The sequence below is a fragment of the Cibotium barometz genome, chromosome 26 (assembly GCF_041138505.1).
Source record: "Cibotium barometz isolate CiBa-2024 chromosome 26, ASM4113850v1, whole genome shotgun sequence".
NCBI classification, from domain to species: domain Eukaryota; kingdom Viridiplantae; phylum Streptophyta; class Polypodiopsida; order Cyatheales; family Cibotiaceae; genus Cibotium; species Cibotium barometz.
The window spans coordinates 37456060-37528148 of NC_141071.1; the positions used below are offsets into that span (position 1 = coordinate 37456060).

At 43.0% G+C, this 72089-nt stretch overlaps 1 protein-coding gene across 2 annotated transcripts; it reads right to left on the minus strand.

Moving 5' to 3' along the window:
- Positions 1–10308: 10308 nt before the first annotated feature.
- On the minus strand, positions 10309–52078 carry LOC147623932 (serine/threonine-protein kinase CTR1-like). 2 transcript variants are annotated; one of them, XM_086820575.1, is made up of 16 exons: positions 51855–52078; positions 50730–51729; positions 50063–50364; positions 49796–49940; positions 34653–34756; positions 34350–34582; positions 33705–34220; positions 33565–33605; positions 32857–32925; positions 26749–26849; positions 26554–26638; positions 26361–26459; positions 26166–26234; positions 25888–26019; positions 10906–11000; positions 10309–10814 (listed from the first exon to the last, which is right to left on the minus strand). In XM_086820575.1, exons 2-16 carry the CDS (start codon positions 51579–51581, stop codon positions 10715–10717), a joined length of 2943 nt encoding a protein of 980 aa, XP_086676701.1. In that variant the 5' UTR covers positions 51582–51729; positions 51855–52078; the 3' UTR covers positions 10309–10714. The 2 variants fall into 2 exon arrangements, with proteins under 2 accessions (XP_086676701.1, XP_086676702.1); XM_086820576.1 differs by having other exon boundaries at positions 50730–51788; positions 51855–51981.
- Positions 52079–72089: the final 20011 nt, after the last annotated feature.

Here is a 72089-nt window from a genome sequence, read left to right on the forward strand (position 1 = left end):
CGAGCCCACGTCATCTTTAGACCTAGAGAGGAAGTAGGGTAGAGTGAAAGCCAACAAACCTAGAGAGGAAGTAGGGCAATGTGAAAGCCAATAGGAACCACTAGTCTGGAGAGCCGTGCATGTCTCGGCGGGTGTGGCTGATTCGTATAGGGCTCAAAGAACTGTACAAAACCTAAGGCCAGGTCCATCATCTCAAGGACCAAAAATATTATACCAAAGAGAAAGATTCTACCCAAACCCTTCACATTTAGCCCAATTCGCCTATATATCAACAGTACCCACCACAGTGAGTTTACCCTAGGTACCACATGGGACCACAAGTGGCACATGCTAATAACCACCTATCAGACAAGGGCCTCCAATGGTATATTATTCTCCTAGCCCCTCTCCTCAACCAACCTTTCCTCAACCTACACCTGCTCCAGCCATGGCAGGGCTGACACTAGAAATGTTAATATTAGCCATGGAAATAGGGAGTGGGTGGTTGTGGGCATCATGCCCCCACCACCAGTACAACCGACACCTGCACCAAGATTAGAGCAAAACAAACTTGGTAACATCTTGAAGCTTATTAAGTTTGATGGGACTGGAGATCTCATCCCACATTTGGAGATGTTTAATCAAATTTGCGAGGCCTTTGGCCATGTAGAAGATCAGGTTAAGGTGAGTGCCTTCGGCCTCACCCTTGATAGTAAAGCAGGCCAATGGTTTAGGTCCTTGAAATTTGAGGACAAGGCCACCTTTGAAGCCTTGAAAAAGAAGCCTTCAAGTTAAGATATTCTGGCTAAGGTACCAGATGGCACCCAGTGGGGGGGAGAGCAGCTGCAAAACGTCAGATAGAGGGAAGGAGAAACCATGAGAGACTACATCAATAGAGTTAGATATCTCCACTCACGCTGCAATGCTAGAGAGACAAGTTCTTGACGAAAGATTAATAGGGAGATTTCTAGAGGGTCTTGATGACATGCCCTTACACAACTCATTATATTACTTAGGCCATACCTCCTTTGAGTAATGCTGCAAGTGCTATAGATTTTGAGGACAATTTCAAGGGAACATGTTCCCGATAACTTCATGAGGGCACATCAAAATCTTCTTTTAAGACCACCAGCACAAAATCTAAGGGAAAATGCAAAGAGTCCATGTCTGGACAGCAAGTCGAGCAGTTGTTGTTAATGCAGCAAATTACCCAAAAATGGAGAACCGGCCAAGGCTGGGATCGGCGGGTCAACCAATCCCATCTCTATCCAAAGAGGGAGCTTGTATGGTGCCCGGTTTATCAAGCTAACCATACCAGCACCATGGAGTGTCCACATCTAAGAACCGGTTAGAAATAGTGCCCCAACCATTTCTTTTGTTCCCTAAGGTTATTTCCACCTTTTTATCAAGCTTTTACTTTCACTTTACCCTAGCACTTCTCCTTAATTTAGGGGAATCGTATCCACCTCCTTTTAGGCTCTCAGTCAGCTCCACCTCTCCACCATTATAGTTCATCTATTCTCCACCGTTTTGCCTTCAATTAAGGCCACAATTGTGGGCTTGCCATTGTACCTAAAGCCAATAAATAGGCTCAATGTCTAATGGAAAGTGTGCATCATCTTGTTCTCTTTAACCTTTTGCCTGCTGTACACACACGCATGTATCTCTCTCTCTCTCTCTCTCTCTCTCTCACCCTCACCATGGCTTGCATATACGAGCCTCCATAGCTTTCTTTCCTCTTGCAAGCCAACCAAAGGTGGGGTTTCCCACAACCCTGTCCTAACCTCTACTGCACATAGAGCATAAAATGGGGAAATTATGAAGTTACAAAATGCTATCATCAGAGAGCTGATCTAGCTCGTGCTCTACCTCAAGCCTTGCCAGTCAATCCAAGACAACCACTGGCTTTGCTAGCACTAACGCTCCATAACACACCTCAATCAAGCCAAGAAGTGGCCCAGAGAGGAATCCTCAGGGTACCCGAAATGCCCTTACCACCCCCAGTTCTCCCACCTCAACCCTCACTACCAAGAGTTGCACCAGTTTGTCAGCTAACCTTGACAAAACTCTTCGAAGAAGGGGATGAGGGGAAAATTCTGAAAGTTCCTACCTATAAAACCCTAGAGCCAACAAGCTCGCCCTCTCAAATCCTAAGTCACTACATTATGGAGGGAGACCAAATGTACCTAGTGTACTTAGAAACCCTAATGCCATGGGCCAGAGACATGAATAGGATGGCAAAACGACCACCTATGCAGTGCTATCATTATGTAGAACCTCACTGAGTAGCTGAGTGGCCCAACAGGAAGAAAGGGATGGCAAATACCTCTATAGGTGCTCCCACCTTGACTCCATTATATGTAGGGTGTGGTATTGACCACATGTATAAGGATTGTCCGCTAAGACTTGGACTAACAGGAAAGGCTCGTGAAGCTAATCCCAGCAATAGCCTTAATTTGCTGAGTGTTAGAGACGGCTTCATCCAAGCAGTCCCACTTAACGCTGTAACTAGGCTGCAAAATAGGCAGGGGGTCACAGCTCATGCTGCAGTAGAGGCATCAACCTCACAAGACTAGGGCCAAGCAAGCGCCCCTAAATAAGCACGAGTGACTAGGCGCTTAAGAAAGAAAACCAAAAAGATCGGCAAAGGTGAGAGCCAGGTAGTTATCAGAACTGGTTCAGAAGATGACACAACTCATGCATAAACTTCTTCATCTAAAGAGGAAGATTTGCTATGCTCTGCCGCTCGATCCAAAGAACCTATCGACGCGCACCAACTCCCAACAAATCATGCTAAATATCCTAACCCCATAGAGGAAAATGTGAGACTCTTGGCAGCCCAAGAGTTGGTCTAGGATTGCCAAGCACAAATGGAAGATGAGCCTCCTATCGCCTACCTCGAGCCATGCCCATCGATCTCAAACCTGAGACCTGCTGAAGAAGCTCAAGTATATCTTGGAAATCTCCCAAACCAGCCACCCCCACAAAGGCTAATAGAAGTGGCAGCTTCCATTGCAGGAGCAGCTACCCCCCAGCAAGGAAACAGGTGGCCGAATATCTTAGAAATATGGGGGACGACCATCTTAGGAGAACCAGTACCTGTTCACGTCTCGTACACTCAAAAGAGCTTAAGAATAAGCCAAACCAACCTTCCTCATGGGACAGCCTCTGCTCCAAGAGAAATTGCAGCTCTCTCTTCCTTCCTTTCTTCTTAGATCCAAATCCCCATCGGCACCTTGCTCCAAGGAAGTCCAAGTTTATCGAATGATAAAAGGATTGAATGGAGCCTGACAGCTCTAATGAATGAACAAATCTATGCAGCCTGATAGCTCTAATGATAAAAGGATTGGATGGAGCCTGACAGCTCTAATGAATGAACAAATCTATGCAGCCTGATAGCTCTAATGAATCCAAGGAAGAATAACTTATTATACCCCACGAGATAATTGGCGCCCCCACGGTTTCAGTGAATAAGCTTGGACAATACTTTGAAGGTGGCGAACTCAATGCGGCTTTGCACGCCAATAACCTTCGATGGCCTCCAAGTCATAGCAGCAATCTTGGATGGGGGAGCAGGATTGAGCATTGTTACAAAATAATGCTGGGAAAAATGGGGAGCGCCTACCATGGATGACACCACATTGTTGGTCAAACTCGCTGATGGAGCCATAGCTAAACCCATTGGTCTACTGAGGGATCTAAAAATTAAGATCCTTGGAACTACTTACTGCCACACCTTTGTGGAATGAACTTTGGACGTCAGCTAGTTTCTTATTTGGTATACCATTCATGAGAGAATAAAAAATGATTCACAACTGGGATACCGATCACATATACATTCGGAGAAAGGATAAAACACTCAAGATCAATCTACGCACATGGAAAGTACACCCAATGAGCAGACCATTCGCATAGGGCTCTGTCGTCACAATAATATGATCCACTATGCAGTCCACCTATGTCAGACATGCCACAACACTCAAAGATGAAAAGGATAGTGAGGAGTGTGCACCTCTTCTAGCACTAGAAGACTCTAAGAACTGGATGCATATCCTTGCTACCCTAGACATTTTGCCTAGACACACCGGCACAAGGTTTGCTCTACGACAGACGGGAAGGAGATTACATCTCTATACATGCTTAGCTAAGCATACCTACCCAATGTTGCCACCCAAGAACTTGAACATGCCATTAGAGTGGAGCCATCAAGGGGCACACGCTCCCATAGGACTCACAAGCCTGATGGATTCCCCAGGCCAGAACAGTATGTCTTCCTAGACGATTCAGATACCCATTGGCTGAAGTATGTTGGGGCTGTGGAAGCACATGACCATTTCAATGAAATGTGGAAAAAGGAGTTTGCCAATATCTCCCTTCTGGTCCACACGACCATTCCACACCCAGCAAGGCCCATTGATTCCACACTAGAACTAACAAAGCTTTGCCGCTCAACGCGCAGAGCACGCAACAAAAAAGTTAGCACTGGAAGAAAAAGAAGCCAAAAGGCTAGTAGATGAAGAAAGTTCTAAAGTCGAAGAGACCAGACAAGTGCCTCAACATTTCAAGACCTTCCAGATGGCTGATAGATTTGTCTAATATGATTTGACCTAAAGGTCTCACAGTGGACAACCAAGGACCTCTTATGATGGTCTAGCCAAGGTCAAAGAGATAAATCTGGTAGTCTCGGGCAAAGACCTGAGGCTAGTATATATTGGAGAAGACCTCTCTATAGAGGAAGAGATCGATCTTATCGCTCTACTAACAGAATTCCAAGATTTCTTTGCTTGGAAGTACATGGACATGAAAGGTGTACCTCCAGAAGTAGTCCAACACACCATCCCAATGGTTGATAGAGCTAGGTCGGTCTTATCTGATGAACCCAAAATACTCCAAGATGGTCCGAGAAGAGATTAACAGACTCATAGATGCTAGATTCATCTATGAAACCGAGCATATGGAATGGGTATCACCCAAAGAAGAACGGAAAAGTCAGAGTGTGTGTAGACCTCAAAAAGGTCAATGTTGGTACCATCAGGGATCATTATCCCTTACCTTTCACAAAACATGTGCTAGAACGAGTAATAGGAAAGGAAGCCTAAAGCTTCCTTGACGGATTCTCTGGATACAATCAGGTGCTGATTGATCCCAAGGATCAGCACAAAATAGCCTTCACCATTGAATGGGACACATATGCATACCATGTTATGCCCTTCGGGGACCGACCAATGCCCCCAGTACCTTCCAACGTCTCATGTGCACGGCTTACAAAGAATATCTTCATAAATTCCTTGAGGTCTTTATGGATGACCTTTGTGTCAACTCCTCCTAGAAGGCACACCTTGCATGTTTGCACAAAGTGTTAGAAAGGTGCAGGCTGTATCGTATCTCGTGTTGAACCCACTTAAATGCCAATTTTGGGTTTGACTCGGAGTGATCTTGAGACACATTGTCTCCAGGCAGGGAATCTCTACAGATAATAGCAAAGTGCGGCTCATTCTTGAGCTGCCCCAACCCACCAACTTCAAGGGAGTCCAACGTTTCTTCATGGGGCATGTCAGCTACTATCGGCTATTCATTTTTATGTACACTGATATTGCTCAACCTCTTTATGGACTCTTAATCATCTTTGAGTGGACTGAAGAATGCCAATGGGCTTACACAACGCTCAAAAAGGGCTTCGTCTTGCTGGCTACTCAAATGAGATGAAGCTTCACAGCCCACCACTAGATGAGAGTAGTGGATTTCCTCACCTCCATTATTGAAATAGGATGGGTGTCCCATGTACATGCACCTAATGAAAGTAGCATCCTACAATAATCATGCAATGGGCGGCGTCGAACAGGTATCAATGCACATCCTACAATAATCATGCAATGGGCGGCATTGAACAGGTATCAATGCACATCCACAATGTCATGCTCAAGGGTGCACTTGGGCCTATTGTACCTCAACAAATAGTAGTCCACCCCCTCCTCATTGCCCTCCTCAGCAATGACAACAAATACATCACCCTCCTTCATGCTCACCCTTCCCGTGCCCCATCTCAATGAAGCTCCATATGAGCTGGATGCTCATCTTACAATGCCATCTGTACAACCAATAAAATTGTCGAGCACTCGTGACATCCATTTGACCATATCACCTCGCTTAGCATGTGACCCTTCGCTGCCTCAAGAACTCGTCATGCTAGTGGAAGCAGTGATGGAAGTTGTTCTTATCAAGCACAATCTGCTTAATTCCATCATTCAACATCTTGTCTGCAACACAAACTCACCAAAAAATAGCACTCTTGTTTGTCCTACACAAACTATTGTATACTCTGCATTACTATACTGTGAATTGAAAACCGGAGGTCAAGATGCACCCAAAACACGTTTTTAGTAGCCACCAAATTTAGGTCCAAAGAACAATATTGTTACCCTGCAACTCCGCTCCCTCAAAGACAGCTCCTCAATCGGAGTTCATTTGCCCGGTTCCTCCCGACAAAGAGCTCCCGACAAAGGTGTAACCAACACAAAGGGAAAACAGTAGGTGAAGCTCTTACCCTCATACCACACTTTCTATGCTTCTCTTGTTGCTTCTCAACTTCTTAGCATAAACCAGCCTCCTTTACATGGCGATAATTATGTACACCATAATGGCCACCTATCTCGACAATGATAAATGTAGTGCATCAATTAGATAAATAATATTGATTAATATTAAAGACATCACTTGACGAACATATAACAATATAAAGCTACAAACGACATGCTCAGATGTAGTTCTCTGCAAAGTCAACCACAAAGATAACTACACCCATCGAGAAGTGTACCAAGCAATCCCATAAATAATTGATGATCCTACCACTCAGCACCATGGGCAACCATATATATGGGTATATATGATATCAAATGTGCAGCACATGATGTGTGGAGCAGCTCACGAATCTGATAGTCATACCGTTGCCATTTGACCATCTCTTGCTCAAATGCATCCTCATCCACTAAGTGTAGCATCACTAGCTGCCCACACCCCAGGTACACCCCCCCTACACATATGGTACATGCCTCCTCTACTCGAGTACAGAGAGTGGATGAAATAACGTGGGCTACGATGCCCACTAAGGCAGCGGAACACATCATATAGGCGTTGAAATCCCAAATGATATCTACAACAGCATGTGTCAAGTTGTCACGAGTAGCACACGAAAAAGGCCTTGCAGCCCTCGAATGATCTCGCTGATGAGACTGATGGTCAAATTTGGCTATGCAACAACAAACCTAATGTACAATGTTGTCAGTGTGACCATGCACAGTATTTTAAAACAGTATTAGATACTACTTTATATTTATTATAAATTTTAGATTTTAAATTTTTCTTTAAATTATATATATATAATACTCCAAAAAAGAAAAGTTAAAAAATATAATTTTAGAAATGAGTGATTATGGGACTACAGAAGTGTGCTTATATAATTGCCTTGCAAGCATTTCATTAGTTAGAAGCTTCTAGAACTTAATTTTCTAAACTAATAAATATATAATTTTATATTGTATTTCTTTTTGAACTATGATACTTTTATGTTTTAAAATTATATACTTTAAAGTTATTCATAATAATTTAAGTAAATTTATAATTATAATTATAAGTATTTTAAAACAGTATTAGATGCTACTTTATATTTATTATAAATTTTAGATTTTAAAATTTTTCTTTAAATTATTTATATAAAATACGTCAAAAAACGTTAAAATAATAAAATTTAATTTATATATTTTTTAAAAATATATAAATAGAGGTGATCTTGTGATATCTACACCACATGGCATGAGCTCTAGCTTGGGTCAAATACTAACCCTAAATTATTAAACCTACCTAAGCTTTGTTTTAACCCTTGGAGGGGCATTGTGGACACTATGAGAATTTTACCTTATGATGGATGAAAAATGACCATTCTTTATCCAAATTTTTTGTAATAAATTCAACACCATAATTTCTTTGATCCGTAAGAGTTTGGAGTAATTGTCATTAATAGTTAAAAAAATTATAATTAATTTATGAAACTCTCATAAGCCTTCGAATGGACGGATTTTTTAAATTGTGATCCATGAAAATTCAACGTTAAAATTATAATTTGACTTTAGTACCACATACTCATAACCTTTCTCTATCTTCTCATCGTTGGATATTTCAAATTGATCTTTGTAATTGTAAAAATATTGCACGCAAAAAATTATCTTTTTAAACACTTGTAAGTTCATACGATCATCATAAAAATTAGCATAGCAAGATTAAAAATTTGCCAATAAATCAAAATAAGCTCTTTGGTATGTGAGTTTCTTATGTTTAAAATGAGAAGTTCATATGAGGTAAAACATAAAAGTTATTACCGTTTTTAAGTTACTTAGTATCCTATCTATCCGAAGTGTACTAAAATGTACCAAATCTTTGATTGGATTATATACCATTAGATACACATTAGAAGACCTTAAATTGAAATTCATAACCCAACTAGATGATATTGGCCCTTGAAGGTGGAAAATCATATGTTTTCAAGTTGTATCACTACACAAAGTGGATCACCCTTATCTTACAACCACCCCATTGATCTCTATGTATCAACGCATGTAGATTTCCTCTTAGAAGCACACCATATGTTATATTGCATCGACAACTCCCAAAAATGTTACACTAGCTAATCGAAATCGTGTTATCCTAACAAAAATAAAACTGTGTTAACTCATAAGACAACTACACTGATATATTACCTACCATGACTTTTTCGTGAATCCAATCCCCACTATAAGCAATACAGATACACCACAATATACCACCATTTTCAATCATAGCCTAACTTAGACGACTCCATCAAGATCAAATATGGCACCAAAATGTTTTTTGCAATTCCATTAAATATATTATGTGAGATTTTCAAGAATAAGAGTGTCCTGGTAAAGTTTCATTTTTGTATGTAATGATTAGTGCTTGAAAAAGTCAATGAAATGATGACCACCATATCCTCTCTATTTAACGCAATAAAATATTGACTCCCCATATTGTTTCTATTTGCACACATTCACCCATATGCTTTCTATTTGCAATCCTAACTATTTAAAGCAATAAAATGATGACCCCATATAGTTTCTATTTGCAGGTGTTCACCCATATCCTTTCTATTTAAGGTCCACAATTCTCTATAAAAAGCCTTAAAGAGCTCACTCAACGAGTAGAGGGAGAGGGAGAGAGGAGGAGAGGAGACAGGGGGTGGCGGAAAGTCATCTTCTTAGGTTGTATTAACTAAATACCACGTCAGCAACATTTAATTAATATATATCGAATAATTTGTCTGAATATACATCAAATATACAACGTTATATCAATCCCATTTGATAAAAGCGAGTCTTAGAATTGAGTAATATTGATGTAAGATGATTTATTGCCGTAAGCGATTGAGCAATATATCATATTTGATTTATCCAAGCTTGTGTAAGAAGAATCTGCCATCTAGCAAGAGCATACCCGACCGTCACTACCACCACACGATGGAACCCTGGTTGACGATAAGCCAACGACAAGCGTTCTAAAGCAGAAGCTGCATTTTTTTTTTAATTACGAAAAAACCTCCCAAAAAAGCATTGATTGCTCATGTTGGGGTGATTTCTCAAGCTGCTTTTATTTCCCCTACAGCAGAGGGCATAAAGAGGACATCGATGAAAAGCTTATGCCTTCCTTTCACACGAGTCACCCTCTCCAAATACCATTCAAAGGAGTTGGAGCACTCCCTTTTCTCATTAACCTTAAGGGATACAAACCCACACAAGAATGGCACAACACAAGGTTTATGAGATCCCCCCCTTGCTTTTATAGGACTTGGGTGCTATTGTTATCCATGCTTTTGTGGGATATTTCTCTCTCAATAGCCTACTATTGACCCATGCTCTATTCATATGAACCATAGAGCATCAGCCCATGCTGCATGCAAGAAAGTAACACGTGGAATGCCAAGCCCCATGATACAAATTTGTCACATGCACTTGGGATATGTGGGTTTATGCTCACAACATATGGATTTATCTAGATGCCAGGATACTTGGCAACTCACATGTCACATTCAGCATCTCCTTAAGTCAATTGAAGGTGTCATCACACATGCTCCAGATCAAAGCTGGTAAGAGAGAAGGCAATCACACTAGACAGGCAAGAGCTCCAAGACTTTCCAAACGACTAGCTCTTAGCCTGCACATTTGTAGTCTCTCAATTTCTTATCATAAGGGGTGGATGGGACGTGGTGAATCCTCTAATTATTAAGTCTACTTTTTGACTACTAATAAGACGAAAACAAAGCAGTCAACGCTGAAAGTACTCCATATCATCCATATCACTTCGGAAGAAAAACCGTTGTGCAAAAGTTTTCATAGCTTTTGTTCATGACTTGGGGACCTTCCAGCCATGACATTGTGTACCCTCATACAGTGGCCACGGCGAGTATCACAAGCTTTCAGGATGTATATAGCTTTACATGGCTAGAAAACATCAGAATTGAAAAGACTGTAGCACAAGCACATGACCAGGGACTTATGCTCTGGCTGACCACAGCATGTATTCAGTCTTATACCCCTCTGGAATGAAACATAAAGCAGTAGGCACATAGGAACCATGTCATGCCCAGAGTCTGTAAACGGGTAGACACTGTTTTCATAAAGCAAGCACTCAATCGTTGCAAACACGACATTCAGAACCAAAAATAGACTGATTACGAGCTTGCAATCCCCACAGATGCAGCTGCTGCAGACCTTTGCAATCGCTTTAACGATTCCATAATGCTTGCAAACGATGGCCGTTGCCATGGATCACTGTGCCAGAAGTATCACAAATCGTCAAACCAAGAATGGTAATATATCTTAAAGAGACACTGCATGATAAATATGACCAGATATGACCTACTTCGCCCAACAAGATTCAATAAGTGCTGCTATTTCTGGATTGATGTCCTTCGGAATTTGAAGTCTCCTATCTTGAAATCCAACTGCTCCTACAACCTGCAGTACCAACACTGATAATCAAGTTTCTGTTGACTAACTACACCTAGAGACCAAATTCAATCAATGTCATGAAACTACTAACCGAAACCAAATAGGTAAAAAAATCTCTCTGACAGCCCTTACCACATCTCCAAACCCCCCCAACCCTCCCCACCCCCCTAAAAAAACAAAAAACCAAAAAACAAACAAAAGATATTGTTAAAGAGCACCATCATACTCATCTTCTAAGGCAGGAACCCAATGAATCTACAAAATTATGGGACTACTATGGTTGACCAGTGTCAAGGTGCACTAGCGGAAGCATGGTGCTTGGAACAACTTCAAATACCAACTGAAAATATACAGAGATGAAGGAGAGAAGAAACCCCATGCGAAAGACTTGACTCTCTCAACCACACACACTGTATATCAGTGAGCTGAATAAAGCTCCATTTTTGACAAATAATTCTACAATTTCTGCTAAATCTAAACTAAGTTCTTCGAAGAAAGCAGGAAACCCTCCTGTACCTCTAAATTGCTGAAACTTACTGTATATCAGTGAACTGAAAGAAAAAAAACTACCTTTTCTACAAAAAACTACTACATTCTGTGAAGAAAGCAGAAAACCCTCCTGTAGTCCCCTCTAAATTGCTGAACTGCAAAAGAAACACTGGATAGATTTGTGTTAATTGCTGCTATTCAAGCTGAATCTGCTACTTTTCATAGATCATTTTCTCTCCCTTTCAGGCTGCTGCAAAAGACTAGAGTCTTCCTATTGATAGAAAATGTATGCCAACCAGCCTGATTACTTCGCATAAAATTGCAATTTGATGGCAATCACATCAGCCTTTTTTGTCCCTTTATAAATTAGACTCACAACATGGCTGGTTGTGCTGCTAAACCCTAACCCAACCCCTAGCCCTAGCCCTAGCCCTAGCCTACAATGCCATGTGCATCTGAGAACGGGAACTTGTAAGAAAATACACTAAGCGGAACTTGATCACAAGACAAAGTACTTGAAGCAAAAGATATGGGGAATAATGCTGAATCACTGTTGCAAACGAAAGTTACAACCTGGGGGCGTCTGGCCACCCGTGCGCTACGGCAAGGAGCTTTGATGTCGATGTAGGTAGCCTTGTCTTGCACTTACAAGGGTGCACTACTATATAGTATAATGAAGGTAGATCTAAACTGAATGATCTCGATATGAAATGAGGACTACGAAACTAGGCTATATATAGTATCCAAGGTTAGTCATATCGTAGGGTGGCCAATGCCAGCCACTGTTTGCAATCAGAGGATGCACAACAGGCTTACCCTATGGTGGGTGAAAGATGTTCATGGTGTGTGAGCTCACAGTAGAGAGAGAGAGAGAGAGAGAGATTGCTTTAACGACCCAATGAAGTGATTTATTGATATATTACTTCAATAGAGTACAATGCTTTTTGTAGGTTTAGAACCTTACCTTTTGACTCAAACAATAAACTAATGCCACGTGGTACACACTTATCTAGATATAAGGGTGTATTCACACCTAGGCAAGTATGCACACACACATACATATGAACAATGTCACACACACATAGGGTGGACACAGACATATACATAGCCCTTTTGGGGGCAGTTCACACACGAACACAAGTGGGAACAAACACCGGTACATACTAAAGATGAACACACATACGAGCTCCGAAATAACAAACATCCACCTTACGACCGGTTCAAATGGACCAAACCGAACTGACTACATCACCATATTAGACTATATAGACTTTCGATCTGACTGCACCTTCTAAACCCATCTGAGGTTGCCTCGCACCCAAACAAGCCTCGCAACCCAAGGACAAGGTGTTCTAGAAAGATCTCCTTCTACCCACGAGTGCGGCCAATCGCCCCGCACTAGCATGCATCCTACCTGGCATGGTGCCAAGTCTACATAAGTTGTCTTCTAACCATCTTGCCACACATGACCAACATCCAGTGTCTAAACTAGGGATTGGGAGGCACCCAGGTGCTCAACACAACGTCTGTTGTTTCAGCTAGGGTTAGGGCTTACAGTGTTGCAAGCCATGGAGGATCATAGATGTATGACATGGTTACTGTGTTGGAGCTGACAGAGATAGAGAGAGAGAGAGAGAAGAGAGAGAAACAAGCTACAGAGAGTGCAGTACACATGACTCAAATGATGTGAGAGATATTAGGTGATTCTTCCATGAACTACATGTACCTTTATAAGTACAAAGGTTCCTCCTCCTAACATATTGCTTATGTCAAACACACATATAATATCTAGATATTATGCATGCCCCTCTAAGAGGTGGTTCACACATAAACATTTAAGTGAGTGTTTACTCCTTTTTAGAGGATGTTCACACACACACATTGCCACATATTTATCGAAGCCTTTCACACACAGGTAAGACCTTGATTCCCAAGAGTCCCCCCCCCCCTCAAGAGATTACCTCATTCTGTGTCAAGGATAAACCTTAGGTTCATTGCCTAGTTTTTCATGCCAGTTATGGGGTCCCAAGGGTAGAGTACACACGGGATCAGGTCACTCACATTCACAACACACAACTCACATTTGAACAGTAAACAACATATAACTAAACAGAACACAACACGTTTTTTGAACTTTAATAAGTCCAAACATACACAAAAATTTGACACACACATAGAAACACACTGTTGTTCTCTATAGCACCACATTTATCATCATCCTCCCTTGATACCAACTTGGCCTACTCATTTAGTGGCTCAGAGGTTGAATCATTACATAAAGCAAATTTTTCATCCCTCGCCCTGAAAAAAATTAGGGTTTATTGGGGCTTTTTGAAATTGATGCTAAAGGAGACCGTAGCAACACTCCATTGCTTGATATATGCCCTCAAGTTTAAAAAATGTTGGGGAATTTGAGATTAATGGTTCGATTAAGCAGGATTTTCAGAAAATCATACAAACCTCAAATTTGTACCTTCCTGAGTGTTGTTTGCAGAAGTACTTTGTTGACCCCTTTGATGTGTCTGTTGGTTGCGGCAAATCTGTGCCTATGGGTGGTTGTAGAGACAATCGTGGAGCTCTTCACAAAGCAGAGGTTCTCGTTGGAGGTGGTGGCAACTCAATGGATGGCAGCAGCAACAGTGAGGAACAGCACCAGCGTGGGGCAGCTGTATGCAGCAAAGGGCCGAACTGCAGAAGTCAGCGACAACTGGTTTACAGGAGATCTCCAAAGAGGAGGAGGAGGGGGGGGGGGGGGGGCGGCTTCTGTTGGTGGTGATGATGACAGTGACCAGCAGCACCTGGTGATTATGATGGTCAACCAACAAAGTGAAGCACTGGCTGTGGCAATTTGAGATAGGTGAGGTAGCGTGGTGCTGAAGGAGATGCGTTAGATGGCAAGTAGCAACAGTTAGGCGGTTTTGCTGAGCACATGCACCGTCGAGTACCACTGGTAGTGATGGCGAATGTTGATGACGGCTAAGCGACAGTAGGAGTCGGTGGACAGCGAACAACAGGCATACACGTGCTACACACAACAGCAGGCTCTGATACCAGCTGTTGTTTCAGCTAGGGTTAGGGTTTACAGTGTTGCAAGCTATGGGGGATCATAGATGTACGCCATGGTTACTGTGTAGGAGCCAAGAGAGAGAGAGAGAGAGAGAGAGAGAGAGAGAGAGAGAGAAAAGCTAGACGGAGTACAGTACACACGACTCAAATGATGTGATAGATATTAGTTGATTCTTCCATGAAGTACATGTACCTTTATAAGTACAAAGGTTAGAAGCCTTTCACACACACATACTCCTCATACAAGGGAGACTTACAAAATAGAGCAACCCATCACCCGCACAGTTACACTGACGAACAGCATTGATTTCCAACAGAACTGATGCATGTGACAGCCATCGCCAAGGTTTTTGGGTCAGCATTGTAGGCATACTGACAAAATGCGTAGAGTCCTGCAGAGTCAATCCACCAGCCATGCAGGACCATATCTTCGCATGTTTGAGGAGGCGAAACATAAAGAACAGAAACAACGTTGCTGCTTTGTGACTTTCCTTAAGGCCTTAGAAACAGTTCCACATGCACTGATCAGCCAGCTGACAATAAAGGTGTGTGGGTTGAGGCATTTCATCCAGTCACACAGGTCTCTGCTCAAATGCATACACAGCAAGGACAAAGCCAATACATAGCACAATCAGCGTAAAACAAGTCTACTATCATACACAACAGAGGGGTCACAAAACCATCCAGATGTGTTACATTCCTTTTTGTGAGAAACAAGACTCCAGTGTCAATCTCACGAAGACCAAGATCATGGTCTTTCGTGAAAGAATACACATTTAGAGGTAGGGTTCACAGGTTTGTCCAAGGGATACACATCTCTTCCATGCTTAGAGAGGCAATGTTTTCATGCACATTTCTAACAAATTCAAAGAAAATCCCTCCTCTTACTGGTCCAGCCAGCAGCCATGTATGGAGCACCTTTTTGGGCAATTCACCTTTCATCACTAGATTAGTTCTCAATAGAGGGGCTATGATGCTTTCACATCTAATTCCTATCAAACTGTCTATCCTTCACCACATCTTTAACATCCTAACTATGCAGAGTGTGATTAATGATGATTAACGCTAAAGAAGAAAGATTAATGCTAATCACATGCGCAATGATGAGTAGAGAGAAGGAGAAGAGAGAGACTCTTCACCTAACCTATTGCTAATGGATATTACTGAATGAATGAGTAATTACACTGATTGCACATCACAAATCTAACTCTTGAATGCTATGCATAAACTAAATGCTTTTTTTCCTCCTCTGTGCATTAGTGGAAAACGTTGATATGGATGTGTACTTGGCTGATCCAGTAGTTGTGGCTACATGCCCTTGATCTTGGCTCTCTTGCCCTTGGTCTTGGCTTTGCAACCTCTGTTTCTGAATGCCTACAAATGACCCATGACTTGCCTTTTTATAGGGATCTTGATAGCAAGTCATATTTAGGTCAGTTTTGCCTTTTTCACCTATATAATAATGTCCAAGATGTCTTATTTAGCCTCCAAACTATACCCAAAAGATGTCCCAACTAACTATAAATGTCTTGGGCACCTCGGCACCATTTAGGCTCTCAAAACTGCCCATATACAACCTCCAACTTTGCCCTTTAAGCGGCTGTACATGGCATCCCCTCCTACTAAACTTGGACCACTCGGGCAAACCATGCACCTTAGCTTATGTAGGATTAGGGTTACGCAGGTGCACCTAAGGTGGATGGAAGATAGCCATGGTGTAAGTGTAGAGAGAGAAAGATAGAGAGAGGTGAAACTCAAAAGAGAGAGATTTGCACGACTCAATGATGATTGATTGATTGCTACAAAGCCTTCATCAAGTACAATGCTTTTGTAGACTAGGGAGTAGCCTTATCTTTTGACACATAGCTGGACACATGTCACATACTGGACAAGCACACACACTAATGACACATGGCACTTATCCTATGACTAATAAGAGTGTTCACATGCTCATAACAAGTACACACATATAGAGAGTGTTCACACCTAAGAGGGCATTCCCACCTACTAGACTCCAAATATCCAAAAAAAACCCCTTCAGAGCGAAGGTGGAGAGGCTTGAGAAGACCACCACTAGCCGTAGTGAACACATGATACAAAAGAACACAGTGTGCCAACACCTAAAACCCTCCTGATAGAAGAGCTTGACCACACAGGGCGACCTACATCAGCTTACCAAGACACCGCCCCTTGCTCTGAGTAGGGTATAACAAAGGATGATGGAGCCTTTTATAAGATTCAAGGCATTACAAAGCAGATAAAAACACACACAGAGATAATTTAATTCAGTTTTTGGGAGACTTCCCAAGCACGAAACCCATGACTCAAAACACAAAAAACACGGAAAAGAAAAATTTTGGAAGAAGAAACTTCTCGGGTGTATGTCAATGAAGAGCCGTCTCTTCGGCTATGCTTCCATGGCATAGTAGGAACTTCAATTCGATGTAGGAGACTTCAATTTGGAAGAGCCCCAAATTTTGGATATTGCGGAGGCCTTCATTTGATGTTGAGGACTCGATTTTTGCAAAAGCCACAAATTTTAGGGGATGCAGAAGCTTTAATTCAGTGATTTTACCATTTTTCAAAAAAAATCCCCAATTTGGCTACTTACATGGATCTCCATGTACATAAGTCGTCAAGAGAGCTATTGCTCTACGTGCACTGGAGGAGGCAGCACAAGGTGGTTGTGACAATGGGCTAAAGACGACGATGAGCAAGTCATCTAGCGATGACGATGAACTACAAGTTCTGTTACAGTCACCAGCTATAGCCAGTCCGCAAAGATGGGCCAATGCAGGCGGGAAGGCGAGCACGAGCCACTAGAACCACCTGTTCTGGTGGGGCGAAGCAGGCTAAGGTGGCAACACGGCCAGTAGTGCCATCGGCTGGGCATGGCAATAGCAATGTTCAAGCTTAGACAGGCAGATGCGCACTCGCAACAGTGCATACAGAGTTGTAGATTGGGGCAGAAGGCGACAATCCGTGCCCAGAGAGCATTGGGGACCATCACACAGAGACAGGTGAGCTGACAGATGAGGATCTTCACACGCCGTAAGAGGCGTGCATATGAGGAGGCACAGTACTGGGATATATACCACCTTCTCATGAGTAGAGATGCAACCACTGCATGGCGCAGGATGAGAGAGCCTCGCCCTCGTACCCCGATTGAGGATCCGCACACATAGCACACATATGCAAAGAGCCTCTACCATATCCCTCAGCAACCGCCCATACCACACCACAGGAATCCTGCCCTACCACCTCTACTTTATTTACCGCCTCGATGGTGGTTGCAGCATGGGAGATCGGCTGACCACACAGGTATACAGAGTGAGCATCTTATTTATGCAGCTGACACACTGGGACCCTTTGTTGCTCACCTCTTTAATAGGGCACTAGTGGAGGGCCTACCAGCTGAGTGGACTATGCACACCATCGTGCCTCTCCACAAAGTGGGAGACATGCTAGACCCCAGCAACTACAGGACTATCATGATTGGTCATACATTGGCTAAACTTTATGGCGCAGTGCTCGAGGCAGAGTTGAGCTCATATGCAGAGGAGGAGGGACTGCGAGCACCAGGGCAGGCTGGATTCCGACGAGCTTTCTCCACTATCGACCATATATTCACTCTGAGATGTCTGATTGACCAGGCTAGGGCACGGGAGAAGAGATTATACTGTTGCTTTGTGGATTTCCGCAAAGCATTGGACACGGTGCCACGAGAGAGACTCTTCCAGCGCCTACAGTCATTGGGGATCCCATCAGAGATGGTTTGGGGCATCTATGCTTTATATGAGCAGGTCTTCGGGCGCATACGATGCCCCGAGGGGCTATCTGATGTTATTGCTAGCACCATAGGTGTGAAGTAAGGATGCCCACTCTCTCCTACACTATTTGGGCTATATATCGATGAGGTGGCTGACTTCATTGGTCACGGTGGTGGGGACAAGGTAGACATCTCACGTACCACAATCCACATTATGCTATATGCAGATGATATTATTCTGGTCTCTGAGTCGCGGATGGGACTACAGCACCATCTCCATGCACTCGATGACTTTTGCACACAGAGGGGGCTTACAGTGAACCTTGGGAAAACCAAGGCCATGATTTTCCACACCTCAGGGCCGGTTCGACGACAGGCCATCTTCACACTAGCAGGAGGACAAGTAGAGGTGGTAGACTCATATGTGTACCTGGGGATTACATTTACGACTCCGCCAGGAAGATTTACTATGGCACAGGCAGCCAGGGATAGACTCACACGAGGGTATGCAGCTCTGGCCATGCTAGAGAGACGGTGTCACCAAGCAAACTTCCAGGAACCCTGCACGAAGGGGTGGTTGTTTGACACACCAGTCACCCCTGCGATGTATGCTGCAGCAGTATGGGCACCTGGGCTCGCCACCTCAACATGGTCTCAGATAGAGAGGCCTCAGATTCTCATGCTCTCACGGATGATCCGCAGCAAACCCTCCGTCTCACATGACATTGTCCGGACGGTGTTTGCTGCACCTCCTATGCTAGTAGAGGCCCTCTTCCAGACGATCTGCTTCATACAGAGGATCAGAGATATGCCATCAGATCGACTCTCACATAGAGCTTTTGAGGCATCCAGGCAGCTCGCAGAGAGTGGAGATAGGAGATCATGGTATTCACAGATGATACAGTGGCTCACTCAGCATGGTCTTGACATAGATCACTTGCCACCTTTCGAGTATGATATACATGCACCACACATCCAGCTCTCTCAAAGTGAGAGGAACAGAGTCCTTCGGCAAGATTTATGGCAGCGATACACTCAAGAGACTTGGATTACACCCAGTCAGCCTCTACCGCCGCAGATGCTATACTACAGAGATCAGTTTATGCGTATCTCAGCGGATGGATTCATACAGAGACCTGGATACATGGATGTGTACATGCCTCACAGTGCCCGAGTGGTGATTGGCCAGCTCAGAGTGTCATCACACCAGCTTGAGATTGAGGCAGGTAGGGCAGCACGGATACCTAGAGCAGAGAGGATATGCAAACTATGCCAGGAGGAGGTTGAGAGTCAGGAGCATTATGTATGCAGATGCACAGCATATAGTGTCATTAGAGAGAGATACACCACCATCTTCAGTGGACATCCCTCACTCCGCCAGATCATGGAGTTCGCAGACCAGCGCAGATTTGGCCAGTTCTTGCTAGAGACACAGCGCCACAGAGAGACACTGCTACGGACTCATACCACAGGGAGAGGTGGGCGACAGCTCCACCTCACAGATTTCTTCCAGAGATCTATCCTAGTGCCTATTCTGACACAGGAGGGGGCTACACTTCAACGCGCTGCGGACCTCCGAGCCAGACGGAGACCGAGAGCACCAGGCTACCAAACTCCTAGACTACATCAGAGGGAGATCACAGAGATACGGGCTCGACATCAACACCATATCCAGGAGCGGCTAGCTCACTTACACTCACACCCGGAGATCATGCTCCGAGGTATTTTTGCCTCGCCATCGCCTATGTATCACATATTACACCCCCATTATGGTACCGGTTGGAGCTAGACAGATCTACATTGCATTCTTGTATACCCTGTGCATATAGGTTGCATACTGAGCCTTTAGTAGTAGTGCTCCATCCATCACACCCCCCCACTAGCTCAGTACTTTCATAGTTTACTTCATGTTCATTTTGTCCTTTTTTTTCTAGACATCCAGAAGACATTGACAGTTGTACATTGATTTGTCTCATAGGTCGAGTTCGGCCTCTAGTAGACGTTAATACAGCTTTCTTCTTTCTTTCTTTCTCTCTTCATTGCAGCCATGGAGACATTCACGATCCCCCTTAGCTCTCTCTCTCTCTCTCTCTCTCTCTCTCTTTTCATTGCAGCCATGGAGACATTCATGATCCCCCTTAGCTAGGCTCTGATGTGCTCCTCTCATCCATCATACATGCCCTTGGTCTTGGCTCTGCAACCTATGTCTCTGAATGCCTACAAATGACCCTGACTTGCCTTTTTATAGGGATCTTAATAGCAAGTCGTATTCAGGTCGGTTTGGGCTTTTTGACCTACATAATAACGTCCAAAATGTTATATTTAGCCTCCAAACTATACCCAAAAAGTGTTCCAACTAATGGTATGTCTTGGGCACCTCCAAGCACCATTTAGGCTCCCAAAACTGCTCCAAAATGCCCATATATGGCCTGTAACTTTGCCCTTTAAGCGGTCAAAGAAATAAGCATATGATCTGCTGCCACCACCTTGGAGTCATGCACATGCTAACACTCCATGGGGTATGCAAAAGAGTAAAGGATGGTGGAAAAAACAACTTCGGAGTATATGGAAAAGCAACCTGCCTTAGAGCAAAGATTGTTTCTTTGGCGTTGTTTGGTGAGTGTCCTCCCTGTTGTTGCTGAGATGCACGCTAAATAACGGGTAGCTAGAGCATAGTAGCAGGGGAACGCTGTTTCCACCCCTTGGGAATGGTGGAACACGTTCCCCCAAGGCTGAGATGCCTAAACCGGGTGGAACGTGCATGGGGGAACAATTTGGCATGGGAACGGCCAGGGGAACGTGGAGGAACAGTTACATGGAACATCTGGCTGCCATTCCCCCTTTGGGGAACGTTTTTTATGTTTGGCCAAGAAAAAAAAAAAGAGAAAAAGTGTACCTGCTGTCGCAAGCCGCCTATGGATATCCTTGAAAGACGTACCCTATTGTCGCCTGCCCGCATACTTCCTAGGCCTGTGGGGCGTGCGTGTTGATAGCTCTGAGTCACGAGTGGGCTCCTCTCTGGAGTCTCTTTAGACTTTGACTCCTACTTTCCAAGGCAAGGCAGCAAGGCTACTTACTCTCGTTCCCCCTTACCGTTCCCCCTTGTTCCCATCCCCCCCGAAGCCCGTTCCCGTTCCCCTGATGGGGCTTTCGTCCCGTTCCCGTTCCCCTGATGGGGCTTTCGTCCCGTTCCCGTTCCCGTTCCCATTCTGTTGCTACTATGAGCTAGAGCCACCTGCTGTAGATGTGGAGCTCGATCTGAAACTGTTCCACATCTATTATGGCATTGTATTAATGCACGAGAGTTTCTTCAAAGATTGGCTGATGATATCTCAGGTCGCTTCCCTGGCAAGCAATATGGAAGCATTTCTGGATATTTGGGATTGGTGTGCCCAGCTCTCTTGATTTTGATTTCTTCTTCCTATGGACTTGGTATTCGGATTTATGGACAATATGGAAGATGAGAAATAACGCTATGTTTGAGCACACACCTTTACAAGCATATGCTTACTTTAGATCAATTTGCGTCAATCCCTCCATGACTACTTGCAGTTGGAGGACATGGATTTTAGTCAGTTTGAGGTGTTTTTCCACTGCTTCTAAAGTTCTCTGGGGATGCACTTGTCTTGAGTCCATCTCCTTTATTGTACATAAGTCATTGTTAATAGAAGCATGGTTTTCACACCCAAAAAAAAGCGTGTGTGTGTGTGCGTGTGTGTGTGTGTGTGTGTGTGGAGCCTGGTCGCTCGTTGCTCTATTGATCTGCTCGCGAACCCTACCTGCCTGCTGCTACCTGCCTGCTGCTAACCATTGACCCGTTTCTGCTGGACATCGTCCTCTTCCTACTAGCGCTTCTTCCAACTACCGGTTGTCGCTCAACCCTACCCACCTGCTACTGTCCATTCGCTTGTTCCTCCTAGCCATCTCATCTTCTATAGCTGATATATACCCACCTATTGGCAATCACTTGCACCTGCTGGCCGTCGAATGCTTCTGCTGCGTTAGACTCCCCTGCTTTGATTTTAGTCACCGCTTCTGGTTCTGCCCAGCCTCAAATCTTGGGTGTTTGTGTGCGCTGTGATCTTTGGTTGCCCTCTGTCTATTCATCCCTGCTCTATGTGTGTGTGTGTGTGTTGTTGGGGGGGGGGGGGGGGGGTGGGCGGGCATAATTGAGATCCATGATGTGGTGGACCAAGCTGGAAACATTTAAGTCCTTCCCAATGGCTCGATGTGCTTTTGGATTGGGTATGCATTACAGACCTTTGTGGCGTGAAATATGTGGGTTGTTGTCCGCCTTTGCACCAATACCACCACTTCAAGTGCATACCGCCTGGCTGACTGGAAAGTCTTGGGGGCGCCTTTGGATGCCATATCAGCTAAGAATTTATATGTGAGGCTACAGCCACCGCCATGGATTACGTCTGTATGTAATGATATGTGGCACTTACAAAAACCATTACTATGGTGGAGGAAATGTTTAAGAGGGATCTGGAGGAGCATCTTGCCATTGAAAGAACGTCGGTTCTCCAAGTGGGTGTGCTCCTGCACTCCCAACGTATCTCTGTCTCGTCATGCCGCCGATGTGGTGCGCAGACTGAGACGGTGTCACACCTTCTTTGGAAAGTCCACATTCCAGATTGCTCCTGGACAGGGTTTCAGCTTGCTTTGCACATTATTTTACACTTAACCAATAGCCCTTCGGAGAAAGAATGTGTTACTCATTTTCAACATTCTTTTGCAACACCTTTTCGGTTAACCAATAGCGCTTCTTGTGCTCATGCTAAGCTACTTTCTCATGTGGAAGAAATCATGAATGCACAAGTAGCACAAGATCTTGAAGGTCCTTTCTTGGAATTAAAACTCAACGTTGCACTTGAATCATTGGGTCGAAGGAAATCCCCATGCTGGGATGGTTTAACTATGGAATTCTTTCTTCAGTACTAGGATAACCACTCTTTCTTATCATCAATCAATCATGGTTACATGGTAATATGCCATCCTCTTGGCAAGAGAGGTTAGTCAATCTGGTGCCAAAAAACAAATAAGTCCAAATATCTCTGATTGGCGGCCTATTACATTGATGCCTATGATCTATAAATTGATCACTAAAATGATCACGGCTAGGATCAAAACAATCTTGAATAGGAGCCTACATTCAACACAATATGGCTTTGTCCCTAGATGACAAATCACAAATAATATATGTAATGCATATGTGAGAATAGAATATGCCAAACACACAGAGCAAGATGTCTTATTATTGATAGATGTGGTGAAGGCCTTTGATACCGTTCAGTGGGATTACATTGCTGCAGTATGATAAAACTTGGGTTTGGAGAAAAAAATGTGTAATGTCATTTACTGACTATACCAAGACAGCACAGTACAGTTCATATTGGGCAAAGAATTGTCCTCTCCCTTGGTATTGGAAAAGGATTGTCCTCTCCCTGGGTATTGGAAAAATCGGTCAAGCAGGACTGCCCTTTGAGTGCTTTGTTATATGCAATTGCCAATCATCCTTTGTTACTTTATATAAATAAACTCATTGACAATGGACAACTACATGGGTTGCAGCTGCCCCCCCCACAGGGTCATGCTTTAGTAGCTCAAGCTTATGCCAATGAATCATTCTTCTCCCATAACAATAAGGCGCATGACCTCAGTGTACTTATGCAAGCTGACCCCTAAAACTGACTGACAATGGACAACTACATGGGTTGCAACTGCCACAGGATCCTGCTTTGGTAGCTCAGGCTTATGCCAATGACTCGTTCTTCTCCCCTAAAAATAAGGCGCATGACCTCAATATACTTATGCAAGCTCTTCAACTTTTTGGTGAGGCTGTAGGGGTATTCATAAATTTCAAGAAATCTATATTATTGCCCTTGAAGGAGGCCCAATGGCACAGCATTTTATGGCCGAAAGATCCTGCCACCCATTGACATTGTTCGGCACTTGGGACATCCATTAGGATGGAATGTGTCTCACTGAGATGCCACTGAATGGGTCATTCAAAAAGTGCAAGAAAAATTAGATTACTGAAAATTATCTATCTGGCCTCTTCATGTGCGGCTTAGAATTGTACAATCTATTCTCATAGCATACATTCAGTTTTTTCTTGCCGCTTTTGATACGGTCAAAAAAACAGATTGCTCGTTTTTTGTCACAGACAATGGAAGTGGAAGTACTGTGGAAGACAAAGCATCATAAAAAGCACTAAGACTTCTAAGATATGAGAGGGTCTATTCGCCCAAAATGCATGGTGGACTGAATGTTCCTAATATTCATTATCATGTACTGGCAAGAAAAGCAACATTACTATATTGTACAAGAACAACCTTGCGCAATCATGGTGGCAGCAATGTGTACAAAGTTTCAAACATGCTCATTTGGCAAATGGCAGTTACAATATTGGGATATGCTATTTGGATATGTGTACCACAAGATTCGTGGCTCCCCATACACAAGCAGATTGATTGCTGACTAAAAAGAAGTGCTACAATATCTACATTGGTCTGGAAGGCCCCCACCGATAGGGAATTCATTGAGGCATGAAAATATACATTCTTATTTCTTGCCTATTAAAGGAATATGAGATGTGCACGATGTCATATCCCCTGAGAGACATGTTTTATCTTTCCCACAGACTCAAGGACGATGGGATTTGGGTATGCATTACACACATCTGTGGCAACAAATTAGATACCAACTGCAGCCCTTTGTGAACGTGTTACATGACCCTCATCACAGTAGGCTGGAAGATTAGATACTACAAAGACAAGAGACTCTTGTTAATTTCCTTTCTCACAAATCACAACAACAAGAGTCTACAGATTGATCATTCCGCAACCTTGGTTCTCGAAGCATGCAAACATGATATGGCATATGAATAAGTCGGCAAAAAGATGGAAACAAACTTTACAGAAAATTTGGAAAAGCAGGTTCGCACTAAAACAGCGAGTATTCTTCTAGAGATGTATAGCCGTAGTTCTCCCTATTGGTAAAACTTTGGCAAAAAGAAAGAGTATTGTTGCTCAATGCCGAAGGTGTTCATGCTCTGATGAGACCATCCAGCACTTGCTATGGCGATGTTTTGATACCCAGGATTTCATGCATACTTTATGTGTGTTTGATTGCCAGATTTCTTGGTACACATTTCTCCAGGAACTTTTGGATTTTTGGCAAATATGAGAGAAGGCTAGCAAGTATGGTTCCATTTTCGGAATGGACAAGATTTTGGGCTCACTTTGGATTGCACGCAATTCCAGTCACCCTTGATTGGCAAGTATTATTACATTCGTCAATCATTGCGCCAAACCTTATATGACTGGTATCGGCTCCAACATCTAGACTTGTTTCTCCAATGTTTTTAGTCCTTGTGAATTAATGAGAAACACTCCCAGGATGGTGTTTCTCTTTGTACGGTAAAGTAATAGAACAATGGTTTTACCCAAAAAAAAAAAAAAGTGTGTGCACTTATATGAGAGACAAATCATGCATTCACCTGCAAACCCTTCAAGACATGCACAAAACTTAGAGATGTGCGATGACACTAAATTTGTCTTTTACCTGTGCGGGACTTAATCCATTCCAGGGCTGCTGAAGAGTAAAAATCTCCCATAAAATTACACCAAAACTGTAAACATCTGACTTCTCATTCGATAGTTCATCTCGTAGAACCTCTGGTGCCATCCACTCAGCCTAAAACGCAATGTCAAAACACTACTAAGGATTCATCAAGCGCACAAGAAAGGTTCTAGGATAATGACTTAAAGATCAAGAATGTTCAAAGGTTCTAGGATAATGACTTAAAGATCAAGAATGTTCATGCGAAATGTATGAAGTACCGTGCCAGCTGCAGAACGTGAAGACAAGAATGTCTTTGCTTTTAGGCGTGAAAGGCCAAAATCGCAAACCTGAAACCAGACCACTAATCAATGATTTTATCTTTAGCTTAAAAAGTCAAAACTTTTGAAAATTGCATGGCTTGTGCTACCCACTTTAATGACAGTCTTTTTCCAATAGAAATTTTTTTGATTTACCTTCACTGTCCATGTCTTGTCAACCAGGAGGTTTGGTGACTTCAAGTCTCTATGCACAATTGGAGGATTGAGTCGATGAAGATAATTAACTCCTTTTGCCTACAAGGCTCATTTGAGATGTATAAGAGATTCACTGAATCCAAACAACTAAACACAGCCAAGATAAACAATCCAGTTTTTGATATAAACATACCACATCAAGTGCCATTCGAATGCGACGCCTCTCATCAAGCAGTTCCCTCATACCAGGTCTATGAAGAAGTCGAAATAAACTGCCTCTGAAGATAGACACTCAAAAAGAGGGACATACAATGAATGAGCATGTTCCCAGCACTCATGAGTCTTCTCTATCTTGAAGCGTGAAAAAAAAAATGAAATAAGATTATACCTAGGAAGATACTCTGTGACGATGGAAAGATTAGGATGTTTTGTAACTGCACCCATAAAAAGCACCACATTTGGATGCCGAGTGCGTTTCATTATTGCCACCTACATAACCAGGTAACAGCTTGTTCAAATGCATGAACATTCTTGGTGAATACCAAGAGCATGCAGCACTTTTCAGATTGCCACAAACTTGAATGAAGCACAAAGCTTTAAAAAAACCCTTGGCCAGAAATACGGTAAACAATAAAAACTCACTCGAAATGAATGTGAATGAGGTCGCACACCAAATGAACCACAACCATGATTGTACTAGCTTTTACCTGCCTGTATAAACTTCTCTTTCAGATCGCATTGGAATTTGGCTTACACATGATACTACCCAAAAAAATGCTAAAAGACACAGCTTCTTCCGCTACAGCAAGACCCTGTATGAAGCAGTTTTTAAGACTTGTATCTTCATACACAGGACCATCACATCATTGGATGCTGCTGACAAGTTCACAGATGTATGCTGAGATTTTGAAGTCAGCCAAGCAGCACATGCCAGTTAAAAGCATCAAGAAGACCAACATCCTCACACTTTTTTTCTTACTCAACTCACATTGGAAAGAGGATCCAGTTACAAGGGGTGGAAGATGCCACTGCCTCTCACTAGAGAGCTTACGGTATTTCTTCCGACATTAGAAGAGATTTTGGAGCAGCTTCCATCTGCAGAAGGTATCTTTTTTATTCTCACTGGTTGTCCACAGGAATCTTGCAGCAGGCACCTTGCTTGCAATAGCCAGTCATCCCACACCCTACTGCATATGCAGTGCCCTCTAGCATATGACCCCCATGAGTCCCAATACACTGCTTTAGGGATTACCCAAAGGAACAGCACATTTGGTGGCGGATTCTTCACCCTTTCACGATGGACAGTGCAGCAGTCCATTTCGTTACTTGGAACACCCTCACCTAGCGCATCAAGTTGGGCTGGCACTTCACTTCAAGGTGGACAGCACGGGCCAAGTGCTGACATTGTCCAACATCCAGATCCCTACCATCTCTGCTTAGTGATTCCACGGACTCCATTCACCCCCACAGTTAGTTCTTGGAGCCATAGCTGCCTTCCTCGCAATTGGAGCCCAGGACCTTTTTTCTCCAAAGGAGCCGACCGCATTGCCTAGCACTACAGGCCCCCATGTAGCTATTCCTTCAGCCCCACTGCTGTAGTGTCCCTCCAAAAACGGTTAGCCATGGAGGGAGCGCGTGTTGTCATCTCCTGTCTAGATTTATACACCAGGGCCTTTGTTGTGGGTGTGCCCGCCCTTATGAGGTGTTTTATCATTTTTCCTCACTCCCCGCATTTTTCCCCTATTTTTCCCATTTTTCTGTGGCTTGGGAGGCAGCCCTGAGTTGGCAGGAGGATCCATTTGCTGGCCGACTACATCAGATGTGTGTACTGGAGCTGGCCAACTGTACTTGATGCAATCGTGGACCCTCAGAGCTGGCCGACTGGCTGCATGCTGCTGGCCGACTATAGATGCAGTCGTGGAGCCTTTTTTCAGCAGGCCGACTGCACATGTGGGGGCATATAAATAGGCCCCCACCCCCATACCACTCAATGTATCATATCGGGATCTTGTGTATATCAAAGCAGAGTTACACGCCTACATCTCTCTCTCTCTCTTGTGCTGTTTTTTCTGCATGCGTTTTTTGCTCGTGTTCCCAGATCTGGTCATCATCTCCGCTGCGTATTCTGATACCTATCTAGAGCCTAGGGCTCTGATACCTGATGAAACCTGTCAACCACCCCCTCTGAGTCCGGAACCACAAAGCCTGGAGAAACCACCTCCTTCTGCAAGTAATCACCTGACACCTGCTTGGCTTTCCAAGAGGTCCCCGTGGAAAGAACATCCTCATCTACTGGAGGTTCTTTGTCCCGAATACTACGAGACATCAGAGCATAAGTGACCTGTTCAGCTTCCTCTGACTGACGAACACAAGAACTACCAACTTCAGTACTGGAAAGTTCCTGCCAACTGCTTCCATCTACTGGCAAGCTATCCACCATCTCGTCCTGGAAAGCCCGCACCTGCAGCGTATCCACACTTAAGTGGCCAGGTGGCCATTACCAAACTGCCACTCATCACAAACATGAGGACCTTGGAGAGAGAGTGCTGAAAGCTTGTAAACTCCATTCTCCACTCCGCATTCCCAAACCACTTGGCCTGTTGCTTTGTCCCGGAGAGCAACAAAATGCCCATCAAACTCCACCCGTACGCCAGTCTTACAAACCTGATGCACTGACAACAGATGAAAACCAAGTGCCGGAACATACAACACCTAGGAGGAATGCTTCCCCCCTCCGCCATTGGGAACTATCTCCATCCTGCTCTCACTGTGAACTAGGATAGTGGACGTATCCCCAGTAAGAATATGACCAGAAAGCCTGCAGAGATCCTGTAAACCGGAACGAGAAGGAGTCATGTGCCTGGAAGCACCACTATCGAGAATCCACTCCCGAGTATCCGTTGCGGAGAGTCCTCCAATCTCCTCCCTGCCTGAAGAAAATAAAACATCGGTGTCCATCACCTCCAGGTACACAAAAGCCGGAGTCTTCATGATTGCTACTGAGGAATCTTCACCCTTCTCGGTCTTCCACTTGGGACACTGCCTCCAATAGTGGCCTTTCTCGCCACAATCATTACAGGTTCTCTCTGCCTTCAGTTTCTCGCGGTCAGCGTCGGACTTCTTCTCAGAAGACTTCTCCGATGAAGCCTTCCCTTTGCCCGAGTTACGGCCTTTCGACCGTTGGCCAGTTAAGGCCTCCGAACCTCCACCCTAAGGAGGGTTCGTGAATCGTTCCTCCTGGTCCAGGACCTTGGGCACAAGCTCCTCCCACGTGATGGTGCTGAGCCTGCCACTGGTAATCAAAGACGAGTAAAATGCTGAGTACGAAGAGGGCAAATGTGACAGCAACGTTATGTCCATGTCCTCTGACGATATCTCCTTCCCAGCCTGAAGAACTTCCTGCTGAAGAGCCTGTAGCTTGTTAATATGCTCCCGCATCGTCGACGACTTTGCAGGGCTCATAACCCGCATCTGTACTTCCAAGGAAATCCTCTTCATGGGCGATACCCTGTTGTAAAGAGAAGCCAAATGCTGCCATATATCTCTGGCCAGCGTCATATGCTTTACATGATTGATTACCTGTGGTGTGCAGTTGAGGAAAATAAACGAACGGACCCTGGCGTTGACACGATCCCACATCTGTGTCTGGGCCTCCCGGTCCTTTCGGGTTGACGGTAACTCCCCTTCCTCTACTTCCGGCCATGGAACACCAACAACGACGAAATCAGCAAGGTCGTAAGGATCCAGAACAGATTCCATCATAACCTTCCATATGCCGTAGTTGCTCCCGTCCAACTGACGGTCCACCGAGAACGTGGGGAGTGTCGGGATCTTCACATGTCTCTCGGCCATCTCAAACAGATCTGCCATTGCGGGGATGTACTCTGAATAGGGTGGGTGGGTGGGAACAAAGAATTAAAACCTGCAAGTGGCTGTCCAGCAAATCAGCCCGCCTTCAAGTTTCTCTTGCACCTTCTCTTCCCAATCAGCCCAAAACAGTCCACCAATCAGCAACACAGCAGTCCCCCTCTTGCTCACACAAATCCCAAGACCTATCTAGAGCCTAGGGCTCTGATACCATGTCATAATACGCAGCGGAGATGATGACCAGATCTGGGAACACACGAGCAAAAAACGCATGCAGAAAAAACAGCACAAGAGAGAGAGAGATGTAGGCGTGTAACTCTGCTCTGATATACACAAGAAGATCCCGATATGATACACTGAGTGGTATGGGGGTGGGGGGGCCTATTTATATGCCCCCACATGTGCAGTCGGCCTGCTGAAAAAAGGCTCCACGACTGCATCTACAGTCGGCCAGCAGCATGCAGCCAGTCGGCCAGCTCTGAGGGTCCACGACTGCATCAAGTACAGTCGGCCAGCTCCAGTACACACATCTGACGTAGTCGGCCAGCAAATGGATCCTCACTCCCCACATTTTTCCCCTATTTTTCCCATTTTTTTGTGGCTTTTGTGGCTTGGGAGGCAGCCCTGAGTTGGCAGGAGGATCCATTTGCTGGCCGACTACATCAGATGTGTGTACTGGAGCTGGCCGACTGTACTTGATGCAGTCGTGGATTTTCAGAGCTGGCCGACTGGCTGCATGCTGCTGGCCGACTGTAGATGCAGTCGTGGAGCCTTTTTTCAGCAGGCCGACTGCACATGTGGGGGCATATAAATAGGGCCCCGCCCCAATACCACTCAGTGTATCATGTCGGGATCTTCTTGTGTATATCAGAGCAGAGTTACACGCCTACATCTCTCTCTCTCTTGTGCTGTTTTTTCTGCATGCGTTTTTTGCTCGTGTTCCCAGATCTGGCCATCATCTCCGCTGCATATTCTGACAGCGCCCCCCCCCCTTGCGCGGGTCTTCGCCCCCTCCAGTTTTTGTACATTCCACATCCTTGGAGGGTTGTAATCTGCCATAGCACAGATGTTTTCTCCTTAATACTAATGGAAGGATCCTTTAATGGGAGGGAACATGTTGTGAGAAAGTGCCAGCTTTCTTTCAAGAACTTTGGCCCTTTCATCAATGTCATTACACGATGTGGATACAGAGCTGGTATTTACCAAGCAGCCGATTATGCACAACTGACTCTAGTCCAGAAAACCCAAGGCATAGTTGTTAAAACGTCACAACCGAGCCAATGAGGTGATAGCTCAAGTGGTGAAGGTGTTTGCCTAGGACCAAGATGTCATGGGTTCAAAACCCCCCTTGGTGCTTCCTCGGCAGCATCGCCTACGTGTGGGTAAATAAGCGCCTATGGACGGTGAAAAATCGGTAACTATGGGAGGATCTTGGGCCAAAGGCCAGTTGGGAAAAAAAAGTCGTCACAACCGATGAGAGAGAGAGAGAGAGAGAGAGAGAGAGAGAGAGAGAAGACAAAGAAGAAGATATATTAACATCTTGCAAAAGACCCAACCGGTCTATGAGACAAAAGGTGTAGAATGTGTCCATGGAATCTCATAATGGAAAAAAAAGACAACATAACCCAAAAAAAAAAAACTAACACTAATCCCTAGGTGAATGTAGATATGTATGGATCATCATCGGCATCCTCATCATCGTGCATACAAAGTGGGTGTAGAGGATGGGGGGGGGGGGGGGGAGAGTGGAGAGGGAGCTATCCATCGAAGTGTGGTAGGGGTCCATAAAGGATGAGAGAGAGCGAGAGAGCACAACTTCATAATCAGGTTGAGACCTTGCCAACACCGAGTTTTGACAAACCTGAGAGAGAACCTTGCTGTATGGTAATGTAGGAGCAACACGATTGGTGGACAATGAGAAAGTCTTGATTCCAGGACATAGTTTTGCCAAATCAACAAAATCTGCCAGACAATATTGCATAGTGGCCCGAATGAAGCGACTTGATAAGCAGGTGGTCAAGTTACAAGCATCGTTCAGCATATGCATGTATCATGAATTTAGGGAAACGCCAGGTTAGGGCTACATTGGCCACATTATTAGCCCTGAGTAGACTCGATGCCTTGTGTAGAAGTGAGTTCAGGATTAGTATAAGTGCTTCCTTCAAAACATGTTGCCAAAGGCATCCCGCCTCTGACAGAGTCACACTTGCAGTGAGAGAAACAACATCCAGACATCCCCAAGGGGCATGAATAAGTGTGGGTGAGTAGTCTTTGCCCACTATTTGCTATATTGAGCCAAGAAAAACGAGGGATTGATAAAACCCAAATCGCTTAACTAAGGAGCGCCAGGAAGCATTAGTCAAGACTCAAAACAAATTTCATCAATGAGTTTTATCCCAAGTTCCAACACGTTTTTAAGGTTTTGATGTCAGTTCCAACATGTTTTTAAGGTTTTGATTACTTTGACTAAAATATTCACAGCTTGCATGACGTGACATAGATGAAGCTGCCAAAACCCATGCATGTTTTTGTTGCGGCCTGATGCTAATATCCTTGAGTTCAACTGTTAGCGGCCACACATTGTTTGTAAATCAATTGAAATTGTAATGATCTAAAGGGCATCACTTACTTCTCGCATGAACTCATTCAAGCGCTCTTCAAAAAAATCTTGCTCGGCGAAGACTTTAACAGCTACATCCTGGAAAGAAGTATTACAAAGACATTGACAAAGAGGGAAGATAGTACACTCTCTCTCTCTCTCTCTCTCTCTCTCTCTCTCTCTCTCTCTCTCTCTCTCTCTCTGTGTGTGTGTGTGTGTGTGTGTGTGTGTGTGTGTGTGTGTGTGTGCACGTGCGTGCGTGTGTGCAGTGCAGCCTATGAGACCGGGCAAACACTACACATCTGCTTTTGGAACTGCAATGGGTACCTTGGAAAAGGGATGCAGACACTGCGCTTTTGGCAGAAACTTAGGAACATGACGCCCAAAAGAACCCACCAAGCAGCTCATATGTAGTGCACTCTCTATGGTGAGCACGAAACAAAAACGAGGAAGAGGAAACAGTGGTGCATAGAGGAAGGTTTTCGTGAGGATATGCATAAGAGATATATCTGGGTCACCTTAGATAAACATTTGCAACTACCTGCTTTCCAAGAGGAGACAGCCAAAGAGGGAGCAATTCCCTCCTTTCATACAACTTTCTTTCCTCTCTAGAGAGTTGATATCTGCTTTTGTGCGAATGTAAATATTTTTGAAAGCTTAAATCTACTTGCACCCTAGGACACTTCCAAGCCATCATAAGCAGTCAACAAAATTACAAGAAGAAGCACTATGACTTACAGATCCATTCCAATCAGCCCGATGCACTGTACCAAATGAGCCTGCCGCATTAAACATGTTACATTGCATAAGTGTTAATTATCGAGATAGAGAAAAGGCTGCCACAAAAAACATCACAAGTATCGCAAACAAAAATAGACCTGCACCGATGCGCTCCTTCAGGTTCAGTTCATCCCAGGCAATGTCCAAGCCATCTGATGCAAGCGATTGCTCCAAACTCCTTGCTTTCATCAGAGCTCCTCCCGTTTCCTCTTGAAAATCTATCCGCCTCTCATCCAGCATGTCCATTTCTGTAAAAGAGCCTGGCACAGGAGTGGTGAGGCCAGGTTGATTCTCAACTTGCAGCACAGGCTGTTGTGGTATGGCATCGATGTTAAGAACTCCAGAAGAGATCAGATTATGTACGTTATGGTTCTTTTGAACCCTGGAAGTATCATGTGGTTCAGCAAAGGCCTCTCCTATCTTCCCCACGAATTGCAAAGGTGGAGATGATAGATTGCTGGTGAAAGACCTTGCTTTAAGTGGATCGTCAGGCTTATCACCTGAAGGGCTAGCCCCCTGATCACTAGGTGCAACAGTTCTCCCGCCTGCCAAAATTTTGCTGGACATGCTCTTTGGACTGCTCTTCCAAAGAGCATGATTGTTTCCTCCCTGCCCTGCACAACAAAAAACCACATAAGACTACGATATGCTACAAAGGGAAACTCCCACACACTCACGCTATAGAACCCTTCTTGATTTTTTTTTGTCTTTCATACAATCATAAAAACGGGATTAACACTTACCATGTTTGAGACCTAGCGAACTCTGCCAACTAAGCTCACAACCAAAAGTTTCTGCCCCTTTGAAACTTTTAAGAGAACGCTGCCATTCCAGTTCACTGTGCCCAATCGTTTCTGACAATTTCAACTCTGGTAGCCGTAGAGGTGAAGTTATTGTTGGCAGAGGTTGGCTCTTGAGGAAAGCAACAGGATTGCTCAAGTCCCCTGGACTACTAATCAGATCCACTAAAAACTCCCTGCAAAAGGATAGCACCTTAAACAGCCCATAACTTGTCCACTTGCATTACACAGTTCTAAAAAGTTTACCTTTCAGCCCCACAAAAAACAAGACATGAGACACCATCATCCTGACCACAATATTTACACCCACGGGCTATCCGACAGGGGAGATTTAAGCTATCAGCCAAAGCCTGCAACAGCATAACAAGAATTGAAATTTCCATTGTGTCCATCCTAAAAATCCATCAGGTTTCAACACATGTTCATTGAAAAACCCTTAAAAGATAGCCCATATTGATCAAGCACAGTGACCAAACTGACTTAAATTAATTAGGCAAGAATTAGGCAAGAAATCCATGGCTAATGAGTCAAGGTAATAGCACAACTATTTGCAATTAGAAGTACTCAACAATAAGCATGAACGAGGACACTGGTTCCATTGATTGAATCACAAATTACAAGAGGCCAAGTCCGCATTTTACAGTCCCCAATGGAGCTGTATGTATCTCATCCACCACCATTCCCTATACATCCAGCTCATATACACCTTTTTCACCCATTCTAGATTGTTCTTCACCTATTTACAACTTACCGCACAACTCTAACCTTTGAACAAGACACCCATACGATTCGGCATTGTTATTTGTCCCAAATTTCAACACTCTCTTTCAATGGCAAACTGGAAGAGATCACAATAATCTTGTGCTACATGCTTTAATGGTCATTGACGCTTGTACGGAAATGATCCTGTCGAGCTGAATCTCGAGCACATGTACCATGGTCCATCAGATCCTCAAGCACAAGAAGGCCCATGGTAATCCCACTTGTTGCCGACATCTTGCGCACTTCAATTTCCAACCTTGGGGTTAGTCTTCATGCCAATTAGCCTAGATGCAACTAGGCCCAGTTTACCCGAGTAGAAGGGATGTGTAAGGAATGTGGTTTGAGCACAAAAGATTGTTGGTGACAAAACTTTTGTCACAAAGTTGTTGATGTGGTGTTTTGTTGCAGAAGTATGTTCTTGGAGTGCACAAGCATGGATGTGAGAATATTTGCATGATCCAATGTTCATGATTGACACGCAAGGAATGCAAGGACGGTACTGCCTTTTATAGATCAAGATCTTACAAAGAGATTAGAATTGTCACATAAATAATGTTAGGATTTGTGTGGGCTTAAGCTAGGGATTAACATAATGATAAAAAGATTATCCTAATCTACTTTAATTGAGAAGCACGAGAGGAGGACATCTTGCACGACTACTATACTTGTATTAATAAGAAGCCTTTAAATAGGCTTAAAGATACAATAGAAACTATATGCTATGTTGTTATCTGTTAGCATGAGTTTGCCAAGTGTCTACACATAAGGTGCCAAGTGTCTACATAGTGGCCATTCACACTCACACACTTTTAAGTGTGTTCACATTCACACACTTTTAAGTGTGTTCACAATTGTTACAAGAAAGCATCCCTTAACAAGAGAGGGTTCCCACACACACACCCAACACACTCTTTCACTTTGCTATTTCTCCTACAATTCCTCCCTAGAGATTACTTCACATGTGAACCTTCACTTAGCTCGAGTGTGATGCGTGCATGCAAATAGATCCTTAAAAATTTTAGGCTTGGAGTGTTCTTCATTCCATAGTTCTACAATTCAAAGGATTAAAACCTTAAGGCTGCACATTGTGCGTCTTTCCGGATTTCCTCCTTTCCCTGAAGATGGACTATTTATATTTTAAAAAAAGGGATACCTAGCTCACACTTGATTGTGACAAGGGCCTTCAATACATTCTTCATAATGAGGAATGCATGAGATTCCCAATCCATCACTAAAATTATGCCCACTCCTACAAGAGGAGTGACCATAACGTCACACACAAACTCAATATCCAAATTAGCCAACTTGGCACCGTGGGCCTCGTACATAATGGTAGTGCTCATACTGAAACTCGCGGCGGGTGCCCGGGGGACTAGGGCCTTTGACACACTTGTTGATACCATCAATGCATATTAAAACATTTAAACATGGCCAGAGCCTTAACACATATCCATCATCACTTTGCATAAAACATAAAGCTGGACAAAACATCCACAAATGCTGAAAATGGAGCTTGCACGTGTGACACCGCATAGAGGCCGGAATGGGCCATAACACAGCCCAACACGAGGCAACCAAGCCGGAGGCTGTAGAAATGCCGAGCCAACATATAATCCATATACCTCCGTGTGGGTACTGATTCTTCCCCAAAAACCACGGGTCTTCATGCAATAGAAAGGGTACAACAAGTACAACTCTCCATTCAACCGGTACAGCCGGTACAATGGCTGGTACAACCGATACAGTGGCTGGTACAGTAGGTATAGTGGCTGGTATAACCAGTATGGTGGCTGGTACAGCAAGTACATAAGCTGGTATAGCAAGTACAGTGGCTGGTACAGTCGGTACGGTGGCTGGTACAGTAGGTACGGTGGCTGGTACAGCCGGCACGATGGCTGGTACAGCAAGTACAACAAGTACAAATGCTGGTGCAACAAGTACAATGGCTAGAAATCATAATAAATGATTAAATACCCTTGCCTTCAGTATTTCTTCGCGATGGAAGCCTCCAAAACAGTCCCCAACAGCCAGTATTCTTCATGGGCAGCCTTCAAGAGAGAGAGAAAGAGAGTAGCCATCATTAGGGCAGCCTGTAACGGTGGTAGAGGCTAGTGTGCAGCAAGAGAGCCTCTTTTAATGAAGAGAGAGGGCTCCAATTTATAGATTTGGGCTCTCACTTTGATCCATTTTCTAACAAGTGTCAGGCCACTTGTCTCACTTTGGTCCACTTTCTTGCCACATGTCCCAATCTAAGAGATGGGTCCTTCCATAAACTTTATCTCTAAAAATATCCCAACTGGTAGACATTCTGTCATAGGCACTTTGCCAACTCTTGGTATCTGCTCAATTCCAGATGTAATGACGCGAACAGAATTTCCATCAGAGTCGGGCCAAAAATAGCAACTCTCCTAAATTTTAGGAGTGTGGTCCTTTGTATTCTAGGATAATCCCCCATTCCCAAAGCTTGTACTTTCCAAATATTTAAACATCCTCGAGTCCACCAGACCCCTTTCAGACTGGGAAATGTCCAGGCTGGTGACATCCTCCCCAACTTCTTAAAAGTTGTCCGCAACTTTAAGCTTCAAGCCATATATTCAAGATATAATCATGTCCCATCGATTGGGCGAGACGAGATAGTGTCAAAAATCCAATATAACTGAAGAATCCATGTCCCAAAGAAATGGGCGAGACTAAATAAGTCTCCATAATACCCATATCAAAATCATGTCCCAAGATAAATGGGCGAGACAAAAGCAGTCCCATAAGTCCAAATATCATAATCCATGTCCCAAGATAAATAGGTGAGACAAATCAATCCCATAAGTCCAGATATCATAATCCATGTCCCATGTAAATGGGCAAGACAAAACAGTCCCATAAGTCCAGATATCATAATCCATGTCCCAAGTAAATGGGCGAGACAAATCAGTCCCATCATGTCCACTTTACCACTTGCACTCCGTGTTGGTACTCTGACCACACACCTTGGATGACAGATGGGCTCAAGTAACAAGATAAAACAATCACTCGCAGGCATAGATAACCTGGTGTTCCATAAGCATTTCTGCTACACAAAGTTTATAGGCATTTTGGCCACCAATAGTTTGTAGGCATTTCGGCCACCAACTCACACTACCCTCTCAAGTGCCCATGTTCCCTTCCATCTGCTCTCTATTGTTCCACCCACACATGGTAGAAACAATCTTCAAGAGAGCACGTAGGACAAGAGAACACTACACAGGGTATGTTGTGCTTGTCACTACCCTTTGAAGTGCCCATGTTCCCTTCCATCTGCTCTCTATTGTTCCACCCTCACATGGTAGAAATAATCTTCAAGAGAGCACGTAGGACAAGAGAACACTACACAGGGTATGTCAATCATGAGTTTCATAAGTCCAATGCATCCCAAATAAAGGGAGCCAAAAAGAATAATCCATCCCAGTAAAAGGGAGCCATAAACAATGTTTCCCTGAAACCATCTCAAGGCAAACAACAACACCTTTCGCCTTGCATAGTTATACAAGGGTTAGTGAACATCAAAAACACTTCATAGCAAAAGCACTAACTTTGCAAACTCAAAGTATACTTAGCTTTTCTTTGCCAGGTTGGTCATGAAGCCAAAAGAAATATCTCATCACCATATCCTTAAGATATCCTGAGATATATCTCCATATAGCTTGCCTGAAAGCTTGATAATATAATCCACAATATCCATATGGAAAGAGTGCTAAACGTGAGCACATAAAGCCAACTCCACACTTCCAAGATAAAATTCTGTGAATTCATAAATCCTTAGATCAACAAGCTGTCTACTGCTCATGCTCTTGCTTAACAGCACTGATGGTAAGTGTGATCCCCACTTGAGATCTTTTCTCTTTCTTATTGATAGAAGGAAGCCTCTGCTTCCAAGAAAGCCTATGCTCTGATACCAATGTAACTCGCGGCGGGTGCCCGGGGGACTAGGGCCTTTGACACACTTGTTGATACCATCAATGCATATTAAAACATTTAAACATGGCCAGAGCCTTAACACATATCCATCATCACTTTGCATAAAACATAAAGTTGGACAAAACATCCACAAATGCTGAAAATGGAGCTTGCACGTGTGACACCGCATAGAGGCCGGAATGGGCCGACCCCCCCCCTTAGAGTATTTTATTACCCAAGGAGAATAATATCATGTACAAGCTTTAAGGGCCTTACTCTCCCCACGGGAGATGCCGGATTATCCAAATACAAAATGCCATAACACAGCCCAACACGAGGCAACCAAGCCGGAACATAGGCTGTAGAAATGCCGAGCCAACAATATAATCCATATACCTCCGTGTGGGTACTGATTCTTCCCCAAAAACCACGGGTCTTCATGCAATAGAAAGGGTACAACAAGTACAACTCTCCATTCAGCCGGTACAACAGGTACAATGGCTGGTACAACCGATACAATGGCTGGTACAGTAGGTATAGTGGCTGGTACAACCGGTATGGTGGCTGGTACAGCAAGTACATAAGCTGGTACAGTAGGTACAATGACTAGTATAGCTGGTACAGTCGGTACGGTGGCTGGTACAGCAGGTACAGTGGCTGGTACAGCCGGCACGATGGCTGGTACAGCAGGTACAACAAGTACAAATGCTGGTGCAACAAGTACAATGGCTAGAAATCATAATAAATGATTAAATACCCTTGCCTTCAGTATTTCTTCGCGATGGAAGCCTCCAAAACAGTCCCCAACAGCCGGTATTCTTCATGGGCAGCCTTCAAGAGAGAGAGAAAGAGAGTAGCCATCATTAGGGCAGCCTGTAACGGTGGTAGAGGCTAGTGTGCAGCAAGAGAGCCTCTTTTAATGAAGAGAGAGGGCTCCAATTTATAGATTTGGGCCTCCCATGAGCTAAAATGGCAAGAGAAGGCTACAATGACAAGTGGAGAGCCACACAATAGCTGAAGTGACAAGTGTGAGGCCACTTGTCTCACTTTGATCCATTTTCTAACAAGTGTCAGGCCACTTGTCTCACTTTGGTCCACTTTCTTGCCACATGTCCCAATCTAAGAGATGGGTCCTTCCATAAACTTTATCTCTAAAAATATCCCAACTGGTAGACATTCTGTCATAGGCACTTTGCCAACTCTTGGTATCTGCTCAATTCCAGATGTAATGACGCGAACAGAATTTCCATCAGAGTTGGGCCAAAAATAGCAACTCTCCTAAATTTTAGGAGTGTGGTCCTTTGTATTCTAGGATAATCCCCCATTCCCAAAGCTTGTACTTTCCAAATATTTAAACATCCTCGAGTCCACCAAACCCCTTTCAGACTGGGAAATGTCCAGGCTCGTGACACATACCAATGCCAAAACCTTCGACTATTCTTTGTACCGAAGTGAGGGGAAAGCCGGCACAACCAACGGCCTACTCTATGATCACGTCTTGTGTGTTGCTGCTAATAAAGTACGACAACACACTAACCATTAATATGCCCATGGCATTTGAGCAACTCATTCCACTCATACTCCTGATTATCATCCCCCTCTTGATAGCTCCCTGCTAACAATAGCACATATAGAAAACTTGAGAGCTGCTAACGATGGTGGGTCTAGGGAACCATCTGTGGTTGGTAAGCAGCCACAAGCTAACTCACCATTGTTGCCAAGGGAGGGGTTGGGGCCAGGTTTGAAGTGTTTGACTTCTTCGAGCATTGCAAGAGAGCATTCCCTACAGTATGGCACTAGAAACATTTATTTTCATGCTGGTAATGTGACTTTTTGGTCGAGTTCAAATAGCCACCAACTTTGCCTTCCTTGGCCTTGTGATCTTGAGTAAGCTTCAGTGTAGGTGTGGCGGTCTTGGAATTGGAAACTTCAGAAGACTACCCTCAGGTTGCCTCCAAGTCTTGTTGTGTAATATGCGGAAGCTTCGGAGAAGAATCGGTAACTTCAATACTCAGAATTCAGCACTCTTTTCGCGACGAAAATTAACGCACAAACTGAAAGGAGATGTGCAAAAAATAGAGAGAAAGAGGGAGAGATGGAGAGGACACAGTATTGGGTCCAAATTACCCTCTGTAGGGCCCCCACCACGGATGGTGTATTTGCTTTATTAGAATGATGAGAAATCTGAAAGAAAATACAGCAATCTTGGACCTTTTCTTGGCTGGGAATACCTTGCCCTTGACCTGAATCCTTCACCCCTTAGCTTAGCACCCTCTTGGCTTTGTCTAGCCTCTTATGCTTGAGCTCTTGGTGGAGAATTATATAAATGAATGGGATTGTGGCCTCCACTATTTATACTACTTCCCAACAGCAGTCGGCCAGTAGATAAACTGGCGGCCAACACAAATGTCCCACGACTTGTGAAAATTCAGCAATAAATGCTGGAAAAATCACCTAAAATGCTGCGCATTACTCCCTAGATGGCTGGGCATCATGCGCCTGCTTCCAGAGTGCTGGGCACAGCCTTTGCCCACAATCCAAGGGCTGGGCAGTATGGGTTGCCCCATACTTGCCCTACAGCCATGTAAAGGCTGTAAACTCTTGGAATCTGCCTTATTCTTGCCCTAGGGCTGTCCTACAACCCCTCCATGGCTGGTGGGTTCAGCCTAGGCCTTCCTGGCCCTCATGGGGGTGGTTCTATACCATTCCCATGCCCACACTAAGATCCGGGGTAGCCCTATGGGCTGGCCCCTTGTCCTAACCACTATCTACTCAGTAATCTGGCCCGGTACCATACCAGATACTCAGAACCACTAACATCATTCTAGAGGGAGACTCACAGTGCGGACTAGCACTGTTTCATGTGCAGGACAGTGCACACCTAACCTTGGACTCATGTGCAGGACAATGCACACCTGACCTCGGACGACTGAGATGGATCCCTGGCTGACTCGTCCCGGACTGGGCTCACATGGAACCAGTTCACCATCCCAGGTCCTGCGCCTTCTGTACAGAAATGTCTACGTGGCATCCAAGTGCGGGATGCACGTGACATGTTGGGTATTCGGAGTTGTATGTGGTACACTCACTTATGTGTGTGGGTGTGGGTGTGTGTGTGAACCCACTCTTAGAGTGGTTAGGATAATATTGTAACATGCAGCAGAATTATGCGTAGATGTAGAATGCTGTCACACAACCTCTCACACAGCCTTGTTTATCCTGAGTTTCATGAGTCTTTTAGCAATCCACTTTATCACTTCACACTTTAAGAGATGAGAGAGAGAGAGAGAGAGAGAGAGAGAGAGAGAGAGAGAGCTTTGTACACCTTATTGGGTCCCAAAATACCCAATGAAGGGCCCCCTCCTATTGCTAGGATTATTTGCTTTATTACTTTGAAGAGAATGATTGACTTGGGACTGTGGAGAAGCCAAACGCAAGACCAAGAGTCAGGCTGACTGTACACTACTGTAGAAGCACCAATGTCCAATCTCAAGGCCAATGCACTCTTCCAAGGGGTTGTGGGTAGGCTGCAAACTGTGGCTGAGAGATGGGCTGAATTGGGACTGTTCTAGGCTGTGAATATGCAAGATGAATGAATGAATATGTTGCGTTTACCTTCACCCAGGAGGATGGAGCAAACGATGAAGTATGTGTATGCTGAAATCTGTTGTAGGCAGAGAAACGCTTATGGACTAGAACACTTCTTCCTTGGGCTGATGATGATGATGAATTGGGACTGTTCTAGGCTGTGAATACGCAAGATGAATGAATGAATATGTTGTGTTTACCTTCACCCGGGAGGATGGAGCAAACGATGAAGTATGTGTATGCTGAAATCTGTTGTAGGCTGAGAAACACTTATGGACTAGAACACTTCTTCCTTGAGCTGATGATGATGATGCATTTTCTGTTGCTGAATGTCTTTATGCTTCAAGCGATGATGATCCAATGGCTGAATGCTGAATCGATGATGGCTGAATGATAGAATGATGCAAAACGATGGCTATTTATATGGAGCGGGTGGCTGGTCGGCTGGCTACAGAGCTGGCCGACTGCATCTACATGACTGGAATATGGTATAAATGCTGAATTAAGTGCTAATAAGCTGGCCGACTTGGTATTAAAGACTGCCAACTAGATGAAAATAATGGATAAATAGTAGAATGATACTCTAAGGCTTCTATAATGGTTCACATGCACATGAAATGAATGCTATGCAAATGAACTGATGCAAACCCGAAGGCTTCTATTGACTCTACATGCATGAATGATTCTCTTCAAGTGGGTGAAGGGACTTGACTGACTGACTAACTGACTGACTGGCACTCTAAGGCTGAGGAATGACCTACGTAGCTCGTGCCTGACATATCCAAGACTGGGGATTACAATGGGGCCACGACATACGACAATATCATATCCTAAAGGGTCCTACTGCTATACAATGATGCACTGATGATGAGCCATCTTGTCACCATGCACTACAGTGCAGTGTGCATGTGACATTCCCTCTTGCTTAGCTTGGCGCGGCAGGTTCATGGCTTCCACGTAGTCCGCTAATAACTGGGAGTACTCTTGAAAGAATTCTTCATCTAGCCAAACTGTTTCGTAGGTATCTCGATCTTTGAACTTCATGTAGAACTGACGGAGTCTTCGACAGGAACCATGCTTCCAACGATGAAGAAGGATCTACTCACGCTCAATTCTTCGTCAACAATGTTTGGCTGCTATTCATTTGAAACATCAAAAACTTCTAGTCCAACATATGGTTTTAGCCAAGAAACATGGAAAACATCATGCGTTGCCCAATTGCTAGGCAACTTTAACTTCATGGAGACATCACTACTTAACTATAGGAAAATGTCCAAAACTACAGAAAGAAAGCTAGGGACAACGTGTGCCCACTTGTTTCAATCTTTGTTTCGTGATATGCAAATAGACCCTATCCCTTTCCTTGAAGTGGACATCTCGTCTAGGCTTATTTGCATGTCTATGAATTGAATAATGGCCAGGCTCAGACTTGAGGGCCAAACTATATTGAGTACCAAACTCTGCGGAATTGACAAACAGATCTTTCATATGCTAGCCAAGTCTTTTCCAGAGATTTTGAGAATGGTAGACTCCCGAATGGTCTGGATACTAGTCTTTCTACTAAGAACATCAGCCATTGGGTTATGCTGACAAAGAATGTACTTGATCATTTCTCCAAACTGGTGGAAGAGCTGACCCCATCTGGCGTGCCAATCACTCCACTAAGCACTTGACATTGTTGGGTGCCACTTAAGTGCTTGGTGGTCTGTTTTGACTGTGAAAACTCGTCCATAAAGAACAGGCTTCCAATGTTTGAGTGTTGTGATCACTGACTGCTTTTCTAGCTTTCCCTTAAAGTCTTGGAAAGAGAAACTCGCTAGAAGGTTCTACCCCGGAGACCAAATCAATATGATGATCCTCAGGACGAGAGGGTGAAAGATTGTCTCTAAGCAGAATGTCCTATTGTCAAGAAAGGGGATCTGCCAACTGAGGAACTGACGCAGCAGATGAGACGGTTATTATCGATGAGATATAAGCTGTCTGAGCACGAACATAAATCAATGCTCCTTCCGCTCCCTTGCAGATAGCTCGTCGAGCCTAGAGATGAGAAATCAAAGAGATGCCGAGAATGATCCTATCCCCACGAATCATGACGGGCTCACGAAAACCTTTACAGATAGTAAAAGTGTCATGTCTCCAATGGAGAATAGATTCATACTAGCGAAACCACTAGATTCCTAAAATCATGTCACACCCCAAAAGAGACGAGAGAATGAAATCTCGCTGGGATGAGGCCTTTTGAACGTGAAAAGGAAACTATTGTGCCTTTTGAGAAATGTAGGTGCAAAGACCAAGTGTAAACCCGTCCACATCCAAATGATAGCACACTAATTTACAACTCATTTTGGTAGCTAATTGGGGAGAGATAGCGTCCTCAGAACTTCCCATGTCAATAGGACTACAAATTGGCGGCCCTTGGCAAAGCCATAAAGCTCAGATCAAGCTTTTCTGTGTAGCATCACTCACCCTCCTACTTGGCATCAAATACCATGGATGGCATGGGATGCATAAAAGGTAAAAGCTCAACTGCGTTGGTGGTAGTAGGCGGTGCTGGAGGAGCAGGAGATGCTGTGGCAACTGTGGAAGAAGGTGGCTTGGAGGCTTGCTCCACTTGCCATTTCTCACAATCCTTCTTACCATGCCCAATGGTATGACAATAGAAACATCGATTTTCTAATCAGTATTTGTTGAAATATACAAGTGAATAGGGTGTGTGCGGGAACAATTGAATAGGGTGTGTGCGGGAACAAGCCCTTAGTTAGAGGCTGTAAAAGAGAATCTGTAAATGTGAGAGAACCTGTGAAAAGGTGAGATGAATCTACTGGGAGAGAATAAAGGGTAGCATGAGAAGATTTAGGAGGTGTGGAGATATTCTGGGAGAGGTGGAGAGAATCAAGCAAAAGAGATGGAGTGAATCAAGGAGAAATCAGTGGGATTAGATGCTTGGATGTAAACTCTATAAATTGAGGCATTGGCCTAATGAGAACTTGCTGGTTTTTTACTATCCATGCTTACATTAAGCTATTAGTTAATTACTCACTAATCACGTCTTAATTATCGTCTAATCACTTTGTTAATGATGTTGATTCTAGCATTTGATCCACCATAGCTCATCACATTGCTGTAATTTTAACATAGTATCAGAGCCTAGCCTAGAATCCATCAATTTGTGAGCCCATTATCTTGCTAATCACCTGGCTAATTAGGATTAGTAGAAAATTAATATTTTCACCTCTTTTTCAACAACTAACCTCTGCACCCCCAGCCAGTGGAGGAGCTCCCTCTCCTTGTAGACTCAACATTAGCTCAAATGCTTCTAGCCCAACATAGCTAACTCAGTGGAGCTCCAGCCAAGTGAATCAGCGCAGCAAACCGCCGACCACAGCTTCCGATTTTCATAGATTTGCAGGCGTCGTTTTTTCCGAGGAAAATTGACATCTTGTCTTCTCCGGTTACTGTGGGTTAATTCCTCTTAGCCCCGGGGGTTTTCAAGCATGCTCTACAAGCTGGTGAAGTCAGAATTTGATTTGATCAAGTCTACAATGAGATCAAAGCTCTTCATCAAGTCTGTAGGTGACTTTGGTAAAACAGAGAAATGTTTGGTCAAATCTTGTATTTCTTGGCTTAATCCTCTACTAGACTAATTGCTATTGATGGCCTTGAAAGGATTTGAGCTCATTTGAACTCTAAGGCCTCAGATCTGGACTCCCCGCATACTCTGTTTTCTGTACACAAAACAAAGGATTAATTTGCTAATCAATGATTAATCAGTGCTAATCACTGTATTTTGGTGCAATTGAGGGTTCAAATTAACTATTAGGTATCTGATACAGATCTATAACTTCATATTGCAATTCGGAGATGGTTTGATACTCCAACCATTCCGTACAAATTGGTTACCCTTGATTTAATGTAATTTTTGGTAAAATTATGCTCATAAATTTGTGGTAATCATCATTTTACATTTAACCCTTAGTTAATGCCTGCAAATCACACTAAAATTCAAGATTATTCACAACCAAAGTTGCATTTGGGAATGTACATAAGAATGAATGCTATATGCATTATGTATTGGGCACATTATATTAGTGTAAAAATGGGATTAAACATTGCCCTTATCCAGAATAAGGCAAGAGGTAAGACCTCCCGCATAGATTTGGGTTTGCATTGCATAATGACACAAGATAAAAATCAAAAGCCCAAAAGAACTGTCAACAAAACATTTAAACATGTTGCTCACATGGAGCAAGAACTGACGGACAAGCTCATGGCCCCAACCATGAAAGAAGAAGAACATCTCTTTCCAAGAGGAAGATCCACACCAAGAAGAAAAGCTTTGAAGGAAGACATGGACGTATGAAGAGAAGCTGCCACAACAAGAAGACTGAAAGAAGAGGAAGACACAGACGCATGAAGAGAAGCTGCCACGACAAGAAGACTGAAGACGAGAAGATGTGAGGCTCCAAAGAGTAAGGAGCCATGTGAAAATCTCTGAGAGAGAGAGAGAGAGAGAGAGAGAGACCCCACAACCCAATGTAACCTGCCCCAACAGAGTAAAACCACCTCTGAGCCACCGATGATGTAGGCCATGTGGTAGATGTATGTGTGAGCACTTTAGTCAAGGTCACGGGCACTTATAGTAGCCTTGGACACATAGAGAGAGAGAGTATCAAGGACTATGAGTTTAGGGACTTGAGGCATTGGTCACCGACTATCAAGTAAGAGAAAAACTTGGTATAGGGTCCAGGTGTGCTAGGACACTTGAGAGGAGGTGTTGAAATATACAAGTGAATAGGGTGTGTGCGGGAACAAGCCCTTAGTTAGAGGCTGTAAAAGAGAATCTGTAAATGTGAGAGAACCTGTGAAAAGGTGAGATGAATCTACTAGGAGAGAATAAAGGGTAACATGAGAAGATTTAGGAGGTGTGGAGATATTCTGGGAGAGGTGGAGAGAATCAAGCAAAAGAGATGGAGAATCAAGGAGAAATCAATGGGATTAGATGCTTGGATGTAAACTCTATAAATTGAGGCATTGGCCTAATGAGAACTTGCTGGTTTTTTACTATCCATGCCTACATTAAGCTATTAGTTAATTACTCACTAATCACGTCTTAATTATCATCTAATCACTTTGTTAATGATATTGATTCTAGCATTTGATCCACCATAGCTCATCACATTGCTGTAATTTTAACAGTATTTCCTTTGCTCCTCTAGAGAAAGATAGCCTCAAGTGATGCTTGCCTTAGCCTTTTCCTCGAGAATTTTCTTAGGTTTGGATTCCTTATCCTTCTTACCTCCTGAACTAGAGCTAGAACTGCCATCTTTCTTAGTGTCTTTAGAAGACGAATTACCTTTCTCGACTCCAACGCAGTTTGCTAAATCCACACTACCCTCTCAAGTGTCCATGTTCCCTACCATCTGCTCTCTATTGTTCCACCAACACATGGTTGCAACAATCTGCAAGAGAGCACGTAGGACGAGAACACTACACAGGGTATGTATTCTTGTAATCCGGTTCCTCCCTTGTGCTACTTGCTTCCATATTTAAGCATAAAAGCTTACCAATAGCAAGTAAAGTCAATGACAGCGGAAGTCTTTGCGATGGAAGTCCTTGGAGTGTTGAGATCTTCGATTTGTCGCATTTCTTCGCGACAAAAGTCTTCAAGAGGATGAAGGGAACCTTGGGAAAGCTTCCCCTATGGTTCAACTTGAGAAAGGAGGGCTGAAATTAGGGTTTTCAACAAAAAGACTAGAAATTACAGCAATAAAAAGAGCTGTTTTGCTGAATTTCAGTCATTGGGAGTGTGTAGGAGAGTGATTAGCATTCGGAAACACTCTTGGAAGCTTGAAAATCACCTTAGCAAGCTTGGAAATGGAGTTGGGAAGAAGAATGTGCAGAAAATGCAGCCCAACAGCCCTCATGAAGGAGGCGCCAATCTCTAGAGAGAGGAGATAACTGAAGCTAAGTGCTAGAACAAGGAAAAGAAGCGGGGGCAGAAAGGAAAGGGGTGTTGATTAAGAGCAGGGACAAGGAGGGCAACAGAGGCAGGAATCCCAAGCCAGGGAAAAGGGCTTGCGTGGAAGCAGCGTGAGGGCAAAGGGGGGTAATTCAGGCTGCAAAGGGACTGGGAGGGGTGCATGCATAGGGGGGAAGCACGCCATGGCTTAGCACCAGGAGGACGGGGCGGGCGGGAAGGTGGGGCGGGGGAGCTCCAGCTCAATTCTCTGTAGTACATTTCAATCTTGTATTGAACACTTTTATAAGCGGCAATGTTCCGAAAGTTTATCGAGAAACCACCAGGAGATCTACCAGAGGAGCAGCACCTGGCACCGTGTTGGAGTGGTGCCTGCTTTCTCAAGTGATAAATGCAGCTTTTGTATCTAAGCCTCCTGCCCCTGCCCATCATTTTAAAGGGACAGCATAAGGAGAAATTAAAGGGGTCACAACAGCAACAACTGGACATATCAGGAGACTGACTAGACAGAGTGATAGCGAGCAGAAACGAATTGCTTAAGTGCACACTTTGGCACCAATTGATCAAAAAAGTCTGCTCCAAGCATGCGCATGTATGCACTAATATGCGCAAGGGTTCATACATAGGCAGCTTAAGCACGATTGTAGCTTAAACACATTCAAACTGAAGAGAAATCATTAGTTCAATCTTCAAAGATAAGCACCGTAAGTCCAGCTCCCTGTGGTTTCAACTTGCTTTATACCATACAGCTCCCTGTGGTTTCAACTTGCTTTATACCATACATATGGTTGCATGGGCAATTATGCCACTAGCTTAGTAGCCACCATAAAGGGTGGGACATGGACTCAATCTGGTCATTTGTACAAAATGCCAAATGACACTAATTCTGATAATTTGCAAGGGTGTTGCTCTGGTTTGGAGAAACTGCATATCAGACTATACAAGGAGGTGGGCGTAGTGGGTAGAAATACTCTTAACATTCAGTTTCAAAAGATCATGCACTCGTCACTTTTGCATCATTGTAGTGAGTATAAAATAAATCCTCAGAATTCACACCATGCATGTTCTCAACTTTAGTTAAAGTTTCAATGCAGAGATGATAAAAGTTAACAAAATAATAGTCGGTCTCCACCTTATAAAGAAGAGCCCGATGTCGGCAAACACCTACAGAGATGCTTCCAATTGGAAGGACTATGCAGTTCAGACACTCTTTGAGTGCCATACTACCTGCTTGCCATCTGGACGTAAGTTCTCCCTGCTCAGTGGCAGCTGCACCCCTTGTTGACAGAAAGAACCCCACATAAGAAAAAAAAGAAGCAATTTGGGTAGCATTTTCGAAGCTTGAAGTTACATCAAGATAATTCAGCCACAACAGGTCAGACCAGCTCCGCAAACTCACCCCATGTTCTGTGAAACAAGTTTTCCTAAAAGTTCTGCAAGCTCCCTGGAATCAGCAGCCTTGAAGGCAAGGTTAAATGCCTGATTCTCCATGTCACACAAGCGAGAATCTCCATGCTTGTCAACTATGATAACCTCCATTGAAGTTTGGACAGGATTCACTGCCCTTAACAAATCCAGTGTTGGTATGCGACCATCAGTTTCATCAGGATGATTGCAGATTGCCCAAACATAAGGATTCATTCCCCAAATGTGATAGAAGCCATCATCTATTCTGTCGGCATAAGTAAGAGCACCATTTACCTGCAGTCACTTTGACATTTGAAAAGTCAAAGTCTGTGGGTCTAAACTCAGTTAACTCCATTCCATGCTCTAATGCTGGAGAATTAAAAAAAGTCAACAACGGAGTCATCCATACAGTATGTGCTTTTTAATTTTGATGCAAAAGATTGTGCTCAAAAGAGCAATGCAGTGCAAGGTATGGTGTTTTGCACAAAAACATACTTGCGAATAACCATAATAATATTATACCATCAAGCATAGGTTTCTCTACACAGTCAAACGTTGTCAAGCATTCAGAACAGCTTAATAGTAGCAAGGATTCAGGTGGCAGTGCTTTTTTTTTCTTGCTTGTAACAAAATTTACAAAATGAGCTCTCTTAGCTCACCCAAAAGCGGAGGGCTGTTGCCCGAACTGAGCTAGCCCCTGCAGAGCATATGACCTGCCTGTTCTCCTTGGTGAAGATTGGCAACAGGAGAGGTTCCTCTGAGAGTCCTGACTCTGCAACGAGGCGAAGAGCAAGGGCCAGCTGCAAGTTGTAGCTTTGCTCAGTTTGCTGAGCCCAAGAGCATTGTTGCCTGATACCCTTGGGCCGATCCTTCTTGCCGATATCATCTGAGTATGATGCCAACAAAGCGGAGTCACTGGCAGTAAGTGAGACTGTGGGCGAAAGGGTTGATAATGGAACATCACTGGAGAGGAGGCTGTCTGTGAAGCTGCTACCACTGGACTGCCGCTGCAGCAGGGAAGAAGAACCTCCATCGCCAGTCTTAAAGGTATGGTCGAAAGATTGTTGCTTGGCATAGTCCCCCGCAACGTAAAGCGGGATGCGATCTGGTGGACCAGGGCATGATTTTCCACGCAATTTTCCCTCCAATGTTTCGCTGGAGAGGGAGAGAGCAACCCTGTCAGCTGCAATGCAAGAGTTCCAGTCAAAATGGGAGCTCCGCGCCTGCGAGCCAACAATATCCTCGGGAACCAGGAGAGGATTCCTCTCCAGACAAAACTTCCTGTTACCGAGATCAAGACCTTTGCGCAAAGAGGAAACCTTGGAAAATGCTGAAGAATTCCTCTCCAAGCAAGCGTTTCTGGCGGAAATAGACTCAGCTGAGCTTTCAGCTGCTCCTGCAGAAAAGATTAGAGTTGATGGCTTGCTTCCTGGTGTTGGTGAAGAATCCACGAAGTCCAATGAGCTGTAAGGGATGTCATTCAGCTGGCCGGGCACTGTATAATCGGCCATGCGAGCATACAAGACGAGAACCCTGCTTTAAACCTGCTACTTCCACTGTGCAAACGCAAGGAAAGTTGCTCATGGCGCAGCTCTCCTTTACGAGGCCGATCGATCAGCGCGAGCGGAAAAAAGGGGGGAAACCAGATAGACAAGCGATCTGATGAAAAGAAAAGGGTTCAAAACCCTAGATATAGCGAGAAACCCTAGCAGCGGCTCCTGTAATTTGAAACGTTTCGGTTATGGCACAACAGGAAGAAAACCAGAAGAGAAAGGACAGCTTACCTCAATGGCGATGGCGAAACCCTAGTTCTTATGAGGCAGAAGTTCAGGCTTTTTTTTTGTGATGCTTTTGCTATGCCGGAGCAGGAGAAGCAAAGACAAGTGACTTCGGCTGTTTTTTTTTGTTAGCAATTCTACAAATTATTTTTTCCCCAATAAATTTGGCCTGCCTCTATTTAATATTTTATTAGGGACATTTGCAAAAAGGGTGTTTTCCCATAGAAATGGAAAAGTGCTACTACTATTGGTGCTTCTATCTAGACATCAGTGTTGTTCAGGCATGATATAAACAGGTGTGCTATAGTTTCCGGTTCCTTATTGGATCTGGGGCACATGCCACTTCCTAATACCTATGCCCATTTTATGTGCTCTGGAGTTGGTCCATAGCATAATTACACATAGCAGACACAATTTCTTTGGAGGAATGATTGGACCATGTTTTAGAGGATTAAACCCCCACTGTTTTTGGTCCCACAAGATATGCCATTTGTCATTCATTTTATAGTGCAAAGCAGGGCCTTGATATGGCAACTAAGGAACATGTAGCAATTTTCTTTGGTTTTTCTAGGAGATAGCTTTGATTTGAAAGGGCACGTGGTTCTGCGGGACATTTTCTAGGTCCCCCCGTAATGCCATCCTGGTCTGGATCAGATGCACATCCATGTGGTCCAACCTAAATTTACATTTTAGTTCGACCTCTATGAACCACCTTTATCTACAATGTTTGAAACTCCTAGGCCTTCTTTATTCTTTGGAAGTGTGCAAACTTGCCAAGCAACTTTAGGGATTTTGTACACCTCTACATCCCCCTGACCATAGGAAGTTCCTGTGCATGGCTTCTAGGCATTTGATCTCCCTTGTTGAGGGTCTCCTACAAGAGGCCCTTAGCTGGACAGAGTAGATGGTACTTTCTCTCCAACGGGAGAGAAAGTAGAGAGAGTATGGGAAGAGGATATGTTTGAGAACAAGCAACTTGCTTGGCCAAACCATGGTGATATCCTTTCCATTGGTCAAACGTCCTTTGGACCTTGGACATGACCCACGACCATCTTTGGTGCATAGTGACTTCAAAGCCCATTGGGATGCCCAAAAGACCGAAAATATGGCCTTCCTGGATGACTTTACATCCCTAATTCATCAACCATTGAGAGGAGTTTTTTAGTATAGTTTTTATTCGTGTTTTTTCATGACTAATTATTGATCCTGGCACTAGGCAAAAAGGTAGAGGTATCCCTAAAAGGTTTTATTTAAGCCCTCATCATATGGACCAAGTTGTTTGTGTCATAAAGTAAACTGTTGGTCTCCACATTTAGCCCTTATCTTTTGGCAGTTCTATTCCTTTTAAAGTTCCTTTTTCCATGGCATCCTTTACCAACCACCCAAGAGCATCTATGGCTATTGTAAACAGGAGAGGTGTAGGAGGACAACCATGTCTAATGGATCTTCTCAAGGTAAAGGCTTATGTTAGCAACTCATTAACTGTGACTCTTGCTCTAGCATGTCCATATAGTGTGCTGACCACCTAGCTACTAAAGTGCACACCCACCCCCATATCCCTTAAGGATTCCCACTCTAGTATATCATATGCCTTGTCAAAGTCTATCTTAAAGAACATGAAGTCCCAGTTAGTTTGTTGTGTGTGTTCTAGACCTTCCCACATGGCAAGGATGGCATCAAGAATGTATTTACCTTTGATGAATCCTTTTTGCTCCCCCCTAACCCAGTCTTTCAAGCTGCCAACTAACCTTCTTTAAAGAGCTTTACTATATATTTTTGTATCCGGTCGACAATGTGTTTATAGGTCTCCAGTTAGTAATATTCTTCTTTGGTCCCTTTTGTGGATAAGTTTTATCACCCCCTTATTGATGGAGTAAGGTAAGAAGCTAAAGCCACTGACTCTTGCCATAATGTTTAGAATAAAAAGGGAGACTTGAATGTTTGGAAGAATTCGACTGGAAGACCATCAAGCCATGGGATTTTTACTAGTTTTAGGGAACCTATAGCCTCACCCGCTTCTTCCATTGTAAATTATTCCAAGTATGATTTTTTGATAGCTTTTCAAGATTATTTTAAAGGAGAGGTCATGCTGCTTTGACTTCTTTTGTAGGTAGATGAAGTCTGGATTGATAGTAGTTTAATGCAACCATTCCTTGATTATCCTGGGACGATTTAGTGTTATAAGATAGGATGGAGACATAGTTCTTTTTTTTGGGGGGGGTGTTATACTATCTTAGGGTTTTTTTCCTATATGCAGAGATGGGGACATTCCACCTACCTTCTTAGACAGCACAACCCTACACTTCCTTCTCACAGATGTTGATGTGGAAAAGATTTTGCACTAGCATCATTAGCTAATGAGACGACCATTGTCCATATTAGTTTTAATTAACAAATAAAAAAATCAATACGTATAAATATACTTTGTCTCATAACACTTTTTTCAATTGATTCACAAGAAGGAACCGTAATGGATAAGACCATTTTGAAAGGCTTGATACCATAGTCAATATACATAATTAAATCTTAAAAATCCAACAAAACCAAAAAGCGATGGATCTATTTAGCATTGCTCTCTATGTCTCTCTCCACTCTTTTTTCATGTCTCTCTCAACAAGGAGGGGCAAAATAATTTATTCATTCAAAAAAACACCCCTTCATGTATTATGAAAAGAACATGTAGCTCAATGGCTAAGTGCCTAATCGCAATATAAGTCCTCAAAACATATTATGATTTTGATGAATTTGTTTTACAAGGGAACATGCATATGCTTTAAGTATGACACTTTAGCTTTTTTACTCGTGTAAACTAAAAGAAACTTGAGTTTCTAGTTAAAGCAAAAAGATGGTATGATTGTGAATATTTTACATGTGACTAAATATGGGACGAATAGTACCATCTAGAATTCAAATGTCAATTTAGTATAAACATTGATTTTCAAAGGGATGGTCATGTACCTTTTGAAGGAACCATCTCTCCAAAAAAAAAAAGGATTTGGACAAAGTTAAATACATGCATGTTTTTTGGTGAGGCAGAAGATAAATTATAAGAATGCTTATAAATTTTTTAGAAAAAACCTTTGATGAAATATCAAACAATCTTGAATTCAACATGGGAAGGTGAAAATGTTTTCTTGAAGATTTCCTACCAAATGCTAACAAAAGAGGCCTAGATTTTTCTATCCCATATAGTGAATGGAAACTTCTGAAGGGAGTGAAAGTGCAAATTAGAACCTAGTATTAATAGCAAAGCTTCCTTTATGCCCATACTTTACCTCTTTTTCAATGTATATGCACCCCAAGGTTGTTATGTCTTCCATATAATCACCTCCCCCCCTCCCCTTTTTCTCTTTTCATCAAATGAGTACTTCAAGATTTATTCATCATGCTAAGCCCATAGCACACCGTCAATCGAATCTCGATACAAACCTTCTCATTCTAGGTACATTGTCTCACGTGTTGTAGATCAATCAATCTAACCATGATTTTCTTTTAAACATGCATGCAGCCTTACTTGTACTCTACATTCAAGAATTGTTCAAGATCGTCCTTATAAAGGGTTACATTTATTAAAATTTTAAAAGCAACTTGCTTACATCAAAATCAATGTGTACAACCAAGCATCGTTTGAAAGTTTTTTCTCTTTTTTAATTAGTATTAAAGATTATGTTCTCTTTAGTAAATAGAATTCTTGTACGGCTCACCTTCAATGGACCTAGCAATCTTTTGAATATAATCAATATCCTCAAGCTTACCCTTTCTTTGTCTCTCTCCACTTTTTTTCCATGTCTCTCTCCATTACTGGTCATGGCTTCCTCTCTCTCTCTCTCTCTCTCTCTCTCTCTCTCTCTCTCACACACACACACACACAAGAGTTGCTAAGTGTACTCAAGTCGTGCAAGGGGCTTGCACACTACAGCTTTGCTACAAGCCTAAACCTTCTCTCTCTCATGCTAGAACCCTAACTCACACCTCTTGCTCTCTTTATGAGGCCACAATTGAGCCACCTCTATGTCTCTTTGTGAAACCCTAACCTAGGAAATGCAAAAGTGGTGTTTGGAGTGAGGGAAAGGGATCGCACACTACAGCTTTGCTACGAGCCTAAACCTTCTCTCTCTCACGCTAGAACCCTAACAACTCACACCTCTTGCTCTCTTTATGAGGCCACAATTGAGCCACCTCTATGTCTCTTTGTGAAACCCTAACCTAGGAAATGCAAAAGTGGTGTTTGGAGTGAGGCAAAGGGATTGCTCTCTCGTGGAGAGCTTGTCAAGCTTGATAAGTTTGACTAAAGTGAGGGGGAGTGAGGGATGGAGGCAAGCAGGCAAGGAGGAAGGGGGTGGCACGATTGTAGTAGCAGGCTTGGGACCTTGGCCATGTGTCTTGGAAATAGTTATTAATTAATGCACATTAACAATTCTTTGTGAATATGCACATTTGTGTGTGTGTGCACATGTGTGTAATAGCCATGAATATGCACTAGCCAACACGGATTGGAAAAACTAACGCAATAAACAAGAATACAACTCATTGCAACCTCACGCCCTATTTCAATGAAAATAACCACACGTTAAAAAATGCAATGTTTAAGATTAAGTGATCTGAGCCCTTAATGATTGACGTAATTGATTAATTGAATTTGACAAAACGAACCCCTCAAAGTCCCCTACTTTGTTCTACATTAAGCCAGACCAAAAAAAAAATGGATGAGTCAAAATTTGTATTTGATGTCTTCCCTATGCTAAATGGGACCCCTCCAAATCAAGGGAGAGAGGAGAATCAGTAGTACACATCCGAAGGAATATACTAAGGTTAATCTCACTCTTAAGACGGAGACAAGGAGGTGAAAAATAATTTATTCATTCAAAAGAACACCGCTTCGTGTATTATGAAATAATATGTAGCTCAATGGTTAAGTTCTAATCTCAATCAATATAAGTATTCAAATGAAATTTTGATTTTGATGATTTTTTTTAATAAGTGAACATGCAGATGTTTTTAAGTCTAAAATTGTTTTACAAGTGAAGATGCATATGTTTTTAAGTACAACACTTTAGCTTTTGAACTTGTGTAACCTAAAAGAAACTTAAAGTTTCTCATTAAAGAACAAACAAGTGAATGTTTACATGTGATTAAACATGGAAGGAATAATACCATATGGAATTTAAACGTCAATTAAGTATAAATAAGATTTACAAAGGGATGGTCACATGTATTTTGGTGGTGATAAAAGATGTTTTCAACACACATAAGCCCTAGAGATCAATTCATAAATGAGCAAGCACTTTATGAAAACATGCATTAGTTAGTAAAACCTAATGTGTTGAAAAACTTCCTATGGAAGAGTGGGGGTAAGGGGGTGCCATAACTAATCCTCTCTCTCTCTCTCTCTCTCTCTCTCTCTCTCTCTCTCTCTCCAAATAAAAGGTTTGGACATAGAAAAATACATGCATCTTTCATGATAAAGAGCCCATATAAGAATGCCTTTAAAAAAATAGAAGAGCCAACACAAGAAAAATACATATATCTTTTCGTGGTATCATGCAAGGACCAAACACATAGAGGTCCACTATCATTTCATTAGAGACAAGGTGTTGGAATGGACAGGTTGATTTGCTATTATATAAATGCCTACAAAACATTCGAGAAAAAATCTTTGATGCACAAGCCATCATACATTTTTTTAGAAGAGCCATTATAGAAAAGCCTACAAAAATTTGAGAAAAAACCTTCGATGCATAAGCTAACAATCTTGAATGTAACATATGAAGGTGAAAATGTTTTTTCAAAGATTTCCTACCAAACGCTAGCAAAAGAGGCCTAGATTTTGTTTTTTCAAATATTTCCTACCAAACGCTAGCAAAAGAGGCCTAGCTTTTGTTATCCCATATAATCCAGTGGGCACTTCCAAGAGGAGTGAAAATGTAAATGAGAACCTAATACACAACAATTTTGATTAATCACAAGTATTTGACTTAAAAAATTTCATGTGGATATGAGTTCAACTATGTGTTTTACTGAATCTAATCTCTTATTGTTGGGATTACCCTAAAAACACTTCTAGAAATATCAAACTAGAGTTTAACACGAAACTTTACCCCTTTAATGGTAAAGAATGAAAGAAATAAAGCAAAGCTTCCTCTATGCCCATTTTTGAATATATCACCTAGATGATTGGGATCAAAGTTTCATGGCACAAGTCTCTTGAGTCATCGAATGGTTCACTTGAATTCTCTTTGCGATTCAAGTGTCTAGGAATTAATATATCCCCGATCTCGTTTAAGCTTGTTACCACTGCTAGAGTTGCTCATGAACAGTCTTCTATGTTGGTGACCCGACCTAGGGAGTTCAAAGAGGTTCACGTCACTGAAATGTTCCAAATCGTGGGAGATGGAGATATAATCACTGGTGTGGTAAATGTACCTTACAATTAGGTATCTCATTTACCTAAAAAGTGGAAGCAGCGTTGGTCTCTTAGGTTGGGGCGGGACTTCTATCTGTGGGTTGGGCCTGCAATGGGACTTTTATTTGTGGGTTGAGCATGATCATCAGGCCCATTAATGTTCGCTTCATCAGCCTTCTCTGATGGATTTAGGTACTCATTCTAGTGGTCACATAACATTGCAGTATTATTGAAGGGCAACGTATCAACCCATTCTCTGAATAAATGGATTCTCTCTTAGAAGTAAATCTTCCATCGGGCACCTAGAACAAGAAGGTTTGTATCATGTGACTTCGTTGAGGGTGTGATATGGGCTTCACATGAAGTACTCAATTGATGAAAAATAAAGGGGGAGGGGGGATTCTATGCAAGACATAACAATCCTTGGTGTTATTTTAGTAGACAAAACTCTCATGTGGTTGGTCTTCAATGGACATAGCAATCTTTAGTAGACAAAACTCTCATGTGGTTGGTCTTCAATGGACATAGCAATCTTTTGAATATAATCAATAACCTTAAGCTTACCCCTTTTTTTCATGTCTCTCTCCACACTTTTTCCATGTCTCTCCATCGCAATAGTGTTCCCAAGGTTCTCTCTCTCTCTCTCTCTCTCTCTCTCTCTCTCTCTCCTTGTTCAATGAAAATAACCACACATTCAAAAATGCAAAGTTTAAGATCAAGTGATCTTGGTACCCCTTCATGCATTATGATAAGACATGTAGCTCAATGATTTAAGTGCTTAATCTCAATCAATATAAGTATTCAAATCAAATTTCAATTTTGATGAATTTGATTCATAAGTGAACATGCATATGTTTGTGTTGTGTTTTAGCTTTTGAATTTGTGTAACCTAAAAGAAACTTGAAGTTTCTTTTGTTGAAGCACAAAGATGGTGTGATTATGGATATTTACATGACTAAACAAGGAATAATACCATTTAAAATGTTAATTGAGTATAAAGGTTGATTTTCAAAGGGATGGTCACATGCCTTTTAGTGGAGACAAAACATTAGAGATTTTCAACACACATAAACCCTTGAGATCACTTATAAACAAGCAAATACTTTATCAAAACATGCATTAGCTAGTAAAAACTAATGGGTAAAAAACACTTTATCAAAACATGCATTAGCTAGTTAAAACTAATGGGTTAAAAAATCCCTACGGAATCATGTGGGTAAGGGGGCTCCATCACTAACCCTTTCCTTCTACCCCCCCCCCCCATTCTCCCCCTACCATTTATCCAAATAAAAGGTTTGTAAAGAAAAAAAATGCATCTTTTAGTGGTGGAAGATCCATTATAATAACACCTACAAATTTTAACAAAAATTTTGAAGAGCCTTTATAAGAATGCCTAGAAATCTTGAATGTAACATCTGAAGCTTAAAAAAAAATCTAAATATTTCCTAGCAAAAGAGGCCTAGATTTTGTTATCCCATATAAGTTAATGGACACTTTCATTTCAAGGGGAGTGAAAATTCAAATGAGAACCTAGAATACATAATTATTTTGACCAATCACAAGTAGCCACCCAAACATTTTGCATGTGCATATAAGTTCAAGTGTGCTTTTACCGGCTCTAATCTCTTATTATTGGTATACCCTACTAGCACTTCTAGAAATATCAAATAGTGTTTAACATGAAACTTTTCCTCTTTATCAAAAAAGTGAAAGAAATAAAAGCAAAGCTTCTTCTATGCCCATACGTTATCTCTTTTTAAATATATATACATCCCAAGGATCGTTATCTCTTGCCTCCCCCTCCCCTCTTTTCTCTTTTCATCAAATGAGTACTTCATGATTTATTCGTCATGCTAAGCCCATATCACACCCTTAACAGAGTCACACAAATACATTTCTTCTCATTCTAGGTACATTGTCTCACGTGTTATAAATCAATCAAACCATGTGCTTGTACTTTACATTAAAGAAATGTTCAAGCTCATCTGCATTAAGGCTTGCTATCATCAAAATTTTATAAGCCATTTATAAAAGCAACTTGCTTACATTAAAATCAATGCGTACGTTTATACTAGTCTCAGAATCATTATGTACGTCTATACTAGTCTCAAACAAAGCATTATTTAAAAGCTTTTAGAATGGAGTGGTCGATGGAAGATTTGTCTTTTTTTCTAACTATTACAAATTGTGTTACTTTTAGTAACAAAATTTTCATATATTGGTCTTCAATGGACCTAGCCATCTGTTGAATATAATAAATAACCTTAAGCTTACCCCTTAATGCCCTTTTCAATATTGCTTACAAAGAAAAAGGTAGCACGAAATCATTTGTCTAAACTTTACAAGTTTCAATAAATTTCTCTTAGCTGTTTATTTGCCTCAAATTACACATTAATATAATAAGCATGGGGTAAAATTCATATTGCATATTTTCAAGAAAGGAAATGAGCCTTATATAGAATTTATGACTTTTGAAATAAAGGTCACAAAATGCCACCTATACTCCTTCATGTGCATGTAACTTTCACTTTTGGTTCTTTTTTCTTTTGTAAAATAATATCAATATGATGGAGAATAATCGATCAAAAGCTCTAGTGTATTACAAGACCCTTTTACTGATGATTTACTTTATCTTGCTTCACTCCTTGGAGCATTAAAATCGGAAATCTCTGTGATAAATTAATCTTCATCCATTTGAGCATTGTGCTTAATAAACTTTCAACTTTTTTTATACAATTAAAGTTACCTAATCCTTTGACTCTACTTGCATGCAAATTGAAGGGTTTTTGAATAACTTTTAAAATATTATTAAAGAGAAGCCTTATGTGGAATCATCTCAAAATTTCTCCCTAAGGAGCATGGAATTAAACTTCTTTTTTTAATTTATAAGTCCACTTTGTAGACAATAAAGGAGATTTCTCAATGGTAAAGAAAAATAAGGGGTAAGTTTATCTCTATTTATGTTAAAATATCACTTTAGAGGGTAGTCACTCACATCAATGCAAGAAACAAAAAACCATGCCTATATTTTTATCAAATGAGCTCATAGTAAGAGACATGAATGGGATCCATATACAAAAAACAAATTAACACACACACACACACTCTCTCTCTCTCTCTCTCTCTCTCTCTCTCTCTCTCTCTCTCTCTCTCTCTCTCTTCTCTCTCTCTCTCTCTCTCTCTCTCTCTCTCACACACACACACACACACACGTGCGCGCGCATTATGTGTGTGTGTGTGTGAGAGAGTGTGGGCTTTTGCCGCACAGGTCGTAGCTGGGGACTTGCCAGACACCGTATACGAGCCACGAATGGCTACAAGCATACAACCAGGGAAGGAAGCTCAAACAGAATGCCAAAGGGTGTGTCACTCACCGCTTAACTGCTGCCTTGAAGGATTCCCGCGTCGCAGCCGTGAAGGAGGAGCCGCCGTCGCCGCTCTACCGCCTCTCCGCCGTCTCGCCGTGCCGCTACACAGTGCGCTCGATCGCTCTCTCTCTCTCTCTCTCTCTCTCACACACACACGCAGGAGAAGGAAACCAAGGAGATAAGGCAAGAGCACTCTTCTATTCACAACACATGAGAATGAGGATTTTAGGGTTACATTTGACTCATATAGGTGACTTGGCCGTTCACACTTGGGCGCCCATACATGGCCGGCCGACCCTAACCCTTATCCTACTGATATCCAAGGTGCGCCTCTCATCGGCGATCACCCAATCCCTTCATCCTTAACATATGGTGCCGACAAGCCCGGCCCATGACTCAGAATATTTAAATTAATGACGTAAAATATAGTATGTCGCAATGTCCGCCATGGGTTAACATGCCCCCCTTCCTGATGTAGATTCCGTCCTCGGAAGCTATGGTATGGTAAGCTCGAGAGGGTTGTTGTGGTAGACCGTCTGCAAAACAGGGAAGTAGAGTGAAGGTATGCTGGAATTCAAAAGATATAAAGTGTATAAATTCAAGCGTGTGAGACCACAATGGATTAGCTATTAGAACTTAGTTTAAGGGTACATGAGTGAGCTAGTGTAGCAAATTAATAGGAGTTTAAAATTATTGAAAGGAATTCAAGAGTTAGCAAGGTGTCAAAGGTTAATCAAGGTTTATAACTGGCCTAAGTCAAGGAAAATAACCAAGCTTAATAAATAAACAGATGACCATACTATGTCTACTCTAAGAACAAGTAGTTACCACGAGCCTAGGGACACAAGAAACATCAGAGTTACAGGAGCCTTTTGCCTTTTTTTTTTGTTTTTTTGCACATGACAATTTTTATACACAATGGCGACCTTCCTAAGGCAAAACTAACATCGATCCTGGTACCATGTTTAACACAAGGCGTTATCCAGGAATCTATTAGCTCACTTTAGGCAAGGCTACCCCCTACCAACCAAGGCATCGGTCTGGAGTAGAATACTCCTCGCCTACCAAGTATCAATAAGGCGATAGGCCAACATTAAAGCACATCATAGACTTGTATTGCCATTTATTGTAGGCTTTTTTTTTTAAAAAGTTTGTTTTGATCTTCGCTCCTGAACTAAAATGTGTTCTTACATCTTTTCGACAAGGGGTAAAATCTATGTCCTAGAGGTCAACACACACACAGCCAGGTGTTCAAACATTAAGATGGTTTGACCCTAGACCTAAGACAATCGTATTCCAAGGTTAACTAAAGACGTCATGCTGCCTAGGAATATTTCCAATAAAGTTAAGCTCATTAATGATTTACACTAGCATGCAAGCAACTTCAAAAACTAAGTAGTACATTGATAATTTCCATGTGGTCATGCATTATAGTTTATGCAATTGATTGAACAGTAAAAACGAAAGAGAGTGGGTATGGAAGAATTACACCTGTAATTGGAGATCTCCTTGATTTGACGAGACAGCTTGCAATTTGATGTAGATATATTTTGATGAACGTTGCGGCAGTCTCTAGACTTGGAAGCGAACCCACCTCAAACTTTTTAACCTGTACAATCAACTAACAAGCACTATACCTCGAGAGGCACATGAGTGTGAAAATTTCAAGACTCGTTTAAAGAATCTAAACTAGAAAAAACTTGAAAACACTAACCTACCTACCAGTCACCACACTACTACTGAGGATACGGTAAGAGGATGTTGTAGAGTCCTGGCTCTAGCCCTAAGGCTAAGCCTCTATCCGCATCATCCAAATAAATAAAATCAACCTCAGTAGTGCCATGAGTTTCATCCGTCCATTCATCATTGTCAGATATTTCCTTTTCATTTTCCCATCCACATAGACTCATCAAGAATGTAACGATGCGAGGATAGTCATCTTGTGGAAAAGGAAAGCATTGGGCTATCGGGGATATGTCCTCTACGGAGTAGGGGTCAGTCATGGTTAATAGGCGAATTAGCCATTCTAATTCCTCAACATTTTCCTCTCTGGCTAATACATCTATATGATCCCATTCAGTTTCAATTACAGGATAGCACATGTGAAATATCTGAGAAAGGTACAGATGATACCTCTCATCAAAGGCGGGAGTGGATGAAGTGTATGATGATCGTGCATCTGCCATATCTGCAAACACAGATATAGCATCAGTAGGTTTGTGAGACAGGTCAATCTAGTTCTTGATTGTACACGGATATTTATCCTCTTTTTGTGCTCTTGCTCTTTTTACTATTTTTTGTTTTTCTTTTCTTTGTTTTGTTTTTTTTTTTTGTTTTTTATAATGTATGAAGCTATATATATACATCCCCTTGAATTTGGCAATTACATGGTCAGGGGAGAAGGTTAAGGAGGAAGCATTAGAATGTCGAGCGTGAGTACATGCTCCCCCTTTCCTTGGGTAGATCATATTATTTGCAATGATGTTGCAGCCTCTTGGAACCAATTTGTCCAGCGGGTCATAGGTTGTGATGTGGGCAGATAGCTTTTTATGACCCTTGTGGCCACATCCAATTGCAGAGATGGTAGTGTACGCTCCCATTGACGAATGGAGGAAATGGTTTCCATCGATACTATTACAAGGGGAGATGTAGGCTCATCGGTTTTTTGTTGGGTGTTGACAAGAGTAGGTGTAGAGCATGTAGAAACTTCTATATGAGTGTGTGCCTGGCATGAGGAGCTAGAAGCTTCATGTGGCTCCCCCCTTCCTGAGCTAGGTGGTAATGATCGATATCGTTTGGGAATCCAAACTAACTCTGGAAGTGGTGCGGAGCACTCTGTTACCTTTCCCTTACCACGGTCTTGAATTGTCATTGGGGTGGCAACAATTGGTTTGCAAGGTTTTACAGGTGATGTAGAGGGATTCACCTTATGTTTAGGGACCCAAATCTGGTCATTCCCCTCGTAGTACCCTTGGGCTACTAATAATTTTTTAGGGATCCATCGCGATGTTACATTGCCCTTTCTCGGGTGGGTAGCTGCTTTCCTTTTACGAGGCTTCTTGGTGGCTGAACGAGATTGAGCAGGGGAAGTAGCTGTTAACAAAGCTTTGGGGACCCATTTGTATGTACTCTTTGGCATAGTAAGTGAAGCTTTAGGGACCACCTTGCCTGTTTCCACTCTTGGCATTGAAGCGTTAGAGGGGTGGCCAACAATCGAAGATGGTTTTGCCACTGGACTTTGTGATTTTTCGTTATCTAATATTTGAGTGGATGACTTAGGTGCGGGATTTTGAGCGGTCAGACCTAGTGTTGGTTCTTGCGTTGTGACTTGTCTGGTTGCCCAATCGATATTGCACTTGGTGGCCATCATCCATTTGCGCCCTAAGATTACAGTCCCTCCCATGGTACCAGTAGGCATAACCAAAAAGCTTTGAATTATGGTTCCCTTGTCATAGGCAACCGGAGTGTGCAGAATTCCTGATACAGGGGTTTTCTTCTTGTTGATTCCTTGAACTTGGATAGAACTCTTGGTTAAAGGTGGTTTTCCCAGTTGACACCACACGCCATATGATAGCAAATTATGTTGAGCTTCTGTATCCAATAATGCATTATACAGCACCTCCCCGTAAGGACTCTGTAACTCAATTGGGTATCTTAGAGGTGGGTCAGATTCTAGTGCATCCTCCTCTGCTTCCTCGAAAAATACTTGCGTAATTTCCAAGTTGGCTTCTCGTTGTCGCCTAGCACGCTGTTGACGTTCTTTGGCTTCGACTCTCGCTTGTATCTTTTTAAGCTCAGCTTGTTCTTTAGCTGCCTTCTTTTGATGGATTGCATGTAACTCCTCTTGGCTTAGGGGGTCATAGTATCTTTTGAATTTACTCCCATTAAGGAATCCAATGGTTTCAACTCCGTCGAGAGTCTCCACTCTGATGGTACCTTGCGGGGTAATTTCACATACTCTATATGGTCCCTTACCAGCATATTTGAGCTTCTTCTTTTCGTTTCGCACTCCATACATCAGGACTTTATCCCCAACCTTGATGTCCTTGTCCTTTAGATGGCGATCAAACCATTTTTTCCTCCTATCCTTCTCCACAAGGGCATTGTATACAGCCAATTGTCTTTCTTCATTTAGCCGCTCAAGGATATACAGACGTTCTACTAAGGGATTACCATCCCAACCCTCTTGAGTAGCAACACGAAGACTTGGAATGACAAATTCCCACGGCATGACTGCTTCTTGGCCATATACCATTTTGAATGGTGTACAATTAATAGCCACTTTGTACGCAGTACGATAGGCCCATAAAGCTGTCGTAAGCTTTAGATCCCAATCCGTGCGATGAGCTTCAACTGTCTTTGTCAAAACAGAGATTAAAGTCTTGTTGGTACTCTCGGCTTGGCCATTCGCTTGCGGATAGTAAGGAGTAGATTTATGATGGGATATCATGAAATTTGTTGTGAGCTCCTTAATCACTTCATTTATAAAATGCGTACCATTGTCGCTCACAAGTTCAAAAGGACAACCGAATCGTGTGATTATATTTTCAAAGAGGAACTTGGCTGTTGTCCTTGCATCTGCCTTACGTGTCGCTTTCGCTTCAGCCCATTTGGTCATATAGTCAGTGGCCACAATAATATAGCGAGATTGTGTGTTTCGGGCCGCTGGACTAATTGGACCTACAAAGTCTAAACCCCACTTTTCAAATGGTTGGTTTACTTTGATCGGATGTAGGGGCATCTGATCTTTCCTCTGCGGTTTCTTGTATCGTTGGCATTCATCGCAACCCTTCACAAAGAGTGATGCATCTTGGAACATAGTGGGCCACCAATACCCTGATTGTAAGATCTTTCGCGCAGTTAAGTCTCCAGAGAAGTGACCACCGGCTACGCCCATATGTGCCTCTTGCAAAATGTATAGATACTCATCCTCTCGGGCACAACGCCTAAGAACGTCATCCTTTCCTCTTTTATAAAGAGTCCCGGCTATCAGGCAATAGGGTTCGCATTCTTTGATCAGCTTTCGAGCTAGATCTTTACGAAGCTCCTTGGGTGGAAAGCCATTAACCAAAAAGTTAACAATCTTCTCACTCCATTCAGGCATTGTCTCCACCATGAACAGGGAAGTGTCAGGTAAGTCATCATCAACCCCTGTAGGAGCCTCACCATTGGGTATGCGAGACAAATGATCAGCCATAACATGTTTCTTGCCAGGTCTCACAACAACCGTGAAATCAAACTCAAGAAGAATCAATAGCCATCGTGTGATTCTTCCTGTGGAGCATGGTTTGTTTACCAGATACAACAATGCTTGATGATCCACATAGAAAACAAACTTGGTGGCAAGGAGGTAATAACGAAATTTCCTTACTGCATATATCATTGCCAACCCTTCTCGCTCCGTAGTGGTGTAGTTCATCTCAGCATCGTTCAACTGGCGACTGGCAAAGCTAATGGGGTAGTCTAGCTTGTGTTCTCCAGGTTGAGTTAACACACACCCAATAGCAAAGTTTGATGCATCAATATGCACATGGAAGAGTAAATCCCAGTTAGGCATTCTCAAGATTGGAGCACTCGCCAAGGCCTTCTTTAATAGCTCATAGGCACGGTCACATTCTTCGGTCCAAATAAACTCGATGAGAAGCTTATACAATGGTCGAGCTATCTCGGCGAAGAAGAGAATAAACCTTCGATAATAACCAACGTGGCCCATAAAGCGTTGGACTCCCTTGTAGTTGGTGGGTGGGGGTAATTCCAGAATGACCTTGATTTTACTCTCATCAGTGGAAATCCCATTTTTGGACACTATATGCCCTAAGATAACTCCGTGTTTAACCCAGAATTGGCATTTGAAAGGATTCAAGGAGATGCGATATAATCTACACCTTTCAAATATTTTTCGTAAACACATCAAGTGCTCGTCCCAAGAGGAATGAACACAAAGATCATCTAAGAAAGCTTCACAGAAGTCCCTTAGATATTCCTTAAAGGCCGTGTTTATCAATCGTTGGAATGTTGCAGGTGCATTGGTCAGGCCAAAAGCCATGACGCGAAAGGCAAACACTCCAAACTCCGTGATAAATGCTGTTTTAGCTTGGTCCTCGACTGCAATTGTGATCTGATTGTAACCCGAGTACCCATCTAAAAAGCTATATGCCTCCTTGCCTGCCACTCTTTCAAGCACATGTTCAGAATACGGCAAGGGGTAATGATCCCTTCTGGTGGCTGCATTAACCTTTTTGAGATCAACGCACACTCTGAGTTTCCCATTCTTCTTTGGCACGATGACTATCGGAGAAACCCATTCTGAGTGCTCAATTGGGTATATGAATCCACATTTTACCAGCTTTTCAATTTCCTCTTATACAATCTTTGCGTACTTAGGATTCATTGGGTAGGGACGTTGCTGGACTGGTTTAGCAGTGCTAATCATTGGAATCGTGTGTTGCACCACCGAGGGTGGAACACCCTTCATATCATGATATGTCCAAGCAAATATGTCCTTGAATTCTTTAAGAAGCTTCGTAAGTGCAGCTTCTTCCGCCTTGGTGAGGTCTTGAGCAATATAAACTGGTTTAGACTCCCCACCTGGATCTGCTAAGTCTATCTCCTTAACTACCGCAGGGCCATCGTAGACACCGCTACTCCCATTGGTAGGCGTTCGTTGGGCTTTTGTGTAGACTACTTTACGTTCCCCTGTGGTGAATGATTTGAAATGCTCGGGTGCGGGGTGTAAGTCTACTGGTTCTTGTTGTGCCAGACTTTTTTCTTTCAATTCCGCTTCCTTTTGTTGTTGAGCCAACTCTTGGTTTTGCCGCCTTCTTGCAGTACGACTTAGTTTCGGCTTCTCTTCGATTTCTAATTGGGCGACGTCATGAGGTTGCGGAATACACCACATGACACTTTGGAGGTATTGTCCCCAATTATCCGCTATCTTCCGATGAGCATCAATGGCTCCTACATAACTAAGCCATTCTGCAGTGGATCTTTCCTTGTTTATTGCAGTTCGTACATTAGCTCGATAGCGTTGGCGCTTATGTCTCGTTTTCTTCTTACCAAGTTTTTGATTTTTGTTTCTATCCGATTCGGACTCACTTGGTCGATCTTCACTTTCGGATGAACTGCAGGAGGCCACTGTCCTAGGCCTTGAGCACCTTGCTTCCACATTTGGGTGAATATTTGATTCATTTTCTCCATCAGGCTCAGGGTTAGTTTCTTCTTGAGATTCATACTCAGAGTTGCATTGGTCAGAGTCTTCGCTACTTTCAGTGTCGGTGGAGTTTGCCACGTTCTCGCCATCAGGAGTCATGTGCATAACACCTATCATGTTTATTGGCACTAACGGTGGCATATCTTGCCCCTCAGGTGTTACCCAACTTGTGCCTCTATTTCCCCATGTGTCTATGGTTGCCGCTAGGTGTACCCAATCCACGTTATCCGACTCAGTCATACCCGGTAGGACATCCATGTAAGGAGAATCTTTTCCATCATCAGTCTCTTTTTTGCATGTATAGCAATACCTTAATGGGGCGGAGTGAATAGTGGTATCTGATCGATTATCAATGATAACCTTGCTTCCTAAAGGATGCGCACGACCATTCTCAAGATCAACTCGAATGACAGAGTCCTGGAATTGTAGGTAGACATGGTTTTTCGACCAGTCATGTACCATTTGTGCTTCCCTCATGAAAGGACGTCCTAAGATCATTTGATATGACATAGGATGCTTGGAGAAATCCATTACAATGAAGGTATGTTTTACCTTGTATCCCAGGACCTTGATCTTGAGGTCCCTTAACATTCCAATAGGTTTGGCTATGGTTCCGTTTGCCATCTTAACCACTATGTTTGTGACTTCGAGGTGAGGTCTCCCCATAGATTCCCAACAGTTTTTAGTCACAATGCTCACTCCAGCACCACCATCAAGGATTCCCTTTAGAGTTAATCCCTTGGTAGTAATGGGGAGGGTTGCATTAGATTCGTCACCTTCAAAGTACTGTCCCAACTTGTTAACAGGTATTTCAACGACCGAATCTTCATCTAAGTTGGGTTGTAGATCCCAATGCTCCCCTTCATCTTGAAGCGTGTCAGGTCTATCCATATTTGCAAATTGTGGTAGCCCCGCCTTTAGTTCTCCATTGAGAAATGCCCGAAGAGCTAAGAATAGCTCAGGATCTCCGTATAATTTGGATATGATCGTGGTTCTGATCTCAGAGGACATGAAATCCATTAGCTTAGACACATTCAACGGTACTTTTCGAGACATCGCCCCTTGACTAGGGACTGGTGAAGATGGAATCACTTCCTCTTCGATGGGGTCAGGCATTCCCTCACTAAACATTCTTTCCAGCAAGAAGGGTGTTTGCCCACTTCCAGATGTCCTATCCTCACTTTCTTCCCGAATGATACTAGGTATAGCTAACGGTTTATGGTTCCGGTGAGGCTGAACTTGCGTAGGAAACACTGTGTCTGGAATTTTGATTTTTCTCGGGTTTGGCTCCAGTTCTCTTTGTGTTTCTTCCACCAAACCCCTTAAGTGTTGTACTTGTTCAATCTCCTCAACTGGGTTTGGGTAAGTTCCAATCTTTTTCTTGAGGGTTTTTGGCCCACGTGGCTTGTCTTGGGGAGTCTCAGTCAGTTTGGGTGGTCGAGAGGGCATTAACTGACTTGGTTGTGGGGCCGAGGAAGTTTCCTTCTGTTTCCCCTTATTTATGTACTCGCTTGATTCTCCTTCATTGAGCTCCCGTGTGGGTTCCTCCCTTAAGGTAGTGGCTTTGGTCCCCATGGTTTCTATTGAATCAGAATCGTCTTCAGGATCATTCATATACACGGGGTCGTCTCCTGTCCCTATGTTAGTCTTTGAACTAGGCTTGGAGCTCGTGGCATTAAGCGATCTCTTTCGTCGTGTTTTCTTTTTCTTTGCCTGAGCGATTGATGCAGTATCCCTTTCTTCAAGAATGTAGTTTTGATTTTGAAGCATTGACCGTGTAACTACATTCGCGGGTACAACGGGTGTGGTTCTTCGTGCTTGGTTGGTGACCTCAACCAAATTCAATGGCGTAATCTTGGGTGCATTAGGATTATGTGGACATTGAGCGATCAAATGATCTATGCCACAACGATTACATGTAAGTACCGGCATTCCCGATGTGCTCCCTTGATTTGGTTGCATCTGAGTAGCGATCTTTTGTAACCTATTAGGGCACTCCGCTACACGATGCGGTCCACCACACTCATAGCATTGAAGAGGTGGTCTCCTCGCCAAGGTATTAAGGTTTTGCCCTCTTGTGGCGAGAGCAGCCGCTTGATATACAGGCTTAACTTGCCCGAAATGATCCTCCATGTAGTACTGGGGAATCATTTCCAACGTATCAATCCCGTATGGAGCAGTAGGGTCTATCTCCTCTTCATAATCCCCACATGCACTATGTGACTCACAACCCATCTGGTTTACAGGGGTAATCCTTGGATGTGGAGGTTGTGGTCCTAGCACTGGCGGTGGTAATGGCACAGACTGGACTACATTCGGATTCCTTGGAACTATGTGCTGTGACGGTTGCTCGATAGGTTGTGCAGGCATTAGCGCGGGTACTTGAGGTGTGTTTGACCAAGCTAGTGGTGCCTGGTTTGCCAACATTCGCTTAAGTGTTAGGCAATCTTTAGATTGATGGCCATACTTACCACATGCATTGCAATTCCCATTGAATTTGACTCTGAATGTGGGACATTCACTCTATGTGGTCCTAAGCACACCGAACACCATTGTTGCTCTCTTCTTGGGTACATATGGCTATTCTGAGGAGCTCGATTACCCCTAAAGTATTCTTGGAGAGCCTTAGTAAGGTCGGTCACAGACATTTCAGATATCTTGGGCTCCTTGGCAATTGGTTTTACCGTCATTGGCTTGTGCCCAGATACTTGCGAACTAACGGATTTTGTTTCTGAAGACACCTTTTTACCTGCAATCATCAAGTTGTCTTCTAACTGGATTGCATTGGCAGTGGACTGCTTCCCACGTTATAAGACCTCTAATGACTAGGCCATTGTAAATGTCCTCGTGGCGCAATCCTCGGATGAATCTATCGAGGAGTTGGTTGTTATTGAAGCGTTCATCGGGAGTGCAGCGAGAATTTAGATGTTTCAATCGACTTATAAAGTCTCTCACTGACTCCCCTTCCTCGCGTTCAGCTTTTTGGAGTTGAGATGCTACCCCCCAAAGCACACCCTCGCGTATGTATTCTTTCAAGAACAATCTCTTGAGAGTGGGGTAGTGAGTGCGCTCTTCAACCCTTAAGGTTCGATACCAATCTCCGGCCTTCCCACTCAAGGTTAAGCCTAAGGCTTTACACTTATGCAGCTCATTGTGTTCTTCCAAGGAATCACACACGTGCTCAAAGACTTCAATGTGCTTCCTAACATCCTCGTTACCACTGAAGTTTTGAGTGAGCTTAGCCACTTGTACTGCCTTGC

Coding starts and splice junctions, on each gene's coding strand:
- LOC147623932 (XM_086820575.1), bottom strand. CDS start 51,581: ATGGCCGATTATACAGTGCCCGGCCAGCTGAATGACATCCCTTACAGC. Junction 34,221..34,349: donor TTCGCTAGGTCTCAAACATG/GTAAGTGTTAAT, acceptor TTTGTTGTGCAG/GGCAGGGAGGAAACAATCAT. Junction 26,020..26,165: donor CACGTTCTGCAGCTGGCACG/GTACTTCATACA, acceptor ATTGCGTTTTAG/GCTGAGTGGATGGCACCAGA.